Raw genomic sequence first — 72,089 nt, forward strand, 5'->3', positions numbered from 1 at the left:
TCGTTGGAGACCCGAAAATACTACAAATCGCTGTTGGAAGGCCCCAAAAAAATTTGGTCCGAAGGGCGCTGCCCTTCGAGCCCCCCCACCCCCTCCTGTAAGGGCAAAAACTATGAATCAAACTCCACAACTCATCAAGTTGAACGATGCTACAGTCAGTGTGCAGGTCAGTCGGTGTTTGATGGAGCAATGTAGGATCGTCTGTTGGATGTGCACAGAAGTATAGAGAGAAAGGAGAGAGAGTGAGAGGGTTGATGTTCATGGCCTTCTCCAAGGAGAACTTTTTGCCTCCCTTGATTTCTTCTCTAGAAAGAGAGAGGGTTTTACAGTGTTTTATAGAGAAACAAGAAGAAGACTGAAGAGTCAACATCATCCTCGACTTTCTGGAAAACATGTTTATCTTTTTTTTAAACTGTTTGTTTTTTCTTTTTTAAATGAAAGGCATTTTTGTCATTTTCTCAAATCATCACTTTATGAGAAAAATAGCAAGAAAGGGTACTGAATTCTTTGCAACCCCACTAAACTTCAATGCTTAGTAATGTCAATATACACCAGAATATGATCCCCATGTGTGCTTGTATACGTGATGCTCATTCAAAACCCTAAACACAGACGTTGGATTCATTGAATCATGGGGACATACACCACCCTCCCCTGTAAACGGTTATCATGAGAGTTTAATCAATACAAGATGTGTAATACTTGTTTTTTTTCATGTTTTATTGGCTTGATCATGCTCACTTTTAGACGTAACGGCCTGAGCTGGTTGAGAACATCGATTGATTGAGGAGAACGGCGACAACCCACTCTCACCGAAGCTGGCAACTTTCGGTAAGTGCTGTTCTCTCGACAATTTATATTAACAACACATGGCAGAATATCATGATTACTGTACACAGATCCCAACTCAAGTACACCACAAATGGATAAAAAAGAAAAGAAAAAGAAAAATTCAGGCATTTCCTTGATTGCAGGCCGATAGAGACGTTCCGTCTTTGGAATTTGGATGGAATGCGTAAAGAGAAAGTGCCAGCGTGAGCATCTCTCTAGCCGTCCATTGCACCGAAGGCTCGTACATCTTATTCAATAAAAACCCATGAAGAGAGAGAGAGAGAGACAATTGATACATGTTCTCCGGCGACGTGAAAACCACGTTCGGGGTCTGAATTCCGTCAACCGGAAGCCTGACAGACACACACCCACTCCATCGTTGCCATCTTATCCACTCAGATTCCCTCAGACAGAAACGACAAGGGACCCGTGATCCCTTTCCCTTGCACACTACGACCCTGACACCAAACAAAAGCAGAATCTTCATCAATCACAATTTCTAGGCATTTTGAAACAAAAAAAAATAAAAATAAAAAAATACTGCAAACACCAAAATCATTTCCTCATTTTTTTTCCCCCTCTCACTCTCTCGTTCTCTTTGGTTTCTCTTGGTTTTAGTAAGGAGGTGGTGGTGGTGGCCGAGCAGAAGGTGCCCACAAGACGTCAGACGTCAGATGGCAACTCATGGGTGTCGGAGAAACGGTGTACAGCGGCATGGCACGCGTGTCCGACACGGTGGCGATACCACCGCCACTGCTCGTCGGTGGCGTCTGCATCGGCTGCTCGGAGATCTCGTCCTCTACCGGAAGATGGTGATAAGAAGGGCTGGCGAAGGATGCAGCGACGATCAAGACCGTCCCGGCCGCCAGCAAGGCCCCCACAACCGAGCCCCCGACGACCTGGCCCTGAGCTCCGGCGAGGGATATCGTGAACCCGCGGGAATTGGCGAGGGCGGAGGAGGTGGAGGGGAGGTAGGTGGCGGAGAGTGAGAGGATGTCGAAACGGCCGGGGAAGGTGACGATGCCGCCCGGGGTGGTGGGCTGGCGGAGGGTGACGGTGCCGGCGCCGCTCATGACGGAGAGGCCGAACTGGCGTCTCCGGACGAATTGCGCCACCGCCTCGACGACGTCACAGCCGCTGGAGACCTCGAGGACGTGCGGCCTCATGGCGTTGTCACTGTCCCGGGTGATGATGATGGGAGGCTTCGGGTTGTTCTTGGACCCTGGGGGTCGGCCCCGGGGCTTCCGCGCCACCTCGATCGTTGCTACATCGTTGGTAGAAGTGATGGTGGGAAGCGGGCCGATCTCTGCGACAGTAGGCTTCCTCCTCTTGTTGTTGTTGGTGGTGATGGCGCCACTGCTGTGGCTATCGTCTTCCTCCGACGTTTGGCAGTCGCGGGCGTGGTGGACCTTGTACTGGGGCATCATCTTCGTTCTTCTCTCCACCAACAAATCTTTAAAAAAATAATAATATTAAAGAGGGAAAATCAGGGGGAATGGATGAGAATGGATAAATTGGAGAGAGAGAGAGAGAGAGTAGTTTTCTTTGTTGAGTACGGCCTCCCCTAAATTTATAAAATAAAATATCATTTCGTCTCTGGAAATTAATTTTGAACGTTGACGGATGGATGGTTGAGCTTGGATTAATTATGACACCCACGCCCGCTTGCTGTCATTCTTACCAAACCTTCGGAGTCCCCACCTCTCTCTTTATATATTGGGTTGGGGTGATTTTAGAAAATAAATATGATTGCAGGGAGAGATTCTTTCCGGCTTTCAGAGCTGATTCCACAGTCGTACATAGACATAGGCATTCTGTGGAGCTTTGTATTTTTCAATGACTAGGGGTCCAGCTCAGTCAGACAATAATGTTGCTTCTTTTGTAAGATTGGGATAACACGTGCTTGAGTTGCAAGATATGGGCCTTTGTCCATAATTTTATCATCTTTTTTAACTGAATTTCTGATAACGGGCGATTTAAAAAACAGAAGGTGCATTAATTGTAGATCCACGAGAAGTGGGAGGCATGGATAGCAGCATAAAATTTGGAGCTTCGTCTTTAATTTCTCACAACTAATATGGTTGTGGACTGTGTGTGCCTTCCAATTGAAAATGCAATAGCGACACTCAAATAGACTGAACATGGTCCATTATTGTGACATTTCCAGCTATTTGCAAATATATGTTTGGATCATGAAAATATACAAAGGTGTTGCTTTATTGTGTGCCCTCAAAAGTGTTCTTTTCTTTTCTTTTTTTACGGTACCCTCTCAACTGAGACCCTGTTTTGGTAAACATGTAGGAAATTAGTGTCTTTCTTTAAAAGAGAAAATATGATTTGCAATGATTTTTTTACTTGGTTTGTGAACATACACTTTAATTTGGTGTTCGCCTTCCTTTGGCTACTAGTTATATTACAACCAAATCTTTGGTGTCCAGCTACCCACCTCTTTTGTCAATTTCTGGGTTTTGTTGTGAGTTTTTGGATTCCCAAAAGTGCAGTAGCTAGGGAGGGCCTGTTTAATTGGGATAGATAGGTATAGCCTTGATGGGCGTTTATGCATTTGAGGAAGTAGTAGCAGCTGCTTCTGCCAAATCCATCCTATACAAATGAGAAAGGACCTCACTTCCCATCCCAAATCCATAAACGCCCATCCTAGAGTCGAGATTCCAAACTATGGGTGTTTGACCAAGATTCCCATCCCAGCGCCGAGATTAAAAATAAAGTTAGAAATTAGAACAATATAACATCTGCTCGCCGTATGCACTCATGAATCTTTCACATAAAACCAATAATTCGTTTTTATAGAGGAAAAACCTTGGTTCAAGTGGTGAGCCACAGAAGAGATTGCCTATAACCCACCGAGGTGGTATGCCATGTGGTAAGCGGGGTCTTGTGTCAAGCTGAAGGCCCAGAATTGAATCCCTCTCCCACATGGGGCCGCTGTTGTTCTGGCAGGGGTCCCCCTAACCCCAGCTTGCCTTTCAAAAAATATATATAACCCACCCTTGAGCAATTAAAATAGACACCTGGGTCCCCTCATTTATGCCTTAAGCTAACCCACCTAGTGGCACCCTTCACCCTGTGTGCTTTAAGCAAACCCCACTTAGCCAGGTGTGGAGTAGGGCTGTCAACGGGTCAGATTTGTACTGGGTAACCAAACCCAAATTTCTGGGTATGGACATGCAAAATGCTGACCTGAATAATATTCGGATAGACCTGAACCCAACCCAAGCAATATACAGTCCGGGTTTAGGTCATAATTTTTGTTGGGTACCCATCACGATACGAGTATTTTATATGCATTTTTGATAAAAAAAAAAAAAACTGAAATTATGTGGGTCCAGGTTTGAAATTCCATTTTCGTGACCTGAACCCGAGTCGACCCTGACCCAACCAGTTGACAAGAGGCCTAGTGTGGACGGCTCTTGTGGGCTCGTTTGAAAAAAATAAATTTGATCCTATAAGTTCCTAACCGATTTTTCACTAAACTTGTGGGGGGGGGGGCAGCTGAGGAGGCATTCATACGAGGGAAAAACACACTCTCAACCTCATGTACTTTTGGAGAAATTGGTAAATTTATGTTGTGCATAAGTAGGACAGTGTCCAAATAGAAAAGAAAAAAAGTAGCGACTCTTTGGCCGCAGACTTTGAAGGTGAGGAATGAATGATCCCATCCATCTTTTCCCGAGACCGCATGGCCCCTCATCCTGACGTTGATGTTCGCTTCCAAAGCATCTTCACTACACACTGGATTCTTTTAATTAGCCACGGAAAATTTCCAACGATCCTTCTCTGCAAGTCATTGGTCCATTAATTTTTTGTTTCTTTTCTCTGTATATATATATATATATATATATATATATATTGATTTCTTGTTTGTGGTAGTGGCTAAATAATCCAGGGACCATGAAAGATCACTTGTAAGCCACAGAGTTGATGATGATGATTTTTTGCATGAATACACACAACTTAGGTGCTTTTTGTGCTTCCTTGGCTTGGGGGATTGGTCCCGGGGAGTCACCTAATTAATGCCAATTCAAGTTGGGACGGTTGAATTGGTGCGAGCTGGTAATGAGCCTGTAGCGAGGGGATAAACAATAACATGCTTGGAAACATTGAGGTTGGTATTCCAATTTCCAGCCGTGACACTCATTTTTTGTTTAAAGGGTAAAGAGAAATCTCCATAGGACATTGACGGTCACACCCTTGGGACTATTGCCAGTCTAGCCAAAGTTTACCAATTAATAGTGTTCCCATTTCACACAGTAGAAAGTATAGTCCCCCAACCCAAACAGTGTGGCTAGTCCTATTTTTTTTATTTAATCCAATAGTGAGTTGACCTTTGATTCTTCCCTTTTTGGTTTTCGTTTGTTATTTATCTTTTGAATGGTTGAGTTTGGACAACTTGGGGTTGGTTGATAAGGGTGCTTGTTTGGGTCGGTCCAACGTGCACACTAGCGACAAAGAAGTCACACAAAGTGGATTTGGATAGCTCCTTTGTTTCTTTTGAAGTCAAACGCCCAAGTGGTCCTTTCTTTGCGAACCCTTTGTTGGGTGTTTGGATAAGTGGGTGCATCCGAATACCAGCGTTTCACAGAAGAAGCCCTCTTTTCGGTGGTAAAAAGAGCTTTTTTTTTTTCGACAGAGAAAGATGGGGTTACCAGTTATACAACCATACCATTTGGGGTTCGAGCATGCAACGTCCCAACTTAAAGTGATGTGCACTAGCTGCTCCTGCCAGACAAGGGGAGCCTCCCGTTGGTAAAAGGGAGCTTTTTTCCACTTGAGATCAAGGGATTTTGCTTATATGCACCCCTTACGTGTCACAGTCAATCCCATCACTGCATTTTGAGTGGTTGTGGGGCCTCTGAAATGCTGTCATGTGATTAATTTGGTTGATGACATATATAAGGTGGGGGAAAGCCATCCCTAGATCTCCTCTAGCTCTTTCCTGTGGTCGTCTAACACCATGAAGGCGTGTTGCATACAAACTTGGGAAGCCTCTTCTATGAGAAATGCTCCCGGACCCTTTTTCTTTCTTTTCGCACTCCACATCGATTTTCCAAGGAAAGAGGTCTGCAGGGGCTCGTCAGACTTTGTTTCCATGCAGGTAACACTTCTCTGCGCAGTGTTACCCGTCATGCAATCACATCCTGATTATGTGGTTGTTTTATTTCTCAGAGATGTCTTGAAATTATTATCTGTAGTCTCATCTATTCTAATCCAGTGTTGCGTTTAATGCAGTTCATGGGTGAAGCCTTGAAGGCCTATGCTGTGTAAGAGATAACCCCACACTTCATTGCCTATAGTTTGCTGTTTTGCTATATATTCAAGCATACTTATTATTCTTAAATGGTCCAACAAGTGTGAGCAGACCGACACCAACTTGCTTCTCCTAGAAGCATTCTACATGAAATCCAAGTATGCGAATCAAGTTGCCCTGGAGAAGCAGGAGCCCCTCCAGTACAATGTAGCTTTGCTAATTACTCATGCCTGCACTGTGCTTTGCGTCATTTTCAAGATGCCTTCTCCGTCACACTCATACGACCACAAAGAACTTTACCAACTCTCATGGAGCATGCAGGTCGTTCCCAAAAATTAAAGCAACTGTAAGGTAGTGGCCATAAGAGGACAGGCCAACCCCAACTGTCACTCTCTCCCAAACAGGCATATACAAGTTAAGACATGAAACGGTTAAACAGTCTCGAAAATTGAGTCCAAGCCTGGTTTCACCTGAGTCCGAACCAAACCCCTACCCGTTGATACCCCTATATGGATCCCATGAAATAACTCAACAGATAAACCCATGTCCCACATGAATATGCAAATGGATGCCTCTTATGTTGTCCATATCCGTAAATATGCACTGGAACGAGATCCATGCATTAAGGGTGGATTGTCATATCACCCTCCGGCTTTCCCAACTCCTCTTAAAGAGGACAATTTTTTGTCATCTGTCAATCCGGCCATGAATGAATCAGGCCAATCTGACCGAGCATTCAATGACCATGTGGTATACTGAGGGGGAGGCCAGCATTGACAGAAGACGGAAATTGTCTGGACCCTTTTTCTACCTGAACTCTCTGTTCAGGGACACCAAACTTATTCCTGGTTTTGTGATCATCACTTTGAACTTTGAAGTACTAAGAATATCTTAATAGCTTTTAGTGAACGAGCTTCCTTTTTTTCATGAGGACAAAACTGTAACATCTCATCTTTTTCAGATTTTATATACGATAAATTTCAGTTATAAATATTCATTTAACGTAGATTTGAGTTTCAAACGGGTTTGAATCGACCCCATTTGGATTTAAGGATATAAGCATCATTTTTTTAAAAAAGATGATGGGCTTTTTGGGCAACCGACACACCCGGTATTCTTAATAAAAAGCTAGGTTATTTTGTCCTAAGAACAAAGAAGAAATTCCTAAAATATATATTGGTTTTAAAGGGTTATGGCAGCCTTGTAATTAGGTTTGCAAAAAAAACAAAACAGAAATAAAAAAGTTGTGAAGGGCATTTTGGTTATTACATTAGGGTCAGCTATCACTAAAGAGGGTCAACTCAGCCTCCACGACTAAGCATGTCTTAACCTATATAAAAAGGTTTGATTAGAGTTAATCTAATAATTCTTTAAGTATGACCTTATTTTCCCTCACCCAACTTCTTCTTTTCTCTATCATTTTGTGAACATATTCACCCTTACTCTCATTCACCTCCATCTTCTTTTCTTCTCAAACCATGTTGAGATTGTAACTAGAGGAGGAGTTGAGCTAGTTGAAATCCTTTTTGGAGGAGCATTACTGCTTTGGGGAGTTCCTACAAATTGGGATTGAACTTGAATAGTTTTCTAGATTTTTATTTTTGGGTGCTCTTGGAATGTATAGCGCCCTACTCCTTAAATTTATAGGAAGTATGCAACATGTTGATATTTTGTATGGATGTGTTTTCGAGAAACCATGTTAGAAAATGAGAGATCCACGAGAAACTTTATATTTTTGCTTAATATATGACTTGAAATATGTTTAGCATGTGTTTCTTGAGCTTTTCATGGTGTAGTTTTGATTCCCTGTGCAAAATAATCGGATCTGTGCATGAACTCGTGCTTGAACCATCCTTTTTACTGAAATTTTTGAGTTGTTTTCAACTCTGTCTACACTCAAGAATTGACCCCTGCGAGACAATTATCAACCCTTGTTATTTCTCACCTTCGTTTGGTCTATTTTGTAGCACATGAGTCGACCCCCTTGTTATTCATTGTGTAAAGTCAGTCGTGAGTCGACTCTCATCTTCAAAGTCTCACCTTTTCTAAAAAAGAGTTGATTCCTAAATGCTAACAGTCGACCATTTTTGAAAAAAAAATGACCATTTCTTAAAAAAAAAAGTCGACTCCTGAGTTTTCCAAATTGGTTTTCTTAATATTTTGAGTTTGGGTTTGGGTTGGATCACCCCAGGAATAAACTGGGAGGCTTATGTTTATGGTATTTTGGGTTTATTGCATGAAATTATGTTTGGTACTCTAATAAAAAAATCAGGTTGTATCGAAATGCATGGGTACATAAGCATGCATAGTATGATGCATAGTGCATTTTTTTTTTCAGTATTTCTGGTAAAAGGAGTATTGTTTTATCAATAGTGTAAGTGTGACACTATATGATTTGCATAGACACGACTTTGCTTGTGTTTGTATTTGCAAGTGTTGCAATACATGTTATAGTACTTATGTAAGTACGAGATTTTAGTTCTTGTATTGCAAGAATGTGCAATACATGACTGAATATATGATATTAGAATGATGTCAGTTGAGTATAGTTTGTATGGGCATTGACCTGTGGTACCGAGAGGGGTACGTTATTATGCATAAAGAATTAATTAAGAAAAAACTATATTAAATGATTGATTTATGTTTGCCAAAGTATGTAGTTGGAGTGAGCTTGTCAAATGTAAACAAGCATTAGCATCAACCTTGTGGCAAAGTGCATAATGCTAGTTGGTCAAATGTGGACCGTCCCTAGCCACAAGGATTAGGAGATACTGGACTCTGATACTCAAAGTGAAAGTGAAGCTGGTGCAGTATGCCTAGTAGTGCACTACATTGACTTCAAAAAGGGATAATGTCTCGTATTCTGAGTTTCGAGGAGAGGGACGCCTTAACGAAGGGCCCTAAACTCTAGCATAAGTGTCTTGATATATTTTAATGGTTAAAAGACATAAGGTACTGGTTGAATAAACACCCTTGGATAGGTCGAAGATGCCCACAGGAACCAAGAGAGTGGTGCTCCTTCTATTGAAAGCATGATCATAACAAAAATGTGTATATTAAGCATCACATATAAAGCAAAAGAAATTAAATAAAAGATTTAATGAAATATTCATGCATATAAAAATAGGCATGACATATGTTCGTGAGTTGGTGCATTTGATATTGAGGGTCAACTCCTAAGTTGGGAGGGTTGACCCCTATTTGTTTTGAATTGAGATTTTGTTACAGTTGAGGGTCGACCTTTATGTTTGGGGAGTCAACTCCTTTTGAATATAATTATGACTTTCTGTGCTGAGAGTCGACCCCTGTGTTGGAGGGTCGACCTCTGTGTTGGAGAGTTGACTCATCTTGTGTAGTTAATGTTCTGTGTTTCACGGGTCAACCCTTGTGTGTGAAGGGTCGACTTCTTTTTGGGTCTATTGATGTTAAGCCTGTTTCTGAGGGTCGACTCTTAGGATTTGCAGGGTCGAGTCTTCTTGAGTTTCTTATATGTGTGTATACTCTTTGGTCTGTGAGTCAACCTCAATTGAGGTGAGTCGACTCTTTTAAGTTGTTCTCTTATGTTAAGTAAATTTGAAGGTCAACGCATATGGAAGGGGTCAACTCTTTGTATTTTAGAATTAAGGATCTTTGACAAATGAACTTTTGGTTTGGCTCATACTCATTGGTGATCATGTTAGTGGTGGGACTCTCTGATGACAAGTTGTTTTAATCGATGTCATTAAAATTTTCAAAGACCAAGGTGAAGGCATAATAAAATGCGAGGACATTGGAGGCTCGTGGACATGGATGGATGAATTTTTGGACTTCCTTTTAAGGAACCTTTTGAGATTTTAAGGTTATGATGTAAAAACTCGTATATTTTGTGAATGAATCAAATATGATAGTTTTTTAGTAAGTGCTCAAACTCATACTCTTTTTGTAATTTTGGTCTAATTGAAATGGTTTAGAAGGGATCTTTATATGGCTTTTATGTTTTTTGAAAAAAACTAAAAGTATTTCACTAAGGTTTAAAACAAATTCTTGATAAAAAATTGGGTGTGAGCCATGTGGATTTTGAACTTGCGACGTCCGGTCAACTTGGTGACATTCACAAGTCAACCCTATTAGATGAGCCGAGCCCTTGTGGGCATGACACACTATGACATGTGATAGAGAAATGCATCTAATTATTATTATTCTTTATTGGGTTAGATTTATGGTTAATGTTATGACGTGGCAACCAATAAGTAATACTTATTAAGGAAAAAGTTGGGTACGCTCGTGGGTTCCAACTTCGAAACCCATTATTGAAAAACATTATTTTTTTAATTATTTTTATTTTTTGTAGGTCTGCCCTTTTAGACGTGATCTACATGTGATGCACAATGAACCAAATTTTCATTCATTAAAAATGGTATTTTTCCAATTGTAAAAATCGATCTGACGGTCGATCCCTACTATTTGGGCCGTGTTGAATAAATCTAATACGACCTGATCCCACGAGTTTCAACGAGAAGTTTCGAAAATCAAGAGTGTAGCCAATACTTTTCCTACATTAAATATCCTTATCCATAGCTCTAATAGTGTGACATAGGTCGACATGTTTGGTAACCAATCAAGCAAGCGAATATCCCTTCCACATAATACAACTCATCCCTGCCATCGAGAGCAATGCCACAAATCTCGTACTCAAACAAAAAAAGTTGATGAACAAAATTACATGATAAATTTAAAATTTGTATTTTTAACAAAATCTCAAGAAAAATCATTTGTAAAAAATATAAAATAGAAAATCAATAAACTTTAAAATTATAAAAAATATTAAAGCGTGTTTTTATACAGATTGGACTTTAATAATATCATATATTTTTAGATTATATTGGTTTTTTAAAATATCGTGTGATAAGAATAAGATCACCAACGTTTTTCACATAGCCCTCAAGCACAAAAATTGCAAGAAACAAGGAAACATTCACATAAGCAGAAGCATGAACAAAAAATGCATGCGATATTTCTTTCCATTAGCCATAATACAAAGCTCAGGAGAAAAAAAAAGGGAAGAGAAAACAACTATAAAAACGTCTGTGATGTTCTGTCCTTAGACCATCCCACAGGTACATTATGCGTATCATCAAGAGAAGAGGCGCTGCCTGACATTTCCGAGTCAATCTCGCTACTAAAATTACCGACATTATCTACCATCCTACTACACAGGTTAGTTGGATCAGAATACAAAAAGGGAGGGCTTTCTCTCCTGGCCCCACGACGCGCTCCTGCTGTGCATAGCAACCCCATCACCATCAACATAATTTAGCCTCTCCGGTGCAGACTTCTGATTGGGAAAATCGAAATCCATAGAGAGATAATCCTGCTCATGGCCACCACCACTGCGGCCACCAGCAACTGATGGATAACGTCCATCCGAATCTTTGGAGACACTCAACGGACTGTTCCAGCTCTGTCCCGACTCTCCAAATATGAATTCAGAGTACTCATCAGTGCTGGTTGAGTCCCTGGTGCTCTCAGTGCTGCAGGAAGCTACATCTGAGCAACTGAACAGGGATGAACAATCACTGGAAGAATCAGTTCTCGAAACCCCACGAAGTGGCAACAGTCGCTCATCCAAGGAATCAAAAGATTCAGTTCTTAAAGCACCATCTGCCCCATGAATGCAGTTTTCTAACCTTCCAGTTGTCGTTGAAAGGTTCTCAAATGAGGCTGCAGAGTTCACTCTTGATCTAGGGGTACTTCTACTGTTACCGTTTAGAAGCACTGGATCAGTAAATTCATTCTTCCTGCTTTTCACATAACCATTACACATGCCAGTTATGAAATTTGGAGGGCGCGGTGAAGACCTGCCACATGAAATAAATTTTGGGTCATCTTAACCAACCAGACCTCACTAAGGATATAGATGGGACTTGTGACATACTGAAACAAGTTGATTGTTTTAGGAGAGTCTGAAACAAGTCAATCGGTGTACATTAATATGATTTTCACAGAAACAACAGCCAAAATTCAGTAATGAGACTAAGCAATTATCAGGTATTTGGACACCACAAAGAGAGAGAGAGAGTACCTTGCATACAAAAGCATATATGCCCCCTTTGTCAAAACTCTGTCAAGCTCCACAGGTTTTACCTACAAAACCAATGGACATTACAACCCTTTTCAATTGCTACGAGAGAAAAGTGAAAATGTAAAGGCTCCACCTGTTTCAACAATTTAAATTATAATCTTTATATATGGTAATTTGATTTACAAGGATAAGAAGCCATTTAAGTCCTTTCTTGGGGAAGTCAAAAGAACATGGAGGAAGCCAAAATTCTTGTGGAAGGAACCCTTAATTTGAACCAAGAATCACTGAACCCAACTAGCAAGCAGAAACAAGATACTAACAAGCAAATGGAAAATTTTCATCATCAGAAATAAGCAGGTTAATGAGCTAGCATTTTGCAGCAGACCGTACCTTACTGTCATCAATCTTGTACCACTTGTCATGCTCATTCTTGACATAGCAAACGTAGTGACCAGAAAAAGAGGCATTCATCACATCTATATGAACAACAACTGCATAAAGCTTGTATGAAGGGGATCTAACAGTCGGATCACTCATATAAGGTGTCAAATCTAATTCCTCTGGAAAGCAAACAGGCTTGTTGATTTTTCCAAATTTTCCAGACTGGTGAAGAAAAAGAAAACAAGCATTAACAAAATATAAGTAATAAGAATGAGCCAAAATACACAACAATGTCTCTGGAGATCACCTGGAACCGTTTTAAAGCAATTGTAAGGACATTAGGAGCCTCATATACTGTCAACCTTTTTCTAGCTTTCACATAAGATTCACATCTGGTAAAAATTAAGCCACAGATCGTAAATAAGCGGAGCAGAAATGTCAGTACAAATGCACTCTCTACAAAGAAATGCAAGCAGGCCTTTAGTTCTTTTAAGTTTTTAACTTTAAGGAAACAAGTGTTTTTCAAACAATCACAATATGTCCACCAAAGAATCAAGTGAACAAGTACAACAAATGTCCACTAAGGACACACAACCAAAACCCAGACAAGAGAGCTAAAAATAAATAATCTCTTTATTTATCACAAAACATGCAAGAAGCATGTGTTTATTGAGAGAGGGGATAACCCTTATTTATACACAAGAGAGGGAAAGGAGACTCAATAGTCATTAGAGATAATCCAACGACTCCAAGATTAGTCAACTAAATGTTGACTAGTTGGACCTCTAGTTCGAAATGAAATAGATAAATAAATAAATAAAATAAAGAAAGAAAAAATAAAGAAAAGAAAATTAAATAAATATATATATTAATATATATACACATATATGTATATAACACATTTACATACATTCGTATGTACATATGTAAATTCACATATATAAATATATATTATATATATGCATACACTATATATATATAAATATATATATGTACAATTTAACACTCCACAAACTCACTATACAATAACCGAAAGTTTGTCTAAAAGAAAGTGATATCAGAGAGCAGGGAGAGGTTTAGTGAAAAAATCTGTTAACTGATATTCGAACATAACATAAGGCAAATCAATAATCCCATGAATATACTTATCTCGAACGTAGTGACAGTCCATTTTAATATGTTTAGTACGTTCATGAAAAGTTCAATTACTAGCAACGTAGATTGCACTTTTGTTGTCATAACACATGCGTGAGGCACTGATCACTTAGAACTCCCATATCAATCAACAATCTTTTGAGTCAGACTACCTCTATTGTTGTTATTGTCATAGCCCGATATTCAGCCTCAATTGATAAAAGTAAGTCATTTTGTTGCTTCTTGCATCGCCACGAGATCAGTCACTTAGAAAAATACAAAAAACCGTGGTTGAGTGTCTTATATTGGGATCACCTTCCCAGTCAGCATCAGTATAAACAATTAAATCTAATGAACATGAAGCAGACAAAAAGGCCTCGAGAAATAGAGTTTTTAAGATATCTAATAATACGCAAGATTGCTTTCATGTGAACAGAAGTAAGAGCATGTTGAAATTGACTAGGTGTGCATACAGTGTGTGCTATATCAAGTCTAATAATTGAAAGATAAAAGAGTACTCCAATAAGTTGTCTGTAAGGAGTAGGATCCTCAAGAGGTTCTCCATCATCAAGTCGCATCTTGGTGTTGACAATCTCTAGGGTATCAATCTCTTATCATCTTTGATTCTAAACCTCAAGACAATGTCAAAGGCAAATTTAGACAAACAATAAGTACCATCTAGGAGAGTAAGCAACTTCAATTCCTAAAAAATACTTTAATAAACACAAATCACTCATTTCAAAAAAAATTTTGAGAAGTTTTTTAATATTAACTCCATGTTTATGTCCTCTGGTGATGATCATATCATCCACATAGAGAAGAAGAAGAAGAATACCTGCACTAGAAGCTTTAACAAACAAGGCAGTGTCAATTAAACAAGTTTTGAAGCCAATATCAAGCATAATTTGACTAAATTTGTCATACCAAGCCTTTTGATGTTTGTTTAAGACCATAGAGAGCTTTGTCCAGACGAAGAGCTTTACCCTTAGGGATATTAATACCAGGTGGTGCTTCCATATAAACCTCTTTAACTAAGGTTCCATTAAGGAATACATTTTTTACATCCATTTGGAATATAGGCCATTTTCTAACAAAGGCTAAGGCTACTAGGGTCCTAAGCAAAGGTTTTTTCGTAATCTATGCCATATTCTTGAAAATATCCTTTGACAACTAACCTAGCTTTATACCTTTCAAGATTTTCATCTCTCGGTTTTAACCTTATATGCCCATCTACAGCTTATGGGTTTCTTTCCTTGTGGAACATCATGAATGGTTACTAGTCTTTTCTAAAGTTTTCAACTCTACCCTCATGACTTCTACCCACTCATGATGCTCTTTAGCTTCAGCATAGGTTGAAGGTTCTACATATGAATGGATAAAAGCAATGAACATCTTATATTTTTTAGAAAAAGAGTCATAGGATACAAATTTCGTAGGTGGTTTAGAAATCCAAGATGACCTAGTTTGTGCTTTAATTGATTCAGAATACTTTTCTAGGGAACACGAGTGATTGGTGTTAAAATGTATCTTCCAAAATCGTTGATGTAAATATAAATATATATACTTATATAAATAGAGATACATATACATATAATATATATATGTATATGTATCTCTCTCTATATAAATATATATATTTATATATATATTTTATTTTTACCCGATAAGGGTATTATTGTAATTTCCCCTCTTACGCATATTCCATTTGGAATATGCTGTATTTTTCTTCCTTTTTATTTTTGTATTTTTTATTCTTTTTATTTTTTTGCTTTTTCATAAAAGGCGCATTGGGGGTCCCCCAATAGAGTCGTTGGGGGCCCCCAACGGTCACAAATGTGACCGTTGGGGGCCCCCAACGGTCACAAATGTGACCGTTGGGGGCTCCCCAACGACTCCTTTGGGAGCCCCCTTGCACCTCCTCTTTCTTGTATAAATAGGGGTGTTCCCCCATTGTTTTCCCTAAGCTTGAGAGTCTCAAGCATTTGGTTATTTCTATAAAATACATGCCATTGTGCATGTTTATTATTTTTACGCTTTTGCGTACTTTGTTCAAGTGTTGTGAGAGTGCCTTCGTGCACATCTTTTCTATATTATTTGTGCCCGTTTGCGTAGTCTTTTCATAGACAATTTTACAATTGGGATCCCTAATCCTAGAATCCTGTAAATAGTCTTTGTACCTATGGGATAGCTCTTCATTAATCACAACATTATGACCATTATCAACGTCACATATATCAAGACCATTGTCAAGGTCACATTCATAATCACAGTTATCATAATTTGATATTAAATCAAATAAAAAGGAATACTCAGTTACTTCCTTACCCTTTTCAAAGTCAAAGGAACTTTCATTTTCTAAGAAAGAAACATTTCTTGAAACATATAATTTTTTATTTTTAAGATCAAAGCATTTGTAGCCTTTTTGGTTATCTGCATAACCTAAAAAGGTACAAGGAATGGCACGAGGAGAAAGTTTATCATTTCTATTAGTAAAAACAAAATATTTGCACCCAAAAACTTAGTCTAAAATAGTCTGAAACTAATTTAAAGAGCTTTTAATCTCTTCATTTTACCAATAATACAATCTTTACACGTAAAATTTTCAAAATTACAAATTTTTTTCAAACTTGGAAGGTATTGGATTTTGGATACACCGGGATGACCAAGTCGTTTGTGCCACAAATCCAAATCCAATTTCTGAACATTATTACAAAAATTATCCTTGGGTATTTTCAAAAAATCTATTTAGTAGAGGCCTCCTTCTCTATGGCCTTTCTCAATCAGCTTCCCTGACTAACGATCCTGCACCCAACAATCATCAAAAGAGAATGAGACATTACATCCATGGTTAAATATTTGTAAAAAAACAAAAGATTTAAGTTTAACTTAAGAATATATCTAACTTTGGAATAATATATTTTTTGGAGTTTTGAAATTTTTTAAAATTTCCTACTTTTATTTTAAGAGATGTACCATCAACTGTAAAAACATTTGATACGTGATCATGCATAATTTTTATGCATAATTTCATACATTTTTATGCATGATCATGTGCAATAAATGCTTAAAAATGCTTGTTTGTGAAGGTTTTCATAGTTTTTCATCAAAGTGTAATTTGAACAAATTGAGCCTCTTTGAAGTATTTTGGGAAAAATAATTAAATTTTTAGAAAATATTTTTAGAAAGAGAGGTCTTTGAAAATATTAAAAATTTTACCGACTCTTTTTGAAAGAATTTCTAAAAACCTAATTAGAAGACTATAAATAGTTATGTTTGAGAAGAAGGGGACGTTTTTCCCTCTAGCCTTCTACGCCCCTCTCTCTCTCTGTCATCTCTACCACTTCTTCCCCTTGTTCTCTTCTCAACCGGTTGCCTACCTTATTCTTCCTTATTCTTTTTCTTATTCACTTTTCCCTCTAAACCTCATCATTGTCGGTTCTTCTTGCCCTCATCGTCGGAGAGAGAGCAGAGATTCGTTGGATCGCAATGGAAAAGCCATCTTTTTCTCAACCCTTCCATCGGAGGTAAATCGCATGGTTTGCTTCTTCTCCCCCATCTTCGTAGTTTTAGTTTATGCATGGCATTTATCATATCATTGCATGTAGTATTTATTCATTGCATATTTCTTGCATTTGAAAATATATAAATAATAATAATAATAAATATATATATAATCTAGAATAGTATAGAATTAGCATGTTTTTCGATTTGTGTGCCAAGTAGATAGCCATATTTTTATTTAGTTCATAATTTCGATTCACGTCATATGTTGTTGTCCTTGTTAGTTAATTAGTTTATTTTTATAAATTAGTTCAATTAAACTTAGATTAGAATTAATAATGTTAGCCGATTAGGGTTTTTGTAATTTTTTAGTTAATTTATGATTTGTGATAATTAGATTTAATCTTCCTGCATGTTTATATTTATAATTCAGTTTATATGTTAATTCAAGCATGTCCTTTATTGTTTTCAGCATGTTAGATTAGTTAGTTTAGTTTTCATTAATGTTAAATCGTTATTTCCTTCCATTAGAAATCAGAAGTAGACTTAATTAATTAGTTTTAAATTATTTCATTTTATTATTCAGATGAGTAGGTTAAATTTATTTATTATTTCATTAGTTAGTTCAAAGTATTTCAATTTCAGAATTTTTTAATTTCGATATTTAGATTTTAATTTAATTGCTCAATTATCGTTTTAGGTAGAACTCTTGTTTTAGTCGATTTAGGTGGTGTTAAATTTCTTTTCATTAGTTAATTTTAATTCAATATTAAATCTATTTTTCTCAGCAATTAAATTCGTTTAGGTTTATGTCGGAAGAATAATTATAATTCAATTAGTTGATTTAATTACATTAGCCTGTTTTTATTTTCTTGCATCTAAATAATCGATTTTTGTTAGATAGATTAAATTGTCGTTTGCTTTATTAATTAGTTAATTAAACCTTCCTTGTAAATTCGGTTAGTATAGTTTTCAAGTTAGATTACCCTATTTCTTGCTAAATATTGCTCACATGTTCTTGGTAGTTAATTAGATTAAGTGTGTTTCTTTATATTTATTTTTAGTTAATTCTATAACTTTTTTCTTGTTTGTTATGCTAATTTGTCCTTTAGTTAATTTGTTTAATATCTTAGTTCACGTTAGTTATAAAGTTAGTTATGCTATTTTGTCCTGTAGTGTAGTGTTATTTCATAGTTTGTTTAGTGTTTTGTGATTTTTCTTCAAACTAACCTTTGATTTTCTCGTAGTTTGCTGTCATGTTTTTGTGTGTCATGTTTTTATTTTTACAGGAGAGTGTGCAGACATGCGGTGAGCCCCCGAAGAGCCCTCTGAGGTCCCGAAAAGGTATCCTCAAAAGGCCCTTCAGGCCCCTCAAGGAGCCCTCAAGAATAAGAAAACCGAAAAAGACAATCAAAGGATTAGAAGCTTAAGCATTGAAGACTTTTCCTCTTTATTTTAGTTTAAGATTTATTTTATTTTTATTTATTTAATTCATTGGGTCTCTAATAAAACCATTTAATTATTTTTTCTGTAAGTCCTCCGCAAAGGACAACACTCTTTTATTTACTTAGTTAATTAATTAATTTTCATTTTCAAGGCAACAAAAGTAGTTTTGTGTGGGATATAAAAGTATTTATCCCGTTCCCTGAGTTCGACCCGGACTTCACCATTAGTGTGAACTGATTTTTATGATTTGATGCACGGTTTGCACAAACGTTACTGAAAATATATCTCAAAAATACTTTATTGAAAAAGTCGCATCAAATTTTTGGCGCCGTTGCCGAGGAACGGCGAATTAAGAACTGAGTACCCATTTTGTTGCCTAGTTTGCGTTATTTAGGGTTGATAGTTTCTTTCCTGCAGTTATTTAGGATTGTTAGTTTATTTTCCTTTTGATCAATTAGGACTGCAAGTTTGTTTTCTTCATTTAAGATTGTAGAAACACGTGCGTGTGAACCTAGAGACCATCTTACTTTTCTTGCATGGCCCACCTATTAAACTACCCCTAGGAGGTGACTGTGCACGATTGGTACCATGCTCATAGTTTGCTTTTTGCAAAAATATATGTTGGGTGTACGATTGGTACCATGCTCATTGATGGAGATGTAAATCATAGGATAAAGGTTGGGTGGATGAAATGGAAAAGTGCTACTGGAGTGCTGTGCGATCGTAGAATGCCATTGCGGTTGAAGGGAAAGTTTTATAGGACGACTATTAGACCCGCTTTACTTTATGGTACGGAATGTTGGGCTGCCAAGAGACATCATATTCAAAAAATGAGTGTAGCTGAGATGCGGATGCTTAGATGGATGTGTGGAAATACAATAAAAGATAAGATTCGGAACGAAGAGATACGTAAGAAGGTAGGTGTTGCACCCATTGAAAATAAGATGCGAGAGAATCGTTTACGATGGTTTGGACATATTCGGCGAAGGCCTAATGATGCTCCAGTTAGAAGGTTGGAGAAATGGGAAAATATATTAGTTAAAAGAGGTCGGGGTAGGCCTAGGAAGACTTGGATGGAGATGATAGGAAAGGATATGAATGCTTTGAACCTCACCGAGGACATGGCGTTGGATAAAAATGATTGGAGGAAAAGGATTCATGTGGAAGACCCAAAATGAATTTCTTTTTTGGTTCATATCGCTGACCCCAATTGTTTTGGGATGAAGGCGTAGTTGTTGTTTGTTGTTGTTGTTGTTTATTTTATTTTATTTTTGCCTGCTTTCGTAGTGTGGTTTGATCACGTTAATGCGCTAGTTAGGTAGAAAACCAACCATTAGGACGGTTGTTACACCGGTTTACTCGGAGGAGGTGTATGCAAGGGCGACGCTCGCTTGACTCTGGGCTTGTGAAGACGTTAGAGGACCCCGAGTCCCTTTGTAGGAGAGTCCATCGATCCGGCCCCATAACTGAGGATCAATAATTGATCTGTCCCCTGAGGGAGTATTTCATTCCCAATAAATATACTTCTGCCTCCTGCGTCGCTAGGCCCGTTGTAGGAGCAAATAAATTTGAGATAAAGACGAGTATCATTCAAATGTTACCATCATTTTACAGCCTTAGCAACAAAGACCCCTATCGTCATCTCAATGAGTTCCTCGAGATCTGCTCTACGGTGCGGATCAATAATTTTAGGGATGACGCGTTGAGGTTGATGTTTTTGTTCTCCCTCAAGGACAAAGTCAAGCACTGGCAGAAAGCCTTAGATACAGTTCAAATTACCACTTGAAAACACATGTAGAAAGAGTTTATCAAGAAATACTTTTTGATTGGTAAGGCGAACCAATATCGAAAAGCCATCACCAGCTCTTCACAGATTGAGGGGGAACAGTTTCATAAGACTTAGGAGAGGATGAAAGATCTTCTCCGAAAGTGCCCCCACCACCATGTGCCTCGTTGGCAACTGGTGCAGTACTTTTACGATGGCCTGACCGAGAAGGACAGACAGATGGTTGATTCTTCGTGTGGGCATGCTCAAGAGTGAGAACGAGTCATGGGCCCTGTTCGAAACGTTGAATGATAATGCTATGCACCATGCCCTGTTTTCAAGACTTGATAGGACCACATCTGTTCCTGGTAATCCTAAAATGGGAGGGATTTTTTAAGTTGGGTCCGAACATGAATTACAAATCAAAGTGGACCAATTGACCAGAAAAGTTGATCAATTACTGGCCAACCCAACTTCATTACATCAAATAAGAAAAGTGTGTGAGCTATACGCTAGCCATGCACACTATGTTTCGGATTGTCCAGCAGCGCCACTCTATCCTGAATTCGTTTAAGAGCGAGTGAAGGTTGCCCAAAGTTTCACCAGACAGGTGCACGATCCATATGCACCCAGCTCTAACCCGAGATGGCAAAACCACCCCAACTTTGCGTGGAGTAATCCACAAGCCCCATCTCATATGCCTTCCCAGACAGGCCAGACCAGGTAACTTCTCACAAGGTTACCTGCGATCCACATTCCCACAGGCCCCTCCCCAGCTTAGTTTGCATTCTCCCTAGGAGCCCACATCAAGTCAATCTTTTCAGGAGAAGCTTCTCGAGGCCTTCTCTAATATCAAGGCCAACCCCAGTTCTCATACGCAGTCGATAGCGAAGCTAGAAACCCAGATGGGACAGTTGGTTGAGGCCTTGAGCAGGCAAAGTGAGGGAAGCCTTCCTAGTAAGTTTGTTATCAACCCGAGGGGTAAGGAACCCATACGCCATGGCCTGCATCTCACAGAGTCTCATTAAGAGCAGGCCAACTATGTTATGACCCTTCGGAGTGGGAAGGAACTCAACCCTATTAAGAAGAAGACTGAAGAGCCCAAAGATAGACCCATTAACCAGTCGATTTCTCTAACCAGGCCCAAGGAAAGCGGGCAGGGCCCACGGCCTCTGCCTTCTCCTTCGTATATTTCTAGAGCACCATTTTCTCAGGCCTTAGTAAAACTGAATAATTTTGGCAAGCAGGGGGCTAGAATGCACGAAATGTTTGATATATCCAAGCATGTTCACATCAACCTCCCTCTACTTGACGTCATCCAACAAGTGCCCGCCTATGCAAAGTTTCTTAAGGAACTTTCCACCCAGAAAAGAAAATCAAGATCGTTGCCCAAGAAGATCTTCCTGACTGAGCAGGTGAGTTCGGTATTTCGACACCAAGCCCCACCTAAACTGAAGGATCCTTGAGCACCGATCATCTCTTGTGTTATAGGAAACATGACCATCGAGTGTGTATTGTTCGATTTTAGGGCAAGTGTGAATATATTGCTGAGTTTCCTATACGACACTTTTGGGATTGGGGATTTAAAGCCCACGACGACGATCTTACAGTTGGCCAACAGGTCTACCAAGCTTTCCCGAGGAATCTTGAAAGATGTGTTAGTCAAGGTCGAGGACTTTTATTGTCCTGTTGATTTTCTCGTTCTGGACATGTAGGGCACTAATGTCACTCACCAGACCCCCATCATTCTTGGCAGACCATTCTTGGCCACTGCCAACTCTCGTATTGATTGTCGTACTGGGGAGATGGATGTTTCTTCTGGCAACAAGCGTTTACGCGTAAACATTTTTTATGTTTGCCACGAGAGCGACAGAAAATGACGAATGCTTCCATGTGACAGACGTTCAATGAAAGCAATCTAATCCGCAGTTGGATGATTGTATAGGTAGATATTTGGTTTATGGCTCGCCTTCTTGTGAGAATAGTCTTCACGTAGAGACTAAGCTCGTTCTTAGCATGCCAAAGAGCCATCGCAAGGTCCAGAGGGGTAGAGTTGGAGGAAATGTTGTGGGCAGGGTTACAGATAAAACCATTTTCCTCAGACCTCCTGATTGAGCATGACTTCACGTCCATTGATCTTATGGACGATGAAGGGTCACCAGAGATCCGTTTGGCTGAAGATGTAAAATTTAGTGCTTTATGGGAGGCAGCCCATATTAGTGTTATGCGATTAGTAGTTTTGCTATTTTTCTGTCATTTTATTTGTTCCTTGATGCAGAGCAGGATCGACCCAGATCCATACAGCCTGACCTAGGCAGGGGACCGGACCTGCACGATGAGATTGAGGATCGGACCCACGTAGTCGATCCGACCCAGATCATGGGACCAAGACGCAGGGATGATGTACCCCTGCGTACTTATTCCAGACGAACACAGATCTGTGCATCCCAAGTCCAGCAACAACGAGAAGACGTCTCGGGTCCAGGATCGGACCCGAGACCCAGATCCAGTTGACCCGTTTTAAAAACCCTATTCTAGGGTTGCGTGGAGCAGAGAATTCTTTTGGATGACAGCAGCCTTTATTTTATGTTTTCGGATTGTCCCTTCAGCAGTTTTCCCTTGGATTATTGTTTTCCTTTTCATTGTCATTATTTATTATTCCCATTCGTTAAGGTTCATTCCATTGTTCACTTGAAGTTTTCACTGAAATAAAAACCAATACCATTGTTTTCGGTGGTCAGTCAATTTATTTTCTGCACATCGCACGACGTGGGAGTCATGCTCTTTTTTTTCAGCATTCAAGTGCCCGTGAAAGTTGATACCTCGCCGCATCAAAGTGGTATCAGAGCTCCAGCCTTCCTCCTTCGTCAACAGCATAGCGCAAGAAGCGAGGAACGATCCTACAAGCGGAAAAGAGCGGGAGGAAACCGGCAACGAAGATCCAATGATGTGGATGATAGATATGATGACCAAGATCCAAGAAAATCTGCTACGCGTAAGCAAAGATGTAGCTGGCATGTCGAAACGCATGGATGGGATTGAGAAGCGGATTGGCATTCTTGAATCGCCGATAGAAGCGCACACGATGCAAGTGCACAAGTTAAGTAAGGGTGCAGTCAATCCTGCAGATGCCGCAGCCATCGATCCAGCCCAACTAAACCTTCAACGTGCTGCGCGATGTGAGGGCGTCGAGGTGACCTTGCACAAGGATGCGGGTCACGTCCATTCTTTGCAATCGGTACCTTTTTCGAACACCATCATGGGGGTCGTTGCAGATCCAGCTAGTGGCGTCATTCAGCCGACCCAAATGGTCGTTGACGGCCCCTCCAACGTTGGCCTGCATACGCAGGCCCGACTGCGAGCCGCGATCACGGGCCCGTAGGCCAAGCACGGTCTGCCGGGCCCGAGCGTGGCCCTTGGCCAGGCTGCTGGTGCACAGCAGCGTCAGCCCCAGCAAGGGTTGATCAGACCCACTTTCCCGAGCCTACGCATGGGGGCATTGCAGCAGCCCACCAGCGTGCAGGGGGTAATGGATCCGTGTGGATGGGTCCGAACCCGAGAGGGTCCGAACCGGACTTTGTGACAACGGGACCCAGACCCGGATCACGGGAACCATCCTTTGGGTCCCAAGGAGCGGGTCTGAGTCTCGAAGACCGCTACCCGACCTACCCAGTTGGGTTCGGTTCGTTGTTCGCCCCGAATCAGACCCAACCCACTACTTTTGAGCCCCAAAATAGATCCAATACCGACCTAAACCTATATCGGACCCGGACGGAGCTCTAGTTTGAATTTGAGCCAGGTCAAAGCCAGACTCATCCTGTTATGGATCAAGGATCAAGTTCTAACCAGGCCCTTTTACACGACAACTCGATCCATGATCCTACCTACCTTATTTTGGGTCCGACGAATAGTTTAGGACTTGACCCGATCCAGATCCAATCGGATGAATCATTCCAGCACTATACCAACCAAACCCAATACCCGTACCAGAACCCAGTATCATACCTGACCCACTACCTCTACCCTAACCCAACCCATAATCCAAACCCATATTATCCCGTTCCTACCCACCTAGAGCCCGAGATCCGACCAACCTTCCCACCTTTAGTAGGACATCCAGTCATATCGGTGCCACAATGCCGACCACAGATGGTTCCCACCCAGGGGCGAGCCAGACCAAGGCAGTTTCCAGCATACGCCATGCAGATTCAGCAGAGACCGACGCGACCTGAGCGTCGACCACATATCATGGGAGTTCGTCAGCACCAGCCTCCAGGCAAGCAGTACCGTGAAGATGGTGATGAAGTAGTGTTGGATGATGACGCTTTCTGGAACGAGTATCTTGCAGAAATGTTGGAGACTCGTCAACAGAGAGCACCAGAGCACCCCTCCACCTACGGGGTGAAGCTAAACCTTCCGGAGTTCGCAGGACGATTCGATGCAGAGCAGTTCTTCGACTGGGCCTATGATGTATAGTTTTTCTTAGACTATCACACTATAGCTGAGCACCGTCGCGTCTCTCTAGCGTCCACCCGGTTGAGAGGCCTAACGCAGACATGGTGGGTTGAGTTGCAGAGGTCGAGGGAGCGGCAGGGACTAGAGCGCATACAGACATGGGAGGAGATGCAGAGATTGATGCAGTCAAAGTTCGTGCCTTCAGACCACGCTGAGAGAGCCTACAAGGAGTACCTGACCCTGTGTCAAGGCACCCATACTGTGGAGGAGTACACTGCTGAGTTTCATCGTCTATCCCTGTGAGTGCAGATCGAGGATACCGCCCGCCAGCAGGTCACGAGGTATATTTTTGGTCTTTGTCATGCTATTTATGATGATTTCAGTTGTGTCACAGTTAAGTCATTAAATTAGGCAAACAGTTATGCCAGGAATGTGGAGGAAAAACTGAAAAGGAGGCAGGAATATAGAGTATCCCGCAGTGACTAGTTCAGTCGACCCAAGTCGAGTTTCCCAACTAGGGGAGCGAGTTCCCCTAGAAAGGAAGACTCCAAGTCCACCCCAAAAGTAGACTCTAGCAAGCTTGACCAGTCCGGACCCGCATACCATACCAGATCCAAGGCCAAGCCTAGTGAGTCTACCATCCGTTGTTTTAGGTGTCAGGAGTTAGAACATGTTGCGTCCAAATGCCTCACCGTGAGCAAGAACGTCCATTTTGTCGAGGTATTGTTGAGTCAGTGTCTGATAGTGGGAGTGAGGGTCAGTCGTTGGTTGAAGGAGATGATGAGAGGAAAGTCGTAGAGTTCGACGGTAACGTCAAAAATTTATTGTCTATCCGTCATATTTTGACCACACCCCAAGAGTCGACCCCTGCAAAATGGTTGCAGAATAACATTTTTAAAACCTGGTGCAACTGTGAGGGGCATACATGTGATGTTATAATTGATACTGGGGCGTGTGAGAATATGGTGTCTGAGAGTGTCGTGTCCACCCTGAACTTGAAAACGGAGAAATTGTCCCAACCATACAAGATGGCATGGTTCAAGAGAGGAAACAAGGTTCTCATAACCCAACGTTGTCTAGTTCAGTTCTTTATGGGGGAGCATTACCACGATGAAGTGTGGTGTGATGTAGCCCTTATGAGTGCGTGTCACATTCTTTTGGGACGTCCCTGGCAGTTTGATCGCAAGACCATTCATGATGGTCGTAGGAACACATACTCCTTTATTTTTAAGGGTCATAAAATAATCCTTCTCCCTATCAAGGAGACCGGTTTTCCCACTTTGATAAGCCTGAGTGAGTTCCTTAGCTCGCGGGCCTATCATATCGGACTTTCTTGAGCCATTGTAAGGAGGATGGTTATTGTTATGCCCTGGTGGATAAGCCGTCTATGAGTATGTCGTTGCCCGTTCCTGCGGACATCACGCCCCTTATTGAGGAGTTTCACGATATTATGCCAGACGACCTTCCCGATGGTCTACCTTCGATGAGGGTGGTACAGCATGCCATCGATCTTGTCCCGAGATCGAGTTTACCTAACCTCCCCGCGTATCACATGAACCCATCCAAGCATGTCGAGTTGTTGAGGCAGGTTCAAGAGTTATTGCAAAAGGGTTTTATTTGTGAGAGTGTGAGCCCTTGCGCAGTGCCCGCCCTGCTCACTCCTAAGAAAGATGGGTCCATGCGCATGTGTGTTGACAGTAGAGCGATCAATCGCATCATTGTCAAGTATCGTTTTCCCATTCTTCGGTTGGATGATATGTTTGATATGTTGGTCGGTGCCTCTATTTTCTCCAAAATTGACTTAAAAAATGGGTACCACCAATCCATATCCGAGAGGGAGATGAGTAGAAAACAGCATTCAAGACACGTGATGGATTGTATGAGTAATTAGTCATGCCATTTGGGTTATCAAATGCCCCAAGTACTTTCATGAACATGATGACCCACGTGTTGCGTCCTTGCATAGGGAAGTTTTTCGTTGTATATTTTTATGACATTTTGATTTATAGCTCGTCCTTGTCCGATCATTTGAGTCATTTGCGTCAGGTCTTAGAGATTTTAAAGAGGGAAAAGTTGTATGTCAATGCCAAAAAGTGTGAGTTTATGACGTCAAGTGTAATATTCTTGGGTTTTATTGTGTCGTCTGATGGAGTTAAGGCGGATCCCACTAAAGTCCGTGCGATTGTAGAATGGCCTATCCAAAGACTATAGGAGAGATCCGTAGGTTCCACGGGTTAGCCACTTTCTACCATCGTTTTGTGAGAAACTTCAGGACCCTCATGGCCCCTATCACGGACTGCCTAAAGGGTACTAGTTTCCATTGGACGTCTGATGCGGGAAAAGCCTTCACGCTCATCAAAGAGAAAATGACTAGTGCCCCCGTCTTAGCCCTTCCTCATTTTAGCGCAGTCTTTGAGGTTGAGTGTGATGCCTCTAAAGTGGGAATCGGTGCAGTCTTGAGTCAGAATCGCAGCCCCATTGCTTTCTTTAGTGAAAAACGAACTCAAGTCAGGTGCTAGTACTCCACTTATGATGTAGAGTTCTATGTCGTTGTACAAGCCCTTCGTTATTGGAGGCATTACCTCATTTATAAGAAGTTCATCTTGTATACGAATCATGAGGCGTTGAAGTATTTGAATAGTCAAAAGAAGTTGAGTGCTAGACATGCCAAGTGAGTCAGCTTCTTGCAAGAGTAAACCTTCACTATTCGCCATCAATCAGGTACTCTGAACAAGGTAACTGACGCACTTAGCAGGAAGAATAGTCTTTTGATGACTATGTCAGTACAGGTCATTGGGTTCGAGCAGTGCAAGGAGTTGTACCCGACAAACCCTGATTTCCAGCAGGTCTAGGAAAGGTGCCTCTCCCCTGATAGCACAACTGACCCACGGTTCAGTATACATAACGGTTACCTCTTTCGAGGTAATAAGTTATGTATGCCTACCTTGTCTCTTAGACTTCAATTGATTTCCGAGTTACATGAAGGGGGACTAGCTGGGCATTTTGGACATGATAAGATGTTCACTCTATTAGACGAACGCTACTTTTGGCCCAAAATGCGCAAAGATATTGTCAAGTTTGTTCAGAGTTGTCGAGTGTGTCAGGTGTCCAAGGGTCGACGTCAGAATAGTGGTTTGTATACTCTGTTGCCCATCCCTGAGTGGCCTTGGGAACATGTGTCCATGGATTTTATTGTAGGTCTTCCCAGAACCTCGCGTCGTTTTGATTTCATCTTAGTTGTGGTTGACCGATTTTCCAAGATGGTTATCTTTGTCCCTTGTAAGCGAACCATCGATGCCTCGTTAGTAGCCTCGTACTACTTCAAGGACGTGGCCCGCTTTCATGGATTGCCTCACACGATCACCTCAAATCGTGACATGCGCTTTATGAGTCATTTTTGAAAATCGTTATGGGCCTTATTGAAAACCAAGCTCCATTTCAGTAGTGCATACCACCTACAAACCGATGGTCAAACCGAAGTCATGAACCGCACCCTAGGGAACTTGCTAAGGAGTCTAGTTGGAGAGAATGTCAAAACATGAGACCTGGTCTTGCCGTAAGCCGAGTTTGCATATAACAGTTTCGTCAATAGGTCCACGGGCAAGTTTCCTTTTCAGATAGTTTATGAACGGTCACCAACCCATGTAATAGATCAAGCACCTGTGTCCAGTCTCCTAGACCCAGCCCCAGACGCATTTGATGTCGTTGAGTACATGTGATATCCACAGACAGGTCCGAGCCAAACTTATTGAAAGCTATGAAGCCTACAAAGCTTTCGTAGACCAAGGTCGTCAAGATGTCCAGTTCCAAGTCGGTCAGTTAGTATGGGTTTACCTGCGTCCTGAGCGTTTTTCAGTGGGTACTTATGGCAAGTTGAGTCCTAAGAAATATGACCCTTTCAAGATTCTTCGGCGATTGAGCCTGAATGCCTACCTCCTTGAACTGCCCGAAGATTGACACATTTCGCCTATCTTCAATGTGTCTGATCTATATGCTTACTGTGGAGACAACAAGTCGTCAGAGCCGACTTCTTCCCAACCAGGGGAGAATGATGCAGGGCAGGATCGACTCAGATCCATACAACCTGACCCAAGCAGGGGACCAGACCTGCACGATGAGATTGAGGATCGAACCTATGTAGTGGATCCGACCCAGATCATGGGACCAAGGTGCAGGGATGATATACCCCTACGTACTTATTCCAGACGAACACAGGTTCAAGCGTCCCAGGTCCAGCAACAATGAGAAGACGTCTCGGATCCAGGACCAGACCCGAGACCCAGATCCAGTTGACCCCTTTTAAAACCCCTATTCTAGGGTTGCGTGGAGTAGAGAATTCTTTTGGATGACAGCAACCTTTATTTTATGTTTTCGAATTATCCCTTCAGCAGTTTTCCCTTGGATTATTGTTTTCCTTTTCATTGTCATTATTTATTATTCCCATTCGTTAAGGTCCATTCCATTGTTCACTTGAAGTTTTCACTAAAATAAAAACCAATACCATCGTTTTTGGTGGTCAGTCAATTTATTTTCTACACATCGCACGACGTGGGAGTCGTGCTCTCTTTTTTTCAGCATTCAAGTGCTCGTGAAAGCTGATACCTCGCTGCATCATTCCTGAGCATGAATGTTAGATCATGTATGCATTGCATTTTGTGTATTTTTATGTGTTGTAAACATTGAGATAGGTGGAATCTCTACAGAGCCAGTTCAGGGCAGCATCAGGTAAGATTCCACAGTGCGGATCAGGTGACTTCTATTACTTTCCTCTTATTTCTTTTGTTTCTCATGTATATTCATATAGTTTCATGCAAGCATGGGAGAGTGTCACTGAGGACAGTGTCATTCAAGCACGGGGGAGAGTATAGTTTGCACACCCAAAGTTTTTTTTATCTTTGTACTTGCACATTGATGAAAACTCGTAAAAATTAGGTTTTTAAGGAATGAGTTTGACTTATATAAATGCTTTACATAATCTAACGTTTTTAGAGAATTTTTAAGCCCCACAAAAAAATTCTGACACTGATCTAGAAAAACATGATTATTTATATGGATTTTAAAGAAATGGCGATAGATTCATGTTAGAGTTTATTTTGAATCACGAGTATGAATCTGCACAATTTACTTTTGAAAAACTAAGCAAATGAACAACATTAAAAAGAATATGCGTTTAGTTGTTTGATCTCATTGTATTACCCAGTAGTAAATGGCGATAGATTCTCATGTCGAAAAGGATGATGAAGGAAATCACTTCTTTGTCTAAGTTAATATATGTGGCCTATTTCGTTCGAGCAAGTAAAGCCTGAGGGGTGTTTACACCTGGTGCCCTAAAGTCATCTGGTTTGGGAGCTACCGCCTCGAAAACCCGTTACATTTGCACATGACAAGTAAGTTATACGTAAAACTACGAAAATGGAAGGTTTAGTGACTCGAGCAATTAAGTCTGAGGGATACTTTGTATCGGGTGACCTAAGGTCATCTGGCCTGGGAGTCACTGACTCAAAGCTCGTTACACGGGTCACGAAAACTGAAAATTTGATATAGTGCTCAACAAAAAGAAAGAAAAAGTGTGGAAAATCGAAAATCTAGAAAGAAAAAAAAAGAGCACAAAAGAAAAAATTCATTGCTTAGGAACAAGTATTGAAAAAACTTGTGTAGAAAACATACAAGGAGAAATAAATAATGACATGTATATATTTGATTTTCTGATAATAAAGCATAAATGATTGAGATATTTAAAAAAGTAAAAGAAAAAGTTTTACTCTGTGGTGGCATGTAAAATGCTCTAATTATGTTTTGAAAGTGTAATGACATAAAATATTTGTGAAAACAAAATCCTTAGTTGCCTAATACTTCTTGAATTGAAATCTTTATGCATACATGACAGAGATGTTTATGGGTAGCATCACTGCAAACACTCACGAGACCTTACTCGTACACTAGGGTAACCCAGGGGTTTAAAGGGCTTTTTGCAATGCAACCGTGATTCCTACGAAAGTGAGATAGGTTTTGTTCTTTTTAGTTTGTCTTTTGCTTTTTGTTAGGCCAGTTTGCTCGAGGACTAGCAAACGATAAGCACGAGGGAATTTGACCATGCATAATTTTTAAGAAAAATTTCATACATTTTCATTCATGATCATGAGTGATAAATGCTTAAAAATGCTTGTTAGCAAAGGTTTTCATAGTTTTTCATCAAAGTATAATTTGAGTAAATTGAGCCTCTTTGGAGTATTTTGAACAAAATAATTAAGTTTTTAAAAAATATTTTTAGAAAGAGGTCTTTGGAAATATTGAAAATTTTATGGACTCTTTTTGAAAGAATTTCTAAAAAACTAATTAGAAGACTATAAATAGTTATGTTTGAGAATAGGGGGACATTTTTCCCTCTAGCCTTTTGTGCCCCCCCCCCCTCTCTCTCTCCTCTCTACCTCTTTTTCCTCTTGTTCTCTTCTCAACCAGTTGCCTACCATATTCTTCCTTCTTCTATTTCATATTCACTCTTTCCTCTAAACCTCGTTATCACCGGTTCTTCTTGCCCTCATCGTCGAAGAGAGAGTGGAGATTCGTTGGATCGCAATGGAAAAGCCATCTTCTTTTTCTCAACCCTTCCATCAAAGGTAAATAGCATTGTTTGCTTCTTCTCCCATCTCCGTAGTTTTAGTTTATGCATGGCATTTATCATATCATTGCATATTTCTTACATTTAGTTTAGTTTAGTTTATTTCTTGCATTTGAAAATATATAAAAATAATAAATATATATATATATATATAATCTAGAATAGTCTAGTGTTAGCGTGTTTCTTGATTTGCATGCCAAGTAGATAGCCATATTTTTATTTAGTTCATAATTTTGATTCACGTCATATGCTGTCTTTGTTAGTTAATTAGTTTATTTTTATAAATTAGTTCAATTAAACTTAGATTAGAATTAATAATGTTAGCCGATTAGGGTTTTTGTAAATTTTTAGTTAATTTATGATTTATGATAATTAGATTTAATCTTCATGCATGTTTATATTTATAATTCAGTTTATATGTTAAATCAAGCATGTCCTTTATTGTTTTCAGCATGTTAGATTAGTTAGTTTAGTTTTCATTAATGTTAAATCATTATTTCCTTCCATTAGAAATCAGTAGGAGTAGACTTAATTAATTAGTTTTAAATTATTTCATTTTATTATTTAGCTGAGTAGGTTAAATTTATTTATTATTTCATTAGTTAGTTAAAAGTATTTCAATTTAAGAATTTTTTAATTTCGGTATTTAGATTTTAATTTAATTGCTCAATTATCTTTTTAGGTAGAACTCTTGTTTTAGCCGATTTAGGTGGTATTAAATTTCTTTTCATTAGTTAATTTTAATTCAATATTAAATCTATTTTTCTTAGCAATTAAATTCGTTTAGGTTTAGTTTTATGTCGGTAGAATAATTATAATTCAATTAGTTGATTTAATTACATTAGCCAATTTTTATTTTCTTGCATCTAAATTATCGATTTTTGTTAGATAGATTAAACTGTCGTTTGCTTTATTAATTAGTTAATTAAACCTTCCTTGTAAATTCGGTTAGTATAGTTTTCAAGTTAGATTACTTTATTTCTTGCTAAATATTGCTCACATGTTCTTGGTAGTTAATTAGATTAAGTGTGTTTCTTTATATTTGTTTTTAGTTAATTCCATAACTTGTTTCTTGTTTGTTATGCTAATTTGTCTTTTAGTTAATTTGTTTAATAACTTAGTTCATGTTAGTTATAGAGTTAGTTATGCTATTTTGTCCTGTAGTGTAGTGTTATTTAATAGTTTGTTTAGTGTTTTGTGATTTTTCTTCAAACTAACTTTTGATTTTCTCATAGTTTTTTGTCATGTTTTTGTGTCGTATTTTTTTTTTACAGGAGAGTGTGCAGACGTGCGGTGAGCCCCAAAACGAGCCCCCGAATAGCCCTCTGAAGTCCCGAAAAGGTCCCCTCAGGGAGCCTTCAAGAATAAGAAAACTGAAAAAGACAATCAAGGGACTAAAAGCTCAAGTACTGAAGACTTTTCCTCTTTATTTTAGTTTAGGATTTTATTTTATTTTATTTATTTAATTCATTGAGTTTGTAATAAAACCATTTAATTATTTTTTCTGTAAGTCCTCCATAGTTACTTAGTTAATTAATTAATTTTCATTTTCAAGGCAACAAAAGTAGTTTTGTGTGGGGTATAAAAGTATTTATCCCGTTCCCTGAGTTCAACTCGGACCTCACCACTAGTGTAAACCGGTTTTTATGATTTGATGCACGGTTTGCATAAATATTTTTACTGAAAATATATCTTAAAAATACTCTATTGAAAAAGTTTCATCAATACGCTTGAGTTGGTGTGACATTCAGATAAAATTTTACTATTGAGGGTCATATGAAAAGAAACACCAGAATCAAGAAGCCAAGGAGTTTTATCAGGATCAGAGAATAATGAAACTGCAGCTCCAATTGAGGTTTCATTTGAAGAAGATGTCCCTCTAAGAAGAGGTTGGAGGATTTCCATTAATTGAGACATGGATACGGGTGCATTATGAGTTTTTACGTCATTTGACTCTTGTGGAGAACCGATCAAAGCTATGTTTTTTTTCTCCCTTCTAAACTTCGGACATTGAGGTTTAATGTGTCATGGTTCATGACAATTATAGCAAATAACTTTTTCTTGTCATACTCATTGCCTTGTTTCCAATGAGGTTTGTTTTCATAGTCATGGCTTGTTTCCAATGAGGTGGTTTGTAAGGGCGCATGTAGTTTCTCAGTCTAGAGACGACTAGGATACAGTCATCTTCATTCTTCAAAGTGTGCCCTTTTAGCATATTCTCCTCCATACTTAACTCTTTAATAGTGTCAATAATATAAGAAATTTTACCTCTATGGAGAAGAGTCGATTTGGTACTTTCAAACTCTAGTCTCAATCCATTTATGAATTGATAAAAGTGCTTCACATCAAGTTGTTTTTTATGAAGCTCTATGTCTTCGACACAATACCATTTAGGCTCAAGAAGAGACAACCCTTCACAAAGTTTGGACAACTAATTATAGTATTCTCTAATACTTTTGTCTTTTTGAGTCATAGTCCAAACTTTGTTTTGCAAATTGCACACATGCAATATCCTTAAATGAATACATATTGTTAAGGTATTCTCAAGCCTTATTTGCATGCTCAAACTTCACGAGGCAAGACCATTTCTTAATATCCACGATATTGATTAACCAAGACATGATCGTGACATGCCCCATTCTCTACTCTTTTCACTTTATCCCATAAGTGGTTAATGCTTTATCCTTCTCACCATCCGTAAGAGGCACTTCTTTTTCATTCACTACCTTTGTGAGGACTAGTTTGGGTTCCGGATCAGGATCAGAACCATCTACTAGTCCCCACAATCCTTTTTACCCAAATATGGTGCTTCATGATTAAAGACTACATTACAAAGTTAGTATCAGTTAGTTTCATGGGTATGATGGTGACTTTTTCATTGTCATTCATTCTTACTGTAGAAAATGAACCGAGACCTAGAGAGAGAAGAGATAGAGAGAGAGAGAGAGAGAAAGAGAGAGAGAGAGAGAGAGAGAGAGACGGCTGCACAGAAAAAACTCATAACTCCTTATCGATATTAGGGCCTCTCTCAATGTTAAATAGAGAGAGGCTTAAAAGCATAATTACAATAAAGCCCCAATTATAAAAACAAAAATACAAATAGCATCTTACTATAAAATAACTTCACTTAAAACCACTTACTATAAAATAACTTTACTTAAAACCACCTATTCTCAACACTCCCCCTCAAGCTGGAGCATAGATATCAATCATGCTCAGCTTGTCACAACATTTTGAAAAATTTGGTCTGGCAAGAGGTTTTGTGAACATATCTGCAACTTGGTCTTCCGACTTTAGATATTTGGTAGTGATATGACCCACTTGAACCATATCCCTTACATAGTGGCAATCAACCTCAATGTGCTTTGTTCTCTCATGAAATATAGGATTGTTTGCTATATATGTTGCAGCTTTGTTATCGCACATCATGGTCATGGGAGAGGAAACCTTCACTTGAAGATCAAGAAGAACAGTACGAACCCACATCAATTCAGCAGTTGTTTGGGCCATAGCCCGATATTCTGATTCTGCACTTGACCTAGAAACCACATTTTGCTTCTTACTTCTCCAAGAGATCAAGTTGTCTCCCAGGAACACACAAAATCCTGTGGTAGATTTTCTATCTACTACAGATCCTGCATAGTCAGCATCAGAATAGGCCACTATATCCAGAGTTCCACCTTTCTGGAACAATAACCCCTTTCCAGGAGAAGATTTTAGATATCTGAGAATCATAATAGCTGCATTCCAGTGTACCTCAGTTGGTTTGTCCATAAACTGACTGACTTTACTTACTGCTAAAGCAATATCCGACCTGGTCACAGTTACATACAATAGTTTCCCAACTAGGGAGCGATAGCTTTTGCTATCAACCAGTTTTGACCCTTCTTCAAACAACTGAACTTTATGGTCCATAGGAATATTTGTTGGTTTAGCTCCCAACATTCTTGTTTCCTTTAATAAGTCAAGAACATACTTCCGTTGAGACAAAATCATCCCTTCACGGCTCCTGGCAACTTCTATACCCAGAAAATACCTGAGTGAACCAAGGTCTTTTGTAACAAAGTGTTTTTGAAGATGAGCCTTTGTGGCTTCAATAGCTTTCACATCATCACCTGTAAGAATGATGTCATCCACATATACCACCATAACAACTATGCCAGAGCTAGTTTTCTTTATGAATAGTGTATGATCTGCTGCTGACCTATTAAAGCCAAAACATGACATTACTTCAAACAGCTTCTGAAACCATGCACGAGGACTTTGTTTGAAGCCATAAATTGCCTTTTTCAATCTACACACCTTCTGACACTCCCCCTCAACCTCGAATCCCGGAGGTTGTTGCATGTAACCAGTCTTAGATAAGTCCCCATATAGAAATGCATTTTTCACATCTAATTGGTACAGGCTCCACCCATGTTGAACAGCTACTGAGAGAACAAGACGAATGGTACCCATCCGTGCAACAGGAGAAAAAGTTTCAAAGAAATCAATACCATATGTCTGAGTATACCCTTTGGCTACTAATATGGCCTTGTACCGTTCAATTGAACCATCAGATTTGTACTTTATCGTATATACCCATTTACATCCAACAATGTCAGCATCTGCTAGGGAATCAACTAGATCCCAAGTATGCTGAGATATTAAGGCATTCATTTCTTCTTGCATAGCCAGCTTCCAGCGAGTATCAAGCACTGCCTGCTGATAGTTCAGAGGAATAATTTCAGCAGATAAAGTTGAAATAAAAGATTTCATCTGATTTCCAATTCTGGCTTCGGAGACAAAATGAGATATGGGATATAAGGTACATTGTCTTGTCCCCTTGCGTAGAGCAATCGGCCTGTTATCATCATCATGAAGATCATTATTTTCAGTAGAACTTACCTCAGGGGAATAAGAAGATGGAGGCACTGGCGGAGGTGGATCTCTACGCACATATACCAATGGAGGATTATGATATCTGGAAGATGATGAAGTGTGGTTCTGGAATGAGGACACGGATTCCAAGGGAAAAGGAGGTATAGGTAATGGACAAGACTCAGCTGATCAACCTGCAGCGGGGAACCGGTATTAGAGTAATATGGAGTGGATTCCAAGAAAGATGCATCCGCACTGACATACTCTCGGCGAGAAGTAGGATCATAACATCGATATCCCTTTTGATTTTTGGGATAACCTATAAATATGCATTTTGTAGCTTGAGCAGCTAATTTTTCACGGTTAGGGCCAAGTTTGTGTACAAAACAAACACATCCAAACACTTTGGGCGAGAGGGAGAAGAGAGGGGTATTGGGTTTTAGGATATGAATTGGAATTTGATCACCCACAGAAGAGGAGGGCATGCGGTTGATCAGATAGCAAGCAGTTGTAATTGCATCTCCCCAGTATGCTGCAGGAACATTTGATTGAATCATAATGGTCCTGGCAACATCAAGTAGGTGACTATGTTTTCGCTCAGCCACCCCATTTTGTTGAGATGAATAAGCACAGGAAGTTTGGGGTTGGATGCCATTATCTTGGTAAAATTGTAACAGACCTTTTGATTTAAACTCGAGAGCATTGTCAGTGCGAACAATCTTGACAGTAGATTCAAACTGAGTTTTTATTTCAAGAATTAAATATTTGATAATATTTGGAACATCAGATCGTTCCTTTATTAAAAACACCCATGATAACTTAGAGAAATCATCAACAATAACTAAATAGTATTGACACTGAGTCCTAGTAGGAATCTTACTAGGACCCCATACATCTACATGAAGAAGTTCAAAGACTTTATTACTAGACTGACTCTGACTCGAAGGAAACGAACTTCGATGATGCTTGCCCAGCTGACATGCTTCACACTGAAATGATGTGGTGGAGGGAATCTGAGGAAAGACCGAACGAAGCTGTGACAATGAAGGATGACCAAGACGACGATGCCACTGAATAGGACTAAATGAATGTTCCACTGCAGCATGAACAATACCCATTGGATGATGTAAGTAGTAGATTCCATTTTCTTCATAGCCTCCACCAATCTTCTTCCCCGTCAGCAAATCCTGAAAATGACAGCCCATTGGATCAAATATTACTCTACAGTGTTGTTCTTTTACAAGGCAACTAACAGAAAGTAAACTTTGAGGAAATTTTGGAGCATGAAGAGCATTTTTCAACTGTAATGAGGAGGATATAGAAATATTTCCCTGACCAACAACCGGGGAGGTACTCCCATCGGCTAATGAGACTCCAAGCTGAGCCTTAATATCCTTTAGATCTGAAAAAGCAAGGGAATTGCCACACAAATGTCTGGATGCACCAGAATCAATAATCCACTTATGGTCAATCGGATGAAGAAGATTCCCGGTTGAATAGGCAACACCAGCAACAGGAGAGGTAGAACTCAAAGGACGAAGAGCTATCAGCTCATCATATTCAGCACGACTGAGAGTTATACTACTGTCACTTGCAGAGATATTTTCTTGTGCCTTTGTTGCCTCGAAAGTAGTAGTATTAGCTTTAGGAGCATATGACTTTGATGAAGAGGAGGTTGGTCGGCCATGCTTATCCCAGCAACGATCTTCTAAATGTCAAGATTTTCCACAGAATGTACATTGAAGCTTTCCTCTGCCTCCCACACCTCGTCCACGACCTCGTCCTCTGATGTTCTGAAGATTTCCACGTCCATAACCATATGAGACAACTAAGGCAGATGACTGAGTACCTGGCTGAGAATGTGGAAGAGATATCGCAAGTCTGCTTAGACGGTTATATGCCTCAGCAAGAGTAGGTACATCCGAACCAGTCAACATTTGGACTTTTGCAACAGAAAATTCTGAAGATAAACCTGTAAGAAACCTAGCAACCATAGTTTGTTCTTGATGATCTTTTTGTTTCGAACAACAGAGAGGTCTGTGAGTATTAAGTCTTTCAAAAGCAGCTTTTACTGAGGCATAGTACTGGGCCAAGGTTTGATCTCCCTGCTGTAAATTGTATATTTCCTGTTCGACTTGTAGGATACGACTCACATTAGTCTCTTGTGAGTATGTATCTCGAAGATTGTCCCACATCTGCTTGGCTGTATTATAATAAATTAAACCATCTGCAATATGGGGTTCGACACTATTCATAATCCATGACATAACTATGTCATTATCTTCATCCCAGGTAACATATTTTCCCACCTTTTCAGTGGGTTCATCTTCCAACAAGATATGTTTTCTACGATGTCCAGATACCGACATCATAAATGTTCTGGACCACCTGGCATAGTTAGTTTCATTTAACCTTACAGACGAGCCGTACGAAAATGGATTGGCAAATGCCTTATATTCTCCAATATGCTCCAATTTTGAATCACATTTCGAAGTTTCAGCCATACTTTTGGTTTAAAAAAAAAAAGTGGACAGTCTCCAAACTAAACAGGGAAAAAACGTGTGTTACACTCACACACCAACTGATATTCCAAGCAGCAGTTGTTCACTTACGAACAAAAAAAAATCCCACGACAGTAGTGAGCAGCAGCCCACAAACAGAAAAGTAGTTCAGCACGTCAGTGAATCACCACTAACACGACGTCTGCATATGCAGCAACATTTTTCATAACAGGGGCAGCTCCCCAGACATATACAGTTCGACAATGAGTCATTCATTTTTTTTTCACGAGCAACACCACTACATGTTGGATGCTGCTAAAAAAAATTAGCAGAAAGTCACGACCTGAAATCACAACATGTCCACAGCAACGATATCCAGATTATACCAACAGCAATCAACCTCCCCACAGCAACGATATCCAGAGTAGATTGTACCAACAGCAATCAAACTCCCAACAGCAACGATATCAATATCTCACACGACATGTTCAGTGTAAACTATGCCAACAGCAATCAAACTCCCAACAGGTAGTCACGAAACAATAAAAAACAAGGAGCTGCGAACCCACAGCAAGCATCCACGACTAGTAGCATGACCAGATCTGTCATCAGATAAAAAAAAAATTAATTTTCATCGCTGACCTGATTAGGTATTGATTTCTTTAATCATGGGATAGGAGTTTGATCACGATCAAGATGTAATCACGATCAAGATGGCCTTCACTATCGACTGAGCCTTGATCACACTCGATCACATCGAGCTTTGATCACGCTCGATCAAAAAAAATTCCACGTCACAGTCGATCACGCTCCCACGATCGGCTGAGCTTCGATCACGTTCCCACGTCACAGTCGATCACGCTCCCACGATCGGCTGTGCTCTGATACCATGTAGAAAATGAACCGAGACCTAGAGAGAGAAGAGAGAGAGAGAGAGACGGCTGCACAAAAAAACTCTGAACTCCTTATCGATATTAGGGCCTCTCTCAATGTTAAATAGAGAGAGGCTTAAAAGCATAATTACAATAAAGCCCCAATTATAAAAACAAAAATACAAATAGCATCTTACTATAAAATAACTTTACTTAAAACCACTTACTATAAAATAACTTTACTTAAAACCACCTATTCTCAACACTTACAAGGGATAAAAGAGAGAGAGAGAGAAAGAGGTGAGAAAAGAGATGAGATGAGAAAGGAAAGGAGAAGAACTAGCATGAGCCCCACACCACAAACTTTGAGTGATATCACGTAAGCCAACGAACCATGCTTTTCTTCAAATGCACGATCACATGAACACTTGAACCACCAAAGAAAAAAAAATCTTCTTGCTTCCATAAGCACTGAAAACAAGACAAGTAATCTTCAAGATTCAAGAACCTTGCTCAGATACCATGTAAGGAAACAAGTGCTTTTCAAACAACCACAATATGTCCAAAAAATCAAGTGAACAAGTATAACAAATGTCCACTAAGGACAACCAAAACACACACAAGGGGTATCCACAAGAGAGCTAAAAATAAATAATCTCTTTATTTACCACAACATGCAAAAAGCATGTGTTCATTGAGAGGGGATAATCCCTATTTATACACAAGAGAATAGGGGGAAGGGAGACTCAATAGAGTCGTTGGAGGTAGTCCAACGGCTCTATTTGTAGCTGTTGGACTAGCTCCAACAGCTCCAAGACTAGTCAACTAAATGTTGACTAGTTGGACCTCTACTTCAAAATGAACTAGATAAATAAATAAAGAAAAGAAAATTAAATAAATACATATATTAATATATATATATATGCATATATGTATATAACACATTTACATACATTTGTACATACATATGTAAATACACATATATAAATATATATTATATATATACATACACCATATATATAAATATATACAATTTAACATTAACTACTCAACATGCAAATCAAACCATGTCGTAGTTCGGCTTTCATCCAAGAACAAAGTAGATGCTACTTGACCAAGAGCAAAACGTTGATGCATCAATAATAAGATAATGGAATACAAAACAATCACAAATTTAATGAAGAATCCTGAAGACCTTATGCAAGAAAACACATGGTTCACAACCAGTTTGCAACTCTCTTATCAGCGGATTGTTAAAAACTTAAAAGGCTAGTCGTTTGCATTTGCATTTCGAAAACACTTCAAAATTAGTGTGTCAAGATATCTGTAATAACAAAGTAACAAAGTTACCACATCAACAGTTCCAGTTTCTGTCCATAATACTTGAGCTTTTCACAACACGATCAATCTACAATATAATCCCTCTTTGTCCCTCGCTACACACACACACACACACACACACATATATCTACTTGAGGAGCAATGAGGGGAAGGAGTGAACAAAAATGTAATGCTTTGTATCATTTAAAAAAATGACAAGAAGCTCAAATTGGGTTGATCTGGCATTTTGGGATCTGTTCACTAAACAGTATGCTTTCTAATAATTGTAAGATGCAATGTGCATGGCATAACAGTCATTCTGGTGAAAAGTCTGTCCTTTTAGTTACATGGCTGTGGTAATTTTAGAAGTGTGTGTGCCTCCTTATAGTTGTCTTTTTAGGTTTCTATGTGTGGTTATTTTATGGGTGTACAAATGTCAGATGGTTAGCTGCACTTCTTTTAGTTTACTGTCATGTACTCTCTCTCTCTCTCTCTCTCTCTCATTGCCCATTGCCTCACTTGATTTGCCGCCATAATCCATGACCAACTAGGTGTTAAAATGTATCTCATATATATATATATATATATATATATATATATATATATATATATATATATATATATATATATATATATATATATATATATATATTCTGTATATTACAAAATACCCGATAGGGGTAGTTTTGTAATTTCACAATAGTTGTTTTAGAAAACAACTATTCTTTTAAATGTATTTTTTCTTTTTATTTTTTTTCCTTTTATTTTGTGTATTTTTTAAATAACAAAAAGGGGCTCCAACATAGAGTCGTTGGAGCCCCCAACGGTCACAAATGTGACCGTTGGGGGCTCCCAACGACTCCATGGGAGCCCCCTTTTTGGCTCCCCTTTTGAGGCATTTTGCCTCCTCCTCTCTCCTCTTCCTTTTGTATAAATAGGGGTGATCCCCTTGTATATTTTTTCATTCTCGAGAGCCTCTCTCTTTTCAATAAGAGGCTTTGTATATTGTTGCCTTCTTAAAGGCTTGTGCTTGTGTAGTCCCTTCGTGGACTTGTGATATTGTCTCTTTTTCATTGTTGTATGTGCTTGTATGCACTCTTTATATTTCCGCAATATCTCATTACATGGTATCAGAGCCACTCGATTCTTGAAGGAAAGGTGTGGTTCGTGTTTTTTTCATATCCCATAGATATCTTCTCACTTTTTGGCATCATCATGGAGACAAAAATCGACCTCTCTTTCAAGCTCAATGGAAAGAATTATATGATGTGGGCATCGGCAATGGAAAACAATCTCAAAGGGAAGAAGCTTTGGGGTTTTGTCATGGGTTCCGTTCCGGAACCTAAGCTTATGCTCACGAAGATTGAAGAAGGTCAAGAAAAGGCTCTTGAAGGAGATGCTCGCCTCAAGGCCATTGAAAGTCATCAAAAGGAAGTGGAAGATTGGGAAATCAATCACGCAAAAATCCTTGCGTGGTTTATGAATAATATGGAGCTTAAGGTATGTGCTAATATAGCTAAATTCCGTAGAGCCAATGAGGCTTGGTCCTTTATGAAGGGTATGTATACCCAAAAGGATCTTGCAAGAGCATACTTCTTGCAAGAAAAGATTAGAACCACCAAGCAAGGTGATTCTAGCATTCAAGATTATTATAGTGCTTTAAACCCACTATGGGATGAATTGGCTCTCTTAGAGCCAAAATGGGTTTCTATGGAAGACGTTGATTTAAGGCAAAAACAAATGGAACAAGAGCGATTGTTTCAATTTCTTTTTGGGCTTCGTCCCGAATTTGAGCAAGTGAGATCTTCACTTCTCCATAGATCTATTTTTCCTCCTATTGAGGATGCTATTGCCGAAATCACTCAAGAGGAGACAAGGCTTGGCATGAGTAAGCATGTTGATGAAGTCCTTGCCGTATCCAAACCGGGTAATAATGTTAGAACCTACAAGCCTCCTCATTTTGGGAAACAAGGAAACTACAATGGAGGAAGAAAAATGATTGTGTGTCATTATTGCAATGAGCCGGGTCACATTAGACCCGCTTGTCCTAAGCTTATTGGAACCTTCAAACCTAAAGTGGCTTCTCTTGAGGAAACCACCACCAAAGAAGATGAAGGCAAGAACAATGACATCAAGGAAACTCTTGGACAAATATCTATGGCTCTCCAACAAATGCTAAAAGTTTCTTCCTCCATATCGGGTGCGGCTATTGCTTCATCATCTTCACCCGGTACGTATTCTTGGATCCTTGACTCCGGAGCTTCTTTTCATATGACCCCTCATGAAAATGCACTTGTTGATGTTTGCACCAATTCAAAGGACTCTTGTGTCTCTACGGCCGATGGAACCTTTTTAAAAATTTCAAGTATTGGTTCTTTTAAAGATTCATAAAATTTTTGTGTTCCAAAAGTAAGAGTTGTTCCTAAACTAAATTTAAACCTATTTTCGGTTTCTCAAATTGCCGACCATGGATGTGAAATATCTTTCTCATCTAATGGTTGCTTTGTGCAGGATCTCCGGTCCGGGAAGCGGATTGGGCAAGGCCATAGAAAGGGAGACCTATATTATATGGATCATCTTGATCTCCCTACAAACTTTTTTTGTTCTTATGTCCAAGAAAAAAACATGGCAACTTGGCATAAAAGACTTGGTCATCCAAGTTATTCCAAAATGTATCTATTTCCTTTTGGAAACAAATTTTGTAAGGAAAAATAAATTAATTGCAAAGATTGCATTTTTGGAAAAATGAAGTCTATTCAATTTCCAACTAGAACTTTTCTTTCATCAAGGCCTTTTGAATTGGTGCATTCGGATGTTTGGGGGCCTTCTCCGGTTATGTCTAAAGGAGGTTATTCATATTATGTCACGTTTATTGATGATTTTACCCGGTATGTTTGGATTTATTTCCTTAGTCATAAATCGGAAGTATTTACTTTCTTTAAAGATTTTCATAAAAAGGTTCAAAATCAATTTCAAAGTAACATATCTATTTTAAGATCCGATTCCGGTGGCGAATACTTATCTCACGAATTCCAAAAATATTTAACCCAAAATGGCATTTGTCATCAAAAGTCATGTCCTAGGACTCCCCAACAAAATGGCCTAGCGGAAAGGAAACATAGGCACATTATTGAAACCGCTAGAACATTACTTATTTCTAAGAATATTCCAAAGAAGTTTTGGGCCGAAGCCGTCTTAACCTCAATCTATCTAATCAATAGAATGCCCTCTTCTAAGTTAAAAAATGCTTCTCCATATGAAAAACTCTTTAAATTTTCACCCGACTTCAATCGTCTTCGTATTTTTGGTTGCAAATGTTTTGTCCTATCACACAAAAGGGATAAGTTATCTCCAAAAGCAATTGAATGTGTATTTCTAGGATATGGTGAAAATCAAAAAGGTATAGATGTTATGATTTTAAGAATGATAAGTTATATATTTCAAAAGATGTAACATTTCTAGAAGAAGAAAACGGTTTTGATAAACTAGAAGAAACAAATGAAATTGACTATATATTCTTATATGATCTTATTGATGACATACAAGAAGATTTTCTTGAAAACATTGATGATTCTCGTGAGGTATCCCCTCTTGACATAACACCCTCAAATGATAGTAATTCTAATATAAATATTCACGATAGCGACACCAATATAAATGTTTACTCAAGAAGAAATCAAGAAAATCCTATTAGTGCCCTCAAAAAATACTCTCAAATCTCTGAATCCACTGAGGAACCACAAGTTAGGCATTCTTCTAGAATATCAATACCTCCAAATAGGTTTGTATCCTATGATTCCTTAACTCCCAACTATCGAGCATGTTTAATAACCTTACACTCTTATTTTGAACCGGCACACTATAATCAAGCTAAATCTATACCTCATTGGGTTGAAGCAATGCAAGTTGAACTTGATGCGCTAAAAAAGGCCAATACTTGGGAAATAGTTGATCTACCCTCACACAAAAAACCTATTGGTTGTCGTTGGGTCTTCAAAGTTAAAACTAAAAGCGATGGCTCTTTAGAACGATATAAAGCTAGATTAGTTGCTAAGGGATACTCCCAAGAATATGGCATTGATTACGAAGAAACATTCGCTCCTGTAGCTCGAATGACCAGTGTTAGGACTTTAATAGCTGTTGCATCAACCAAAAAATGGCCTATTTATCAACTTGATGTAAAAAATGCTTTTTTAAATGGAAGTTTAAGTGAAGAAGTTTATATGGATCCGCCACCCGGAATAAATCTTAAGCAAGGTCAAACTCTTCGGCTTTTAAAGGCATTATATGGCCTTAAACAAGCTCCTAAGGCTTGGTATGATCGTTTCAGTGATATCATGATAAAGTTAGGATTTCACTCTTGTTATACTGACACTGCTCTTTTTGTCAAACATACAGGTTCTAGTATCGTAATTTTGTTGCTTTATGTTGATGATATGATCATCACTGGGAATGATCAAAATAGTATTATTAATGTTAAAAATATGTTAAAAAATAATTTTGATATGTCTGACTTAGGTTTTCTCAGATATTTTCTTGGAATTGAAGTTGCATATTCTCCTAGAGGATATATTTTGTCACAGATGAAGCTTGCTGCAGATATATGCTCTAAGTCTGGAATTTCCGATGAAAAGAAAATAGAGACTCCCGAGGTTATTAATGCCAAATTGCGGTTGGAGGATGGGGTTCTTCTGGAAGATCCTACACCTTACAGACAACTCATTGGGTCTCTTACCTATTTAACTATCACCAGACCAGATATCACTCATGCGGTTCACTCTGTTAGCCAATTTCAGCATGCTCCTACAACTGTGCATATGAGTGTTGTTCTCCGAATCATCCGCTACATTCGGAATACCATCAATAAAGGGCTATTTCTATCCTCTTCTTCCTCCTTGAATCTTCTTGCTTATACTGATGCAGATTGGGGAGGTAATCCCAATGATCGAGTCTCAACTACTGGTTTTTGTGTTTTTTTAGGAGACTCTTTGATTGCCTGGCGATGCAAGAAGCAGCAGAAAGTTTCACTATCATCCACTGAAGCTGAGTACCGGGCTATGGCTACCACGACAATGGAACTTGTATGGCTTCGCAGTTTGCTTAAAGACATGGGAGTTGATATCACCGAAGCCTCAAAGCTTTGTTGCGACAACAAGAGTGCCATCTATATTGTGAGCAATCATACTTTTCATGAGCGTACAAAACATATCGAAATGGATTGCCACTATGTCCGTGACGAATTCTTGCGAGGAACTATTTCTCTTCCGTATGTCACTTCAGAATATCAGTTGGCGGACTTCTTCACTAAAGCTCTTCCGACTCCTCGCTTCATGTTTCTTCTTGGCAAACTTTCCGTCATCTCCCCGTAAAGTTTGAGGGGGGGTGTTAAAATGTATCTCATATATATATATATATATATATATATATATATATATATATATATATATATATATATATATTCTGTATATTACAAAATACCCGATAGGGGTAGTTTTGTAATTTCACAATAGTTGTTTTAGAAAACAACTATTCTTTTAAATGTATTTTTTATTTTTATTTTTTTTCCTTTTATTTTGTGTATTTTTTAAATAACAAAAAGGGGCTCCAACATAGAGTCATTGGAGCCCCCAACGGTCACAAATGTGACCGTTGGGGGCTCCCAATGACTCCATGGGAGCCCCCTTTTTGGCTCCCCTTTTGAGACATTTTGCCTCCTCCTCTCTCCTCTTCCTTTTGTATAAATAGGGGTGATCCCCTTGTATATTTTTTCATTCTCGAGAGCTTCTCTCTCTTTTCAATAAGAGGCTTTGTATATTGTTGCCTTCTTAAAGGCTTGTGCTTGTGTAGTCCCTTCGTGGACTTGTGATATTGTCTCTTTTTCATTGTTGTATGTGCTTGTATGCACTCTTTATATTTCCGCAATATCTCATTACACTAGGGAGGGGTGAGGCTAGGTCCGCGTTGAAGAGTATGATATGGATTGTATAATATGTATAACTATTCTTGTACTGCCCATGGTCAAGTGTATATAGAATTATTTATAGGGGCACTTCTGTACTTTTTAAGAGGTTAGAGGTCAACAGAATTTGCCAAGAGGGCACTGAGCAAATACCATGTTATTTGTATCCAACTATTTGTAACATTGTTAGTTCATGTAGTGAGAATGTTAGCTGTTCACATTTCCATCAACATGCATCTCTCTCTAAGTTTAAAACCGGTATCCTTCATTTCAGAACCCCATCTGTAAGGACGGGCGGTTATCTAGTATATGTAAATGTGTGTGTGTGTGTGTGTGTGTGTGTGTCTCACATTAAAACACGAAATTCTCAATAAGTCAAAAAAAAGTGAAATTTTGTGAATCTGAATTCATATTGTATTTCTGTTTGTCACATCGACATCAAGATACTTCCCCAAACATACTCTAAAAGTAGCTATTTCAGTTTCTAGTTTTTGTTAGAAAATAACAGCATTTTAATAAGTCGTATGATTGTAGCTCACCAAAGAAATTCCATTCTTTGTGTGTGTGTGTGTGCACGCATGCCACCATATCATGTGAAGCCCATCATTTTCATAGGAGTCATGCTGGTGGTGCCAACCACCAACTCGTTTGCACCATCCAACAGCTCTGGAACGCCCAGAATCAAAGAGCCCACACCTTTGGACCTTCACTGCTAAAACTGTTATCAATTGCCACAATCTAGAAGTGGACTATCCATTAGCTGCAACAAATCTATGACCACTAGAGATTTAGGAAAAAGGGATGACAATGTAAGCTCAACCAGGACAAAGCTCAATCAACAAAGAGAGTACACTATCAATAGGGTCAATCTTAATCGACTCTGCAAGCCAGTTGATGCTTCATGACGGTTCAAGCTGCTGTATTTAAATGTTTCCACCATCTGTGATGGACTTTGGCTTCAAGTCACACAGGTCCATGTCTCAAGTCATGTCTGGGCCTTGAGACCTCAGATCACCACAAACCATAAAGGAAACACGCAACAGAATATCAGGGTACTCTTCAGTAAAACAGAAGGGTCTCTGTGTTCAGGCATGATATTCTTCTCAAGATCATTACCCAGAAATGTGCATGAGTAGACTTGAGAACTACCCAGCCAACCATGTCCCAGCTCATGACCAGGCACCAGCATAACGTGGACCAAAGTAACAAATCACGTTTTTCGATTTTCCATGGCAAGATAAAAACTCGGGGATACATATTTTCAGAAAATATCAAAAACTCTTAGATAAAATATATCTAAAATATAATACAAATAAAAAATGTAAACAAATGAAAAAGTGATTTTTCAAAATTTAGGCAAGATTTTGAATATCTCGCGATATTATCAAGGTTTTCATGGAATGCGAATTTCTCATGATAACAACACATAGGGACACGAAAGGGTTAGATATGGGTCAGGTTGGGCTTGACCTGACACTGGATCCAATTTTTGAACATGGGCCTGGTTCTGTAGCCAGGCCTGACTTGGATCACATGATAAAATTCCTGATCTGGCTACAAAAATGAGACCCTTGGATCCAAACCGTATTCTGATATATATACCATCCAGAACCAATAATATGGGTCAGATCTGGTTCAGTGCTTGGGCCAGAACTCCGACCCATTTGCATGCCTACTAACACAAGATTCAAAAGCTCACTCATATTTGTTGCATACATATGTCCTTAAAAACTCCAGATATTTCTGATTACATGTTTGATTTATACTACGGTAGATCTCAATCAATATAAACTGAACAATAATATGCAACTCACTTATGCCACGTCAGATTTAAAATGACAATAGATCAACAAACATAACTAAAATGAACTAACCTCTCACATAGGTACTTATTGTCACCTTCCAAAATCTCAGGAGCTGTGAATTGCTTCAGTGCTTCTTCAAGAGTCCCAATATTGCCATCAATTTCCACAGTTAGATCCATCATCCTTTCATGCCTTACAGATTTACCATGGCAGTTCAAGCATCTTATCTGCATTGATCATCCATCATCTTTCACAATTAAGTTCTATGAATCTCAGAAAAAAATGTACATGGAACTAAAAGATTGGAAAATAAGTCTGAGTGAACATGAAAATACATTAGAACGAAGGTAACCCCCAAATGTAAGCTGTAAAAGAGTTGTTAATTCCATTAATGAACCTGACACATTCCCACCGGCTTCCTGAAGGCATACTGATTGCATTGCATCAATAGCATACCTGCCATTGTCACTCACCAGTTAAATCAGACAGTTAACTGCAGTGAATTGTGATCAGAATAACCTACCGCAGATACAATGAAAAATTGAAAATATAAACTATCTAAATCAATGAGCAACAAAATATGGAAAAGGAGAGCAGGTCCGATGATGTAAGCATTGAACAATGAATTAAACTATGACTCTGACTCACCTCAAGAACTCATGGGCATCTTCCTCTTTTCCATAACCAAGGTGTCTTCCAATGCTGTGTATCTGGGATAGAATCCTGATTGGGGATAGAGGGAACTTCGCTTTGGTTGACTTCAGAATAAGATTTTCAAACTCACATGCAAAGCACCATTCTGCTCTTTTGCCTGATGAAACACATTAGAAATTAAGGAAACTAATTAATCAAGAAATCAAATAGCCTGTTAGAACCAAGCAAGGGCAGAATGATGGAAGAAAAAGATGGAGAATTACATTTCTTGGTATGTAGTCCTTGAAGAAGATAAGCAGTAAGTGGTGGAGTGAAAGCCAAGCACTGAAGTACAGCATTAGCATAACAGCTGCAGAAAGAACGCCAAGATAATAAATTAACCAGTAGAATAATCAATATGTCACATTCAACAAATTATAAGACATTGCCAGAATTTGACATAAACACCTCTGATGAAATTGTCAGAAAATCCTAGTTATTGGTGATACAGACTCCAGCAGTTTGGCATTTTCATCAGCAGAACAACTAGATAAAAGGACAGAAATTAGGAACAAGACCAATAGCATCACAATAAGGTGTGTGCAATTCGTTAATCAACATCTGTTAAAAAGCATTTATTAAATATGTAAAGAGGACCATTCCTGACAAATAAACATTTGAATTTGGAAGTGATTGTTCGCAATGCCTGGATGTCAGGTCTACATTATGGTGATCCAGAACACTTTTTCCTTCACAGGGGAGGGGGGACGGCTGAGGGGGAGAGGGAGGAGAATATGTTCTGGACAGTTTTTAGATTTTACATATATTGGACTTAAGAGTACTCATTGAAGATATGCAAAAAGATGTATCCAGAAAAGCTTTTTTTTAGATATTAGGAAACCAATTTTCTGCAAACATAAACACAAACCACAACTTCAACTCTATAAGCACAAATTTTATTGCACATTGGAAGATTCTGGATGCACCATACAAGTGGATGTATTTATCACTCCGGTTCATGAACCAAACAATGAATCTAATGTTCCACATGTTTAAGCCTAAAATTAATGGCTTTGATACTTTTCAGAACATCACTTTAAGTCAATAGCTAACAAGTTTACAAGATTCCCCTCAATTTAGAGTTGAAGACATCCTTGTTATGGGCCGGGAGGTGCCACATTATTCGCGGCCCCGTTTCGGTGTCCACAGTGTAAAACTCCACAAGTACTCTCCCCTACCCACTTCGGGTAGTTTCCCCAACAAGGGATGCATACCCGTCTTGTGACAAGGGACATGTACCCCTGGCATTTAACTCTTGATGTCCAACTTGAGGGACTTAAGCCAACCCACCTGGCTAGGTGTGCGGAGCCCTTGGGGGCAACGGACATTTAATCACATCATAAGTAAAACCAAGAAACAAAAGTTATTGATTTGTCACCTAAAGCTCAGGAAAAAAGGGGACCGATGACTACCTATTACCACAGTTGGTAAGTCCAAATGGACGCAGCTCCACCTTGCCATTGTACAGCTTGACAAACAAGTCATATGAAAAGAGCACCTGTCAAATAAGACCTAGCTTAGAAGAGAAACACCCGGAATTCATGCAATCCAAATAAAACATGTTCCACATGAACATGTAAGAAAAATGAATAAAACTGTTTAGTGATGCATGCGCATGAGAAAATAAACTTGTTGCAGTAGCAAGTACCTTCTTTGGCCTTCCAGCAATTTTATTTCCAACTTCTATTGGACTGTGTTTTGAAAGCTTTGGTACTCTAAACTGCTGAACAACTTTGCGCATTGATGTTTTCAGACCAGCATTGACATTTGGCCCAGAGATTATTGATTCAAAGGAGCCAGAAGGGACAGCATCCAAGGTATTAGCCTTTTCAGGTGTAAAACGTGAAGCACAGAGCCCTCTACTACTAACAGAGGACAAATGATCCATAGAAGCAACTCTTGGTGTTGATGTCCGCATGCTTGATTTTGATAACGTTGCATCAACAGCAATTTGACTAGATGGAGAATGCAAACTCCCATGAGTCTTCAATGAAGAACTCTTGGACATGGACTGATCCGGTACCAATTTCTTTGATGATGCAGTTCCATTAACAGGTATTCCTTTCTCTGAGTTCTTGTATTGTATGCAATCATTTGAATGAGCTATGGGAGTAGAAGACCAAGACAGCTTAGCAGGAATAGAATGATCAGAAACATTAAGTGAATGCCCAGAAAGAGATTCAGAATTATGAGATCTACTTCTCAATCGAGCAGACTCCTTGCAATCTGAATCTTGAAAAGACTCAATAGAACCAGGAATGTTTTCCAAAAGTTCAGAGGCGCAAATAGAAGGATCTGAATTAACAATCTTTTCAGGAATTGTGCAGCTCGACCTAGAAACACTGCTAGAGTTCATGCACTCAATGGATACATCATCAAGCTTACTTGTCTTTCTAGTGAATTCGCTGGAAGAACAAACCATATTATTTACACAACCAGTTAGGTCTCCACTATCAGTAGAACCAGAGGTTGAAACTTCTGGTATAGTACCCTCATTTTCATCAGCAACCCTTGCAGGCACATGAGAGCTAATACCATTGGAAATGGGTGCTTCGGATCCCAAAGATGAACCAATGACAGGGGAGACACAGTCAGGCTCATTAGTTGGCAACCTAGAGTCCTTGTTGCAGTCAGAGAAGCTGACCGGTGAAGAGACAGCAAGGGAGTCAGTAACAGCACTGGCTCTTTCCAAAGAATTTGCAAGAGGTTCAGCATCATCATTTTTCCTTCTATCTGTAGCTCTGGAGCAGAAGTTTTGGCTTGAAGAACCAAGTATCTCCGCAGGTGACTCAACAGTCTCTGCACGCCAGCTCCTTGATTCACCTAAGTTGTCATCCCTTAATGTTGAATCCTCAAATGCTACATTTATTTGAGGGGAGCTTCCTACAGTAGAATTGTTCCAGATGGTCGTGCTTGGAGGATGACATTCTTCTCTGTGACCTTGCCGCCAATGATTGATTTGACACCTACCAGAACTGCAACATGCATTTTTGCTATATGTGAGAAAAGATCAATCAATAAATGCCTGCATATATGTGCAGGACATTTCAAGAAAAGTTTTGGCAACGGTTTTTAGTTAAAACCGTCGGTGATTTCACACAAAACAAATGAATAATATGCAATAAACAGAATAAAAGTCATGCATTTCAGTTTTTCCATCTGTAGCTCAACAGCAAGCAGTATTAGAATCATGCCATCAATTTTGTACCGTACTGAAAGGCAACGTGAAACTCCCAAGTATGGCAAGCACCAACTAGGTGTTAGAAAGTGACTTTGAATATTTTAGGTTCGATAATGAACCCATACACATGCACATTAAGTGCGAATATACCCACTTAAGGGAACAACACAAGCACATCAAGTGCTAATACATAAACCCATAAAAGGGATAAATATGACTTAAAGTAAGTTGAATATTATTGAAGAAATAAAAAGAAGAGGGTAAAAACCCTATACAATGGAGCATAAGCTCCTCCGAGGAGTATGGAATACAAAGGGGGAGACCCCTATTTATAACACAAGAGAGGGCCACCAAGGGGGCTCCCAAAGGAGTCGTTGGGAGCCCCCAACGGTCACATTTGTGACCGTTGGGGGCTCCCCAACGACTCTTTGGGGAGCCTCCCTAGGTGGCGCAAACCACAAAAAAGGGAAAAATAAAAACAAAATTAAAAATAAAATTACAAACATATTCCAAATGGAATATGCGTAAAAACTGTGAAATGTCTAAACTACCCCTATGCCTATAAATAGATAAATATATATTTTATATATATAATTAGGATAATACATATGCATATATACCATATATGAATATGTATTATCCTTTATATATATATATATATATATATATAATATTACAATTGTCGAATGATACATTTTAACACCCCCCCTCAAGCTTTGCGTGGGGGAACGAAAAGATTGAAGAAAGCAAGAGGAAGAATCTCAAGGCTTCAAGAGCCTTCAGGACGAATGCCATTGTAAATGTCTCTCTCCAATGTCTTTAACGATGAGCACCTTCCATGATCTATCCAAGGTACTTCTTTTCCTCTTATCTTCAAGATCCTGAGGAACAACAACAAAGAACAAGTAAAAAATATCTTTGCACTTTACTCAAAAAAGGAACATTCCTAACAAGGTGCAAAATTTATGCATAATAGGATAATTACTTTAGCATGAAAAGAAAATTTAGAAAACCAAAGTTTTCAAAATCATATATCATGTTTAAAGAGTTAGCGGAAACATATTGCAAGAATGCATAATGCATTCACAGGGTCCAATATTGGACAAACACAACCCCATAATGGGAGAATAACAAAATAATCCACTAAGGGACACCACAATAATCCTACGAAGAGGCATAAGCAGCATATACTTTATTGAATGAGATCCTAAAAAGCCATAAAGAGCATATGCATATATTATCATGAAATGAATTAATACATAAAGGAATCATTAATGAACATGTTTCAAACATGTAATGAAGTGCCAAATAAGAGAAACGAAGTCTCCAAGCATACTTTAGACAAAAAAATAAACACAAGAGTTCACAAGGTTTTAAATCCATTTACGAGGCAAAACGAATAGTGTTATTTGAGTAGAGTGGCCAAAAACCCATTTAGGAAAATCTCACTCAATTGACAAAAAGGACACATTTTGCATACAAAAGTGGCCAAAATACCATAAGCACTTAATATATAGATTAAATGCCAAAAAATCAACTTGATTTTAAAATATGCATATCAAAAATATGATTCACTTGAATATCTTAAAACACAAGTCATGAATGAAATTTTGCAAATTTCAACAATAGTTCATCCATTACAAACAACTACCTCATTAGTCCTCCAAAACCCATAAATCAAGTGTATAAGCTACTAGATCAAGAATATAAATATAATGTCATTAAAGGCCAAAGACACACACAAAGGTGTGCAAAAGAATCTCTTGTCTATATATAATAATACTTGAAATGAGTGCATCTACGACAAGAACAAGAGAATACACGCCAACATGGACCAAAAGCATCTCTTGTCTACGTAAAAATACACTCAAAACCAAGTATGTTCAGCTACTAGAACAAGAGTAACAAGCCAACCATGGGCTAAAACACAATACATCTCTTGTCTACATAAGATGGCACTTGAAATGAGTGAAATAAGCCAACCATGGGCATACATCTCAGCGACTAGAGCAAGGACACAAACGCCAACATGGACTAAAATCACACACCATGGTGTGAATCAACGTGCCTTGTCTACATTTGTGACCGTTGGGGGCTCCCCAACGACTCTTTGGGGAGCCTCCCTAGGTAGCGCAAACCACAAAAAAGGGAAAAATAAAAAGAAAATTAAAAATAAAATTACAAACATATTCCAAATGGAATATACGTAAAAACTGTGAAATGTCTAAACTACCCCTATGCCTATAAATAGATAAATATATATTTTATATATATAATTAGGATAATACATATGCATATATACCATATATGAATATGTATTATCCTTTATATATATAAAATATATATAATATTACAATTGTCGAATGATACATTTTAACACTAGGAGGTCCACAAAATTCCACCACCAACGACAAAAACAGCCAAGAAAATGGGCAAATAATGCATCAGTGATCAGTATAACTATCAATAAAAATACTCAGCAATTAAATATACTTTATCATTAATCTCGAGGACTGCTTTCTCTCTAGCTTTTGTTTCTGGTGGTACCTCTGCCTCCTACTATTGAAGGATACTACAGCAGCCCCCTGGGGAGAATAGGAAGACGGCACACTCTTAGCTTATAGCTGGTATATGTAGTATATCAAAAGGTTTTGAGAGAAGAAAGACCGGTGTGTTATTGATGAAGCAACCACTTTAGACAGCGAAATCTACATCCTACATGTTCATTTCTCCCCGCCCACAACTTATTTCTACATCTCAAATGGCTTATTAGTCATTAGTGGCCAGCTCCTACATTGATTTCCATCTCGTCTATGTACTCCATTTGTGCTTCCACTACTACCGATTACAAAGCTGGATACACAATTGGATCTGAGTAGACGTGTGAAACTACTATCGCTTTTGACTCTATGAATAGTCAGAGAGGTTCTCGTTCATTTTCGCATCATATGTCGATGAAGGTCAAATTGCTTTGACTAAAACAGCCAAAGGAGATAATACCTGCCTCTACTTCTGACTCTACCGCAGCTGGCTTTATCTACAAAGGATGCTCCTGGTTCACATGGTGATGTAACCGCTGCCCCTACCTCTCGAGATAATAGCTATGAAACAGGTTTTCTTGGGGAAATGTAAGCAATGACATCCGCTCTTGCTTTTGAGTATAGTGTGGAAATGTAAGCAATGACATCCGCTCTTGCTTTTGAGTATAGTGTGGAAATGTAAGCAATGACATCCGCTCTTGCTTTTGAGTATAGTGTTGTTCCGGCCTCCACCTCACCCCCTTTCGTTCTACATTAGCGTGATAGGTGGAGGCGGGCACAAAGTGTGTGTGTGTGTGTGTGTGTGTGTGGTGGGGGTGGGGGGGTGGGGAGAGAACAAACAATGGCAAGTAACGGTTTTTCCATAGACCTATAGCCCATCATCCCACTCATATGCACTTGGTTTTTCATTCCATTCATCTTTCCCAGGAGTGATTTGTATACACTACCCATGCTTCATTCCCCGAAACACAGATGAATATTCCATCGCTCACCCTTACACTGGTTTGATATGTGCATAATACCAAGAGTTATCGAAAGCTTCTTAGAAACTCACTTTCCTTACCCTGGTTTGGTGGGAAGCCAGTTTCTTAGAAACTCGCTTCAGAAGCGCGATACTCCTCGCTTTGAAAACTTGATGAGAATCTCGATTCTCCCATGCTTTCTACTTCATCCATTCTTCTTATATGTTCTCTCACTATGTTTTTTGTGTTTTCTCTCACGCTTCTCACTCACTTCCATGTGCTTTCTCTAAATTGGCAGTCATCATTTTTAGATTTTGTTAAAAATTTAATTCTTACAATAAAAAATCATGAATATGGTTTTTCATTCCATTCATCTTTCCCAGGAGTGATTTGTATACACTACCCATGCTTCATTCCCCGAAACACAGATGAATATTCCATCGCTCACCCTTACACTGGTTTGATATGTGCATAATACCAAGAGTTATCGAAAGCTTCTTAGAAACTTGCTTTCCTTACCCTGGTTTGGTGGGAAGCCAGTTTCTTAGAAACTCGCTTCGGAAGCGCGATACTCCTCGCTTTGAAAACTTGATGAGAATCTCGATTCTCCCATGCTTTCTACTTCATCCATTCTTCTTATATGTTCTCTCACTATGTTTTTTGTGTTTTCTCTCACGCTTCTCACTCACTTCCATGTGCTTTCTCTAAATTGGCAGTCATCATTTTTAGATTTTGTTAAAAATTTAATTCTTACAATAAAAAATCATGAATATTGTTTTTTTATTTCTCTCTTCCCGCTTCCTATACATTTTAAAATGCATCATTTCTCGCTTTTGCTTCCTGTATCATTTGCCGTTTCTGCTTCCTAGTCGGGCAACCTTGATAATACCAATAACTTTATTTAATAGATATGGACATAATTAGTTAAAACATCCATACATAAACCAAGCTCATCGCTTTCCTCTACTCGCATCTAGAAAGCATGAAAACATTTATTGTGCATTGTGACAGCTTAACATGGTATGCAGCTGAATTTAGGTGCAAAAAGAAATAATCATAATCATTACTCTTCAAATAACACCAAATATCAATTCTTTCCATGGTGTGCATTGTGCATCACCCAGCCTTATGACCCCTTTTAATGTGTGTATCGACAATTGCATATATTATAACCCGTAATATTATGGGTAACTCAAGTTTCACTTGCTCCATGAGTGGATCTCCCTTCTGCTGCAATGATCTTATTGAAGAAAAAGAATTTAAAATCTTGTGGTACCATTTATCAATTGGAACTATTTGTGCAGCATGCTGAAGCAAATATAGCTAGATCAACTCCCCTTCCCCCCTTGTCCACAAATATACATTGTTTGGTCGAGAGTGTACCTGTGCAAGTACGATGTATATGCATTGTCCATTTGTGTGCTAGAATTTTCTTTTGTATGCAAGTCATTTCAAAGATGTTATAAGATCCAATGTCCTGTTTTATATTTTCGGTGAATTATCCCTAGTTTACTGAGATAGAATCACAAATTGCTGCTGGTATGAACTGCCTAAACAATAACTTTGGAACTGAGAACAACCAGAGCCTATGATTCACCACATCAAACAAACTCCATTAAATAAAAATACATTGGAAGAGTAAAAAAATTGCAATGAAATGGTTGTTGCAGTCTTCTCCAATAACAAATCATTGGTCTCACTTTAGGGGGGGGAAATGAAATAGATCGACCTTTCTCTTCGTCTTAGGTTGATATACTTTCTCAATTGGAATCTCGCTTAGTTGGATACTACACATTCCAGTTGGCCCAGCCCTCATATTTGGAAAATTGACCTTAATAACTTTAACCCTTGATATCTAGCTGGATCCAACAGCCTATTCGTCGATTAAGGTTCCCTTCATCACCAAGCTGGAAACAAAAACCTAACCGTGAAATGCTTCAAGGAAGAAATTGGAAAATCTTTAGGCAAATGTATTTATATTTTACAAATCATCGTCTTTAGTTAAACTGCAACTAGACTGAAGCTGGGTGAAACCCATGACAATCTAAATCAGCTAATGACTTTTGTCATAGTTGTGGATTTAGAATTCATTCAAGTAGTGAAAATTCAATCTGTTACAGGTTCGAGTTGCTAGACCCAAATAAGCACATTGACACAACCATCCCACTTCTGTCAAATGTCAAAGCAGCTACTGAATCCACATGACAGCAAGTCAGGCTTAGAAAACTCTTAAGCTTATAAAGTGAAAATACAAGAAGCATTAGAAGAAGAGAAAGACAGGAAAGGAGGGAAGCAGGTCTGAAAAGGGCAAAAGCGCAATTGAGTTCCATAAGCTATCAAACATTCTGACCTCTCTCTAAATGTATGATCACCAGACCTAATCAATGTCATTGTGTCCATAAAAGTTGCCATACTCCACTAATTTCAAACATGCTAACAATAGAAGATGAGCGACCATCTGGGTTAATTTGCACTAATATTTCCAGGAAAGAAACCAAATTTTGGAAGTGATGAGGGAAATGAAAGTGGGAAGCAAGGACTTTTGAAGCCCATGTATGGCAAAAATGGCGAAGCAAACCAAGAACAATACAGGAAGTGTTTAAAAAGCATTTGGGATGTGTTTTTCCCAAACATGGGAAGTATTTGATAAGTGTACTTCCCATGCAAAATTCCAACATACACAGGAAGTGTGCTTCCCAAATAAGGGTGGAGCTTCTGGTATCCATGGTTCACGCAATCAGGCATTAAAAATAGGTAAAAACTCTTGGATTCACGCTGGGTCATGTATAAAAGATGCGCACAACTCACTGCCACAAATAGGTCAGAAATAAAAAATAGGCCCAGCAATACTAATAGAGCTCCGAGGACATTCTTGAACCGCCAGTATGGCTACGTTGGATGTTCCTACTCTCCCTACTTAGGAATTTTATTTCAAGATGCAACTGAAGAATGTAGTCATGTCCTACATGTGTTATCAGATGGCCCACAATATTTTTTGGTATGTCGAATTATTTCTCCTTCAAAAGCCTATACTGCACTCGGTTCATCTCAACATGATACTAACTTATTGGCAGATTTTTTTTTTTTTCAATCGAAGACTTTGTGATCTACTGTCGTCAATAGGCATGGCCGCAAGGTAAATTTGATTCTGGTTAACCAATCCCACTCACAATTTCAAATTGTTTTACATACACACTGGACACTGTACGTGCAATTAAAATGTAGCGAAAAAGAAGGGAAAATTTTTAAAGCATGCCCCGTTATTATACTGATGAGGTCCGGAGGCCCTAAATTCGCATTTTTACAAATGGTAACCCGCGCATTAATGGCAAAGGACAAACACCATTCAATCAAGGGCCTTGATTTTTTACATCTTATTCAACAATCCAAAATAAATTCGGAACCACGCCTTAATAAATTCCTAACACGATTCAAGAGGACACATGCCCACGCAATAAAATAGATGAAGTGAACGCTAAAGTTGGACGAAGAAGACACGCATCAAGCACAAAGGAAATGGGGGAACCACGCACCAGTATCTAACGGCCTTGCATCTGGAGCAGCGGGTGGTGGTGGGCAAGTAGCAGACGGCACATTGCTGGCGCGGAACGAGGGGAGCGGAGGAGGAGAAGGAGGCGCTGTACTCGAGGGCGGCCTCGATCTCAGCCCGGGCGGACTGCGGGGAAGAGAGGACCAGAAGCTTCTTAATCTCCTGCCTGCGGGCCTCGGCCAGCCTCCATTTGCGGCGGATCACGAAGGTGACGAGAGGGACGACGAGCAGAACCAGAACGAAGCCGGTCAGCCCCAAATCGCCGTTGCCGGGCATTTATCCTGCCCTAAACGCATCAAGAAGGCGCAGACCCTAACACTAAATCCGATGGAACCCTTCTCCCCCAAAGAATACATAGATGACGCGGATCGTCCGTCGAATTCTGGGGTTTTTCTTGTTTTGTTTTGTTTTTTTTTCCCTCAGTAGTGTCTTCGATGATTGGAGAATGATGGAGAAGAGAAGGGGGAAGAAAGAATGATGGAGCGATGAGGAGGGAATAATTATTAATTACGCGTATGGTCGGATTTGGGGAAACAAACAAACAAGAAAATAAATGTTGGGACTTCGGAATCGGGCTGGGGGTGAGAGAAATGAACCTACCTCAGCGGATGAGTAAAATTTGCGGGTATGAGCCCTGTGAGTAAAATTTGCGTTGCGTTCGTGTGAGAGTAAAAAGGAACCTACCTCAGCGGATGCTTCTTCGTGAAATGCGCGAAAGATTCGCTCACTTGTGCTTGAGTGCGTGTGGGGTCGTGTTAGGAGTGGGCCCACAAGGCCGCGGAGCGCATCGGTTTTTTCTCACCCACCCTGGTGGGTCTGGTCTGTCTTGCTGTTTTGGATCCTTTAGTTTTAGTTTTACCACACCCTTTTCGGTGAAGTGGGAGGGGCCAAGGGGTTCTGTTCTGGAGTTGGGTCTGGTTCGGGGAAGTCCCTTCGACTCTGCCGCCTGGTTGCTTCGTTGGTGGTGGTCACATCGATTTGGGCCGGATTCAGAGCACGCTAGGTTTAGTTGATGATTCTTTTTTTTTTTTTTTTGCAGAATTTTGAGTTGAGTGGCGTCCGATAAGGGGGTGTTGCTGGCCAGCTTCATTTGTAGGGACCTGGGAATTTAGTCCAATTTGGCGAGCAGCGACAAAGTGGGGGACACAGCAGGTGTGTCCTCGTCTATGTCCCGTCTAGCCTAGACCTTAAGAAGAGACAACCCACATCTTGTACTCCTCATGGTATTACATCTTAGGGCCCGTTTGGAATCTAGCAACTGGGATAGGAGTTAATGCATTCGACAAAAAGTTGGTCAAACTATCACCAAAAGAAAAGTGGAGTCGCATGCGTGCCAGATAAAGGTCGGAAAAACTCGCTTCAATATGCGACTTTGAGTTGCCAAGAGATCCAAAACCCATATATGACATGGTTGGTTTTTCACTTTTGACTTGAGCCCTGGCTAAGTTTGGTTGATAGACCCAGGTCAAAGTATGCATGGTTCGACGTTTGAACTGAATCCGGGTATGGTCTGGTTCAAGACGACTCAGGAGAAGAGTAAAGTAGGGATTAAAACATTTGGTGTGAGCAACAAGTCACCCATCAAAAGTCAGAAAAAAAAAAAAGAGATCGAAGTGTAGATTGATTCGGGGGACTGGACTTGAGTCGAATTGGGTACTCAAATATTTAAAGTAACAATCCGAGGCAAGAAAAGAACAATTCTATTGGTGCACTGCACTCCATTCAAGTCGCTCACAATTTTGCACGACAAAGGCACTTTTGGTTTTGGACTATTTGGCAGAAACTTTCTGCCTTTGGATATTGAATGTTATTCTGGTCTGCCATCCTATGCTATCTCCTCCTCTTTGTCAAAGGAAGAACACTAAAAACAGGTTTTTATTGGATCACCGCCGACTGTGTTCACTGAATATTTTTGGTTCCTAGATGTTACTCCCCTCTTAGTTTGACAAGCAAAAAATTAAAAATAAAAAACGTTGCAGTAATGTACCATATAAATTTTATATATATAAAAAAATATATTACCATGGAGGAGGAAGAAAGGCACCTGATTTTCCACTTAGCTGTGTCACCTTGGTAATTGTTCATCCATTTTTCATGATAAATAAGTATTACTCATTGATCACATGCACTTTGTTTACCTTTTTTTATTGAATACGACCTTTACGGGTTGTTTGGGTTGTGCGGCAAGCATTTCTAGGCGAAGAATTATATAAGTCAGACAAAAGCAAATTCGAGGCGGTGCATATCTCATGCACGTTCGGTGCATATCCCATGCACGTTTAGCACAGCGGAATATCTGAAGCAACAGAGTCGAATCGGTCAATACAACGGGGCGATGCCAAAGTCTTTAATGTACGAACGTTCAAGCCAACGAAAGAACTAGTGTGTCACCTTCCTTTGACGTACAAGCAGTCGAGGGTCGATAAAGCCAGTTACCCATCCAAATAGGACATTAGAGTGAGCATCAAGTTCCCAAGTCGCACCGAACAAGGGGTATATTATATTTTGTCACCTGCAGGCCCTACGAAGCGTAGCACGTAACCCACGAGTAACCCCCCGCTTAGATGAAGAAGAATGTTTAAGCCTCAGCGTAAGCCAGCTACTAGTTTGACGTAGTGAAACTCCCTAGCAAAGAGGAATCATCGTCGCTCGACATGCACTTGTCAAGCTCCTCGCAAGGGTGTGAGGTTAGGCAACAAGAGTGAACCCTGTGTATGCCTGATAATGCACATAGATAATTTGCATACTTGTGAACACCCATGTACACTCAGATGTGCTACTCACGAGATATAGGAGTTTCCCACCATAAACTGCACTGTTGTGCACCAATGGAAGTCAAGAGGAAGGTTCCCTATATAGGTGTTATGGGCATCGAACCCCTGCCAATAGAAGGAACCCTAATATCCCTTGAAAATGCATTGTTTTTGTTTTCAATGGAGTTATCGAACGTAGATTTCATATTTCCCCGAAACAACTATACTTGAATCTTCTCGCATATGAATGTGTCGGTGAGATTTCAATCTTGGCTCTATAATTCTCAATGTGCAAGGAGATGCAATGCCCTAAATTTCAGGCAAGCCCACGTGGGCACTGGCATAACACCTTCAGGTGAAGTAGCTTCTTTCAATGTTCGGGCTTCACAGATGTGTTCCTCGCATATGAATATGTAGGAGAATAGTCAATCGTGACACATGAAATCTGCATGGATGTCCTCTATTTGTGGGCTTGAAGTTAAGATGGGTTGTGGGTGGCGTAACAACTTCTGAAGCATAGCACATGGTCGTGGGTGGCCAGAGAGATCCCCATGGCATGGAGCATAAAGCTGAGCAGATGCATTTGAGATTTGTTGCACACATTTAGGCTTATTTGTTGAGTTGCTTACGCGCAATGTACCGTTGCCTCATGCCACCACCACATGTCATAGCCAACACATGGGCTTTCCACTTAGCAACGTGCACGTCACCATAGGCCCCACCGCACCGCACACACACATGCATCGCTTTCGACCGATGATGAATAAAGTTCGACACATTCTCTTCCACTAAAACAAATTGACGTCCTTGTCGATACTTCTCCAATTGGGAGGCGACTGAAGACGAACCACAAAAGATGGTGTACAATAAGCATCCTTCAAGAGTCCATGTGCATGACAATAGAGCAGAGTCGGGTTCTGAGATGGAGCTTAGTGTCAATCCCTTAGAGTGTGGCATCTAAAAGCCACCAATGAAGCATGATATGGGAATCACCACCCACTAAGATACACAGCGTAGCAGCCACTAGGGAGTTCCAAAGTTGGAGGTGGTCTAGTCCTCCTGAGCAGAGCAAGTGTTTGGTACCCAGCGTAGTCCATTGAGCATAACAACATAACCATGAGCATATGTGACCCATTTAATGCAGCGACATGGCACATTCTCCTCCACTAGAATAAATCGATGTCCTCATTGATGCTTCATAGTTTGAGAAGAGACTAAAGTTGCCATGGAGTTCCTAATAAGGCAAGGTCACTCTGTAGTGTGGGAATCATCACCCACAAAGATGTGCGGCGTGGATAAGCCGCCATGAAGTTTTGAGAATGAGGTGGTTTGGTCCTCCTAGCAGAGCGAGTGTTTGGTACTCGTGAGTGGTTTGTTGAATAGAGCAACATGACCATGAGCAAACGTGACCCCTGCGACATAGCAAAGAGGGTCAAGAAAGCAGAGCAATTTTCAGCAGAGATGATATGGTCCTTTAACAACTGATGGTCTTTCGAGAACGTCGCAAAGGGTGGCCATAGAGTGTCTGAACGGTTCACTTGCATATGCCACAAAGAAAAGGTTTGGCCTCCGAAGGGTGCAACATGGAGTGTTTGCTCCGTGAACACGAGAAGAGTGATGGAGTGTGAGGGTCATTGCATCAACCTAGCGGTGATTATCCCTGTAAAACCCATGAATTTTAAAGAATTTTCAATGAAATAAAAATGTGTGTTTATGTGAGATAATATGGTTTATGAGATATTCAATGTGATTTTGAGGCTTGCGGGCCAGTCGAGCGAACCCAATAACGAATACTGGAAAGGGTACTTGGATCCGGACTTTAGCGAGATCCGATGATCCAACCCGGTTCACAAGACCAAGTAAGGAAACCCGATGGTTTTGGGATGATAGCGTGAGATCTGAAGCACATTTAAAGTAAGCGAGCGCAAGTTTAAAACCAATGGGTGAAAAATCCACTTGAAAATGGAAGAAATCCATCAACAAGGAAAAACGTCCCAATATGACATAAAAAAAATATTTTTGCAAAAGTAAACACCAAGTGATGGTGTGGTGTTGTGGTAGGACACACGGTGTGTGATACCACTACCCAAGTTCAAAAACCCTGTGCACAAATTATTATTTTTTTTCACAAGAAAGTGATGATTTATACATTGGTGAAAAGGGTAAAAACGTGAGATTAAGTTAAGCCTAACTTTTTGGCTTTTTCATCTAACTCTACCAAGGATTGAGGAGAATCCCATGTGACATGGAAGAAAGGTACCCATAAAGCAAATAGTGAGAGAAGTTAGAGGAAATCATGTCAAGGAGAGGAGGGGGCATTGTTGGAAATAGACATCACCCACCAAAAACGTGAGATTTGGGTGAAGATTTAATGCTTTGAAAATTTAGTAACTTCCCCCCTAGATAGAGGAGTTAAATGAGAGATTTTTTGTAAGGAGTTACATTAGACGTCTCTCTCTCTCTCTCTCTCTCTCTCTCTCTCTCTCTCTCTCTCTCTCTCTCTCTCTCTCTCTCTCTCTCTCTCCCTCTCTCTCGCGCGGTGGTGGTCGACCTCCATTGTTGGACTGTGTGGGCTTCCCTTGCTGAACGCGTGAACTTCCATTATCGATGTGGGGTGTCGCTCTAACGAAGAGAAGGGGTTGCAGCCTTGCCGTCGTGAGACTCCAAAGAGGTAAGGAGCATTGCTATTTGTATGTAAGTGGTTGATGTCTTGTTGCACATCTATGTTGCAATATCATGGAGTTTACGCGACAAGCACCACCTATATGTAGGTATTGTTTAGGGCCTTGAGACCCAAGTGGCATGAGTTGAAACACCTACTCGCCAATAAGTCAATATGTAGTGGTTCAGCCAATGGTTCTCACCCTTGGCCAACGTTGGGGCACTGTGGTGTTCTTTGTAAGGGCATTATGTTCCTATGTGTATGCCTGGTGATATGTAGTACTCATATCAAAACCTACAGTTCGAATCTATGTAGGAAAATGCATATATTTTTTGTGTGGGTGTTAGCCATGACGGATTCAAGATCGAAACAAAAATAAAGTAGGCAAATGGCGTGGAACCTTAAATATCCCGGATTATTATTCATGAAATTATTGTTTGTTGTATTTTCTTGTTCAATACACCTTTCATACTTTGTAGATTGAATGGTTTTAATCAAGTCTGAAGTTATGTATACGTGATTGCTATTTCACATCATGGTAAAATAAAGATATATCATTCATATTAGGTAATTCGATTGGATTTGATGTTTTGAGTATGAAATGCACTCATATCTATAGTTGAAAGATTTCATACATTGAGGATGAAAGGGGTGGCAAAATAGTTCATTTAGAATGATCAAAATGTTTGAAAAATAAAAAGATACACCCTTTTAAAAGTTACAGAAAAATGAAAAAATTAGTCGACTGGAACAATAGTTAGTCGACTGATAATATGTTCAGTCGACTGATAAAACCTTCAGTCGACTGCTGCTAAAATTTTAAGGAAACAGACATTCTGTTCAGTCGACTGATGCCAAATTTTTTCCAGAAAACTGACCTTCTGTTCAGTCGACCGATGCAAAATTTTTTCTAGAAAACTGATATTTTGATCAGTCGACTGATAAAACCTTCAGTCGACTGCTGCTAAAAATTTCCAGAAAACAAACATTCTGATCAGTCGACCGATAAACCCTTCAGTCGACTGTTGCTAAATTTTTCCAGAAAACGGACATTCTGTCCGGTCCACTGATAAAACTTTCGGTCGACTAATTTTATGATCAGTCGACTGATAAACCCTTCAGTCGACTGCTGCTAAATTTTCTAGAAAACAGATATTCTGTCCGATCGACTGATAAAACTTTCGATCGACTAATTTTATAAAAAAATAATATTTCTGCTTAGAAGATTTGAAGCAAAAAGGTTGGTCGACCGGTGAGTCTATTGGTCGACTAATAAACATGAAAAATTAAGTAAAGAGTTTTCTAAAATGATTTTCATGAAGGGTTCTTTTAGAAAAGTTCTCCTAAAGACTTTTTAGGTGAAATGCAATTGAAATATCTATGAAGAAAATAGTTTTGATGGTAAACTAAATATGTGATTCACATATAGACTTTAGGATTATGTCAAATACATGGAACACACATGATACATATATTTGCACAATGAAGATCAATTCTTGTTCAGGGTAATATAAGAGTTTAAGAATGAACATGTGGTTTTGCTAAATGTTGGGAGTGCCAAACAAGCACTTAAGAAATGATAAAGTTAGATAATGTCATGTTGCAGCGTAACCAGTGGGGGTATGAAACGTACACTCGAGCTCATAAACAATTCTTAAAATGCCGAATGTATAAGTACTTGACACAAAGTTGAACCAGAATTTTGAGAAATTTTGGTGGCCGCCTATTGGGCTTCTAGTGGGTAATGAGCATACACTTAGATCACCCCGAATGTGAGTTGGGATTTCTGAAAACCCCTATGGTGCAACGACTCGCACTAAGAATTTAACAAAATACAAAATATGGATTACATAACCTAAAAATGGGATTCTGGGTATACCTGAAAGATGGTATATGTTACTGGTTTTCCAGAGTTCTGGGTATATCTGAAAGACGATGTATGTTACTGGATCCAAACAAAACAAGAATGAAAATTATGCACATATATAATAATTATGGGATTCTGGGTATACCTGAAAGACGGTATATGTTACTGGTTTCCCGAGATACTGGGTATACCTAAAAACGGTATATGTTACTGGTTTCCCAGGGCTCTGGGTTCACCTGAAAGATGGTGTATGTTACCGGACCCCTTGTTGTGCGATAGCTCGCACTTGGTTATAAAAAAAATGTAAAATGAAATATAAAACCTTCCAGACTCTGGGTATACCTGAAAGACGGTATATGTTACCGGATTCTTCGGGCTCTGGGTACACCTGAAAGATGGTGTATGTTACTGGACCCATGGTCTACCTTGGAGAGGGTAGGTGGTACGAACTTCGTGGACGTTCATGTTTTCGTGAGAGCTAGGCGTCTCACTGTATGGTCTTGGTCCGCTACGAGGTCTATGTTGTGCGTACCCACAGGGTAAGAGTAAGTTAAGCATTAGATAATTTAAGTTGACTGAAAACTTATCTCTGAAGAATTATATATTGTTGATTTGGCTTTAGTGAAACTTGTGGAATCTACAGCTTGTACTAATGTAGATAAATATACCTTTAGTTCAGTCATCTTTTGCACTGTATCAGGAATTAGAAATCATAATTATCTTCTTAGAATGATATAAACTTTCATGCTAGTTATATCTACAGTTGTTGCACATATTTGTACACAGGACACTGAGCACCACATATAAATACATTGCTTCTTACGCAGACAGGGGAGTCTGACCCTTTTGCTTTAAATGTTTTTCAGGCAACGCATAAATGGAGCATCGTGGCGTCGCATTTGGAAGTAGTCAAGAGATCTCAGTTTTTCAGTGTTTTCTGTTTGAACTCTGATTAGTAGATTTACATTTTTGTTATGGGATGTAATTAATGACATTAATGTTTCAATTAATGAATGGTATGTTTAGTACTTCTCTGTTTACCCTATAATGCACCCGACTTGTGTTTTCCGTACTTCCGCTATTTCAAAAAAAAAAAATATTTTACTCCAAAAATTTCACTACAAAAAGTTGGGGCGTTACAATCCCCGAGACAACCATCAAGATGTTACACCAAGTCTCGTTGCAAGGATGAAGCGCCAGGATCTAGCAATCTTGACAATGTCATTTATGACCCATCACAAGGCAGGTGAAGAAATTGGCCTAGTGAAGATGAACCAAGCAGGTGATGTTGACGATGGAAAGCTTGTAAAATCCAATGATCAACGAACATGAGTGGTACCAAGTTAAGGTGTCGAGTGAGTGGATCAAGTAAAGTGAGAGAAGAGAGGCATTCTTACAAGTCTTCCACACTAAGAAGGTACATAAAATCAACTGATTGTGCTACACTGCTCTCTTACTGCATCATCATGTGAGCATTGAAAGTGAGCAAACTCCACTTGCGAGGCTTACTCTAAGAGATCAAACTGAAGCAGAATGCACCCCCTTAATGCACTTGAAGAGGGAAGGATCACCACAATAAGGTGCCTGACCAATGAGCAACATCCCGTAAAAAAGTGAGTAACTATATTAACGAACATCACCATAAAGCCTTGCGTAGCATCTCATAACCACCTAACTAAATTGGGTAGCAGCATCCGTCGGTAGAAGAAGGGGCGTGTAGCAGGCATGAGTCACTCCATTATGACTCTAGAGAGTAGAGGAAGTGTAGGAGTTACGTTTGTATTTGAGAACTCATTCATGCAACAATCTGCCTCTAACGGTATTGCAAGTACCTTCGATGTAAATGATAAATATCTAAATGTAAACTTCACCATAACTCACACCTGCGGTGTGTTATGTCTCCATCAATCAGCCACAAACTGACTAGTAAGGGACAATGCAGAGAACTTAAAGTGTTCGCATAAATGATATTAATAGAGACCAAATAGACAATAGAAAAGATGCGAACCAAGGCAGCTTTTGTCCCAATAGCAGTCTAGGCGACTCTGATGATGACTAAAATTGACAAGCAAAATTGATTACACTTTGGAGAAACTCTGAGATCAATTTGATGAGCTCTTATACCAGTATGGTATGCTCTAATACCAGTTGTCACGGGCCTTTTCTTTGTGTCTTTCTGACTGGCACGAAGAGGGAAATTAATGAGTTGTCTGGGTCGTGCAACACACAACTTTTTATAGGCGAGGAGCTACGTAAGTTTGACAGAAGCAAAATTGAGGTAGTGCATATCCCATCCATATTTAGCACAACAAAATATCTAAAGTGACAGAGTTGAAGGAGTCGATAGAGCGGGGTGATGCCAAAGTCTTTGGCGTACGAGCATTGGAGCCGATGAGGGACAGATGCATCACCTTCATGTGACAAGAACACAAGCAGTCGAGGATCGATAGAGTCATCTACGCATCTGAATAAGTATCGTGGACATTAGAGTGAGCATCGAGTTTCTGAGTTGCACTGAATAAGGGGTGTATTATATTTCGGCACCTGCGCACCTCACAGAGTGCAGTGCGCACCCCACGGGTAACCCCCCGTTGTGAGAAGACCTTTTGGCCTCCAGTATAAGCTAGTTGTTAGTTTGACATAGTGAAGCTCTCTAGCCAAGAGGAATTATCATCGCTCGACATGCACTTGTTGAGCACCTCGCAAGGGTGTGAGGTTGGGCAACAAGATCGGGCCCTGCGCATGTCTACTGATGCTCATGAAGAATTTGCATACTCGTGAGCACTCCCATGTACTCTGATGTGCTACTAATGAGATATAGGGGTTGCCCACTCTAGACCACACGATGGTGCACAAATGCAAGTCAAGAGGAAAGTCTCATATATAGCTCTGCCAATAGAAGGAACCCTAATATCCCTTAAAAAAAACAAACACTATTTTTGTTTCCAATGGAGTTTCCGAACATAGACTTCATGTTTTGTCAAAATGATCCATCGGGGTCTTAATCACATATAAATGTGTTAGTGAGATTTCGATCTTGACTCGATAATTCTCAACGTACAAGAAGATGCACGACCTTAAAGTTTGGGTGAGCTTGCGTGGGCACTGGCATGGCACCTTCGGGTGAAGTAGCTCATTTCAGTGTTTTGACTTCACGAACGTGTTCCCTACATATGATTGTGTGAGTGAATACTCTATCGTAGCACATAAAATCTGTATGGATGTCCTCTGTTTGAAGGCTTGAAGTTGAAACAGGTTGTGGGTAGCATAACACCACCGAAGCTTAACACATGTGATAAAACCGGAAGTTCTAGACTATCCAAAACTTCGCCCGAGGCCGAATTGGCCAACAACACAGGTGTTGTGCTTGGGTATACCAGCTCGAGACCAAACTGGCTGATGTCTGGAACGTGTCACACCTCAAAACGGAAGCCTCTTGGCATAAATGGGAATCCCAACCCTCGTTGAGGAAGGGCCCGACCTTGCGCTATGATTGGAATAAATAAGGTTTACCTTGGAGCGACCTACTGAAGGCAGGGAGAAGGTGGGCGTGAGGTGCACTTGGCTAAAGCAGCGGACGTCAGGATGATTCGGCACAGATCGACCTTCTGCAAGCGACTGTTTGCGGGGGTCAAAAAACCTCCCCGCGGGTTATGATGCGGTGAAGGTCGTGCGGGATGCACGCGGCATTGAAGCGATTGCGATCGTACGGGGATGCTCAGGTTGTCTGACTCAGCAAGAGAGATCGCGACAACTAGGGTGCACGGTGCGCTGAGGTGCAAGGGGCGTGTTGAGGCGTGTAGAGTGCAGTAGGAGCGGCTGCACATGAAAAGCACAACGTTGAGGCACGCAGGGCGCATGGGGGCGTGCAGGGCGACGAAGGACTGCAGTGTGAAGGTTTGTGGCAAGAGAGTAGTGCGGTAATAGGGATAGGTGCGTAGCGTTAAAGTGGAGGGAGCGATGGAGCGTGCAACATGCAGGGCGCCCAAGCATGGTGGTGAGGCAAGTGATGCAGAGTGAGCAATGCCTTGGGGCGTGTGGTGTGATGCGGACGATCGGGAGAACCACGCCCAGGCCCGAAACCTTTACAGCATGGTCACTGCGAAGGGAGTGCCGACCCGAGAGAGAAGTCCGAAGAAGATGAGACCGGTAGGTCCGACGGCGGGGGGGAGAGCAGAGTAGAGGGGGGCGAGAAAGGAGAGAGAGAGAGAACAATGGGGAGAAACAAATTATTCTTCATTCATAATCTGAAATTACAAGCATGCGGGCTTATATAGACGCCCTTGCAAAGTGGGCCCAAATGGGCGCACAATAAAAAAGGAAATGACGAAGCCAGGTGGCCTAACGACCCCTGGTGACCTGGCCCTGCCACCCTGCAGGGTCGTATCTAGGGCGCCCTAGCGTGCGCCCACTACCCTGTAACCAAAAAGATCTCCTATGGTATGCTTGCCGCATGGGGATAAGACAAAAAGAGAACGTGGCCTCCTGCCACACCTAGCTCCAACTGGACACGCGTTCTGTTGTTGCGTAACAACTCCACCATGCTTCTGCCATGGCTTGACCTCAAGCCAAGATTCCCCAAAAATCCCACCGAAGCTCATTTCCCATATCCAACTCGTTGACTTGGTGCCTCCATTGTCCCATTTGATCAAGTGTTTCTTCACCAATATTCCTTCTTCGCGTCGTAGCCTTCTCGTCTTGAGAATCCTGGTGGGTATGGGGGCATCATCCTCTAGTGGAACCTCGATGGCCGGCGGTGGTGTTCCAAAAAAAAAGCTTCAACCTTGAGACATGAAAAACTGGGTGGATCTTAACCTCTTGAGGTAACTCAAGGAGGTAGGCCACCTTTCCAATTCGCTTTCCAATACAAAACAAGTCATAATACTTTGGAAGCAGCTTAGTGTAGGGCTGACCAAATAGGGTCTTCTGGTTTCTCGGTGCTCATTTCAGCCATACCCAGTCCCCTATTTCGAAGTCCCGATTTAGTCGGCCTTTGTCATATATGTGCTTCATCCTCTGTTGTGCTTGAGTGAAAATGTGGCTCACGATTTTCAAAGTATCATTTTCCCAAGTATTTTCCAATCTTCAAAGCATACATCATGTTT

At 39.8% G+C, this 72,089-nt stretch overlaps 1 protein-coding gene and 1 pseudogene across 2 annotated transcripts; both read right to left on the minus strand.

The window, feature by feature from the left end:
* Positions 1-853: 853 nt before the first annotated feature.
* LOC149841540 (AT-hook motif nuclear-localized protein 17 pseudogene) lies at positions 854-2,375 on the minus strand (annotated as a pseudogene). Its single transcript, XR_016431669.1, has one exon. The product of XR_016431669.1 is annotated as an AT-hook motif nuclear-localized protein 17 pseudogene (transcript).
* An 8,693-nt stretch (positions 2,376-11,068) lies between these two features.
* On the minus strand, positions 11,069-60,149 carry LOC149841541 (ubiquitin carboxyl-terminal hydrolase 17-like). The gene is made up of 11 exons (XM_090003892.1): positions 59,686-60,149; positions 51,118-52,444; positions 50,882-50,967; positions 49,694-49,779; positions 49,425-49,587; positions 49,112-49,232; positions 48,846-49,003; positions 12,847-12,931; positions 12,549-12,761; positions 12,159-12,220; positions 11,069-11,934 (listed from the first exon to the last, which is right to left on the minus strand). Exons 1-11 carry the CDS (start codon positions 59,976-59,978, stop codon positions 11,304-11,306), a joined length of 3,225 nt encoding a protein of 1,074 aa, XP_089860018.1. The 5' UTR covers positions 59,979-60,149; the 3' UTR covers positions 11,069-11,303.
* Positions 60,150-72,089: the final 11,940 nt, after the last annotated feature.

Source organism: Nuphar pumila, chromosome 4, assembly GCF_984573655.1.
Source record: "Nuphar pumila chromosome 4, dmNupPumi1.hap1.1, whole genome shotgun sequence".
NCBI lineage: Eukaryota > Viridiplantae > Streptophyta > Magnoliopsida > Nymphaeales > Nymphaeaceae > Nuphar > Nuphar pumila.

Coding starts and splice junctions, on each gene's coding strand:
- LOC149841541 (XM_090003892.1), bottom strand. CDS start 59,978: ATGCCCGGCAACGGCGATTTGGGGCTGACCGGCTTCGTTCTGGTTCTG. Junction 52,445..59,685: donor TGCAAGGCCGTTAGATACTG/GTGCGTGGTTCC, acceptor TGCATGTTGCAG/TTCTGGTAGGTGTCAAATCA. Junction 49,233..49,424: donor GATGCCCATGAGTTCTTGAG/GTGAGTCAGAGT, acceptor TGACAATGGCAG/GTATGCTATTGATGCAATGC.